The sequence below is a fragment of the Equus asinus genome, chromosome 2 (assembly GCF_041296235.1).
Source record: "Equus asinus isolate D_3611 breed Donkey chromosome 2, EquAss-T2T_v2, whole genome shotgun sequence".
Taxonomy (NCBI): Eukaryota; Metazoa; Chordata; class Mammalia; order Perissodactyla; family Equidae; genus Equus; species Equus asinus.
This window is the reverse complement of record NC_091791.1, coordinates 78,095,949-78,168,037: the sequence shown is the minus strand read 5'-3', so window position 1 is coordinate 78,168,037 and position 72,089 is coordinate 78,095,949. Positions and strand designations below refer to the sequence as shown.

Here is a 72,089-nt window from a genome sequence, read left to right as displayed (position 1 = left end):
CAAGTAAGTAAGAGACGACCAGAGAATGGACTATATTGTACACAAGATTCTAAATACAAACTTCAGGGTAGCCACTAAACTAAAAAACAGAACAGAGACACAAAACATAAATAAGGAAAGTTCTAGGAAACCCAGCATAAGAAATTGCACAAGTCAATGGGTAGGCTAAAACACACAGGATGAGAAACAAAGGTAATGCAGGAAAACCAGATAACGAGTGACAGAATGACAGCATTAAGCCCTCATGCGTCAATAATCACCCTCAATGTAAACGGATTGAACGCTCCGGTAAAAAGACACAGAGTTGCAAAGTGGATTAAAGAACAAGATCCAACAATTTGTTGCCTCCAAGAAACACAACTCAGCACCAAGGACAAACACAGGTTCAGAGTGAAGGGGTGGAAGACAATACTTCAAGCTAATAGCAAGCAAAAGAAAGCAGGTGTCGCAATACTTATATCAGACAAAACAGATTTCAAAATAAGGCAGGTAAAGAGAGACACAGAGGGACAATATATAATGATCAAAGGGACACTTCATCAAGAAGAAATAATGCTTATAAATATCTATGCACCCAACACAGGAGCACCAAAGTTCATAAAGCAACTATTAACAGACCTAAGGGAAGATGTTAAAAACAACACAATAACAGTAGGGGACCTCAACACCCCACTCACATCAATGGACAGATCATCCAGACAGAAAATCAACAAGGAAATAGTGGAGCTAAACAAAAAGCTAAAAGAATTGGACTTAATAGACATATATAGAACACTTCATCCAAAAACAGCAGAATACACATTCTTCTCAAGTGCGCACGGAACATTCTCAAGGATAGACCATATGTTGGGAAACAAGGCAAGCCTCTACAAATTTAAAAAAATCGAAATAATAGCAAGCATCTTCTCTGATCATAATGCTATAAGGCTAGAAATTAATTACAAGAAAAAAGCTGAGAAAGGCACAAAGATGTGGAGACTAAACAACACACTACTGAACAACCAATGGATCAGTGAAGAAATTAAAGAAGAAATCAAATATACCTGGAAACAAATGAAAATGATAACATGCCATACCAACTCATATGGGATACAGCAAAAGCTGTATTAAGAGGAAAATTCATCGCAATACAGACACATCTTAACAAACAAGAAAAATCCCAAATAAGCAATCTTAAACTACACCTAACTGAATTAGAGAAAGAAGAACAAACAAAGCCCAAAGTCAGCAGAAGAAGAGAAATAATAAAAACCAGAGCACAAATAAATGCTATTGAAATGAAAAAGGCAGTAGAAAGAATCAATGAAACAAAGAGCTGGTTCTTTGAGAAGATAAATAAAATTGACAAACCCCTAGCCAGACTTACAAAGAAAAAAAGGGAGAAAGCTCAAATAAACAAAATCAGAAATGAAAAAGGAGAGATAACAACAGACTCCACAGAAGTACAATGGATTATAAGAGAATACTACGAAAAACTATTTGCCAACAAAATGGATAACCTAGAGGAAATGGATAGTCTTGGACTCCTACAATCTCCCAAAGCTCACTCAAGAAGCAGCAGACAATTTGAACAGACCAATCACAAGGAAAGAGATTGAAACAGCAATCAAAAGCATCTCAAAGAATAAAACCCCAGGACAAGATGCCTTTCCTGGGGAATTCTACCAAACTTTCAGAGAGGATTTAATACCTATCCTTTTCAAGCTATTCCAAAAAATTAGGGAATATGGAACACTTCCTAACACATTCTACAAGGCCAACATCACGCTGATACCAAAGCCTGAAAAGGACACCAAAAAAAAAAGAGAACTACAGGCCAATGTCACTGATGAACATAGATGCAAAAATTCTAAACAAAATTTTGGCAACCAGTATTCAGCAATTCATCAAAAGGATCATACATCATGATCAAGTGGGATTCATACCAGGGACACAGGGATGGTTCAACATCCGCAAAGCAGTCAATGTGATACACCATATCAACAAAATGAGAAACAAAAACCATATGATCATCTCAATAGATGCAGAGAAAGCATTTGACAAGATCCAACAGACATTTATGGTAAAAACTCTGAACAAAATGGGCATAGAAGGGAACTACCTCAACATAATAAAGGCCATATATGACAAACCCACAGCCAACATCATACTCAATGGGCAAAAACTGAGCACCATCCCCCTGAAAACAGGAATGAGACAAGGATGCCCTCTATCACCACTCTTATTTAACATAGTACTGGAGGTTCTGGCCAGAGCAATCAGGCAAGAAAGAGGAATGAAAGGAATGAAAATAGGGAGGGAAGAAGTGAAACTCTCGCTGTTTGCAGACGACATGATCTTATATATAGAAAACCCCAAAGAATCCATTGGAAAACTCTTAGAAGTAATCAACAACTACAGCAAAGTTGCAGGGTACAAAATCAATTTGCATAAATCAGTAGCATTTCTATACTCCAATAACGAACTAACAGAAAAAGAACTCAAGAACACAATACCATTCACAATTGCTACAAAAAGAATAAAATACTTCGGGATGAATTTAACTAAGGAAGTGAAAGACCTATACAATGAAAATTACAAAGCCTTTCTGAAAGACATGGACGACGACATAAAGAGATGGAAAGATATTCCATGCACATGGATTGGAAGAATAAACATAGTTAAAATGTCCATTCTACCTAAAGCAATCTACAGATTCAACACTATACCAATCAGAATCCCAATGACATTCTTCACAGAAATAGACCAAAGAGTCCTAAAATTCATATGGGGCAACAAAAGACCCCGAATTGCTAACGCAGCCCTGAGAAAAAAAGAACAAAACGGGAGGCATCACAATCCCTGACTTCAAAACATACTACAAAGCTACAGTAATCAAAACAGCATGGTACTGGTACAAAAACAGGTGCACAGATCAATGGAACAGAATTGAAAGTCCAGAAATAAAACCACACATCTATGGACAGCTTATCTTCAACAAAGGAGCTGAGGGCATACAATGGAGAAAAGAAAGTCTTTTCAACAAATGGTGCTGGGGAAACTGGAAAGCCACATGTAAAAGAATGAAAATTGACCATTCTTTCTCACCATTCATCAAAATAAGCTCAAAATGGATCAAAGACCTAAAGCTGAGACCTGAAACCATAAGGATTCTAGAAGAAAACGTAGGCAGTATACTCTTTTACATCAGTATTAAAAGGATCTTTTTGGACACCATGTCTTCTCAGAGAAGGGAAACAAGAGAAAGAATAAACAACTGGGTTTTCATCAGACTAAAGAGCTTCTTCAAGGCAAAGGAAAACAGGATTGAAACAAAAAAACAATCCACTAACTGAGAAAAAATATTTGCAAGTCATATATCTGACAAAGACTTAATATCCATAATATATAAAGAACTCACACAACTCAACAACAAAAAATCAAACAACCTGTTCAAAAAGTCGGTTGGAGACATGAACAGACATTTCTCCAAAGAAGATCTACGGATGGCCAATAGGCACATGAAGAGATGTTCATCACTACTGATCATCAGGGAAATGCAAATCAAAACTACACTAAGATATCACCTTACATCCATTAGAATGACAAAAATAACTAAAACAAATAGTAACAAATGTTGGAGAGATTGTGGAGAAAAAGGAACCCTCATACACTGCTGGTGGGAATGCAAACTGGTGCAGCCACTATGGAAAACGGTATGGAGATTCCTCAAAAAATTAAAAATAGAACTACCATATGATCCAGCTATCCCACTACTGGATATCTAACCAAAGAGCTTTAAGTAAGCAATTCCAAAAGTCTTATGCATCCCAATGTTCATTGCAGCATTATTTATAATAGCCAAGATGTGGACGCAACCTAAGTGCCCATCAACAGACGAATGGATAAAGAAGATGTGGTACATGTATACGATGGAATACTACTCAGCCGTAAAACAGAACAAAATCGTCCCATTTGCAACAACATGGATGGACCTTGAGGGAATTATGTTAAGTGAAATACGCCAGATATAGAAGGACAATCTCTGTATGACTCCACTCATATGAGGAATTTAAAAATGTAGACAAAGAGAACAGATTAGTGGCTACCAGGGGAAAGATGTTGTGGGGAGTGGGCACAAAGGGTAAAGGGGTGCACCTACAACACGACTGACAAACAATAATGTACAACTGAAATTTCACAAGATTGTAACCTATCATTAACTCAATAAAAATTTTAAAAAAATTGAATTTGTTGCCAGTAGACCTCCCTTGAAAGAAGTATTAAAATTCTTCAGAGAGAAGGAAAATTATTTAAGTCAGAAATTCAGATCTACATAAAGAAAGATCATTAGAGAAGAAATAATTGAAAGTAAATTAAAACTTTTATTCTTCTTGTTCTTAATTGATCTAACAGATAACTGTTCAAAATGGGAATAGGAACAATGTATTAGATGATTACACTGTATGTGTAGTGAAATGTGTGACAACAATGGTACAAGTGAAGGGAGGGAGGAATAAGGAAGATTTTCTTGTTACAAAGTACTTACACTACCCCTGAAGCAGCACAGTATTATTTGAAAGCGTACTTAGATTAGCTGTAAATGTATGGGCAAACTGTATGTGCAAACTCTATGGCAACCACTAAAAAAAGTAAAAAAAAAAAAAAAAGGAAGTATAGTTGATATGCTAAGAAAGATGAGAAAAGGGAATTATATAAAATGCTCAATCAAAACCACCAAAGAGTGGAAGAGAAAAATAGGAACAAAGACTAAGGGCAACAAACATAAAACAGTAACAAATGTTAGATATTAACCTATCTATGTCAATAATCACTTTAAATGTCAATGATCCAATTACACCAATTAAAAGACAGAGATTGTCAGAGTGGATCAAAAACAAGTCCTGACTATATGTTGTCTACAAGAAACCCACATTAAAAATAAAGTTACATATAGATTAAAAGTAAAGGGATGGAGAAAGATATGTTATGCTAAAAGTAATAAAAAACAAATCAGGAGTATCTATATTAATTTCAGACAGAGCAGACTTTAGAGCAAGGAAAATTATCAGGGATAAAGAAGAGCATTTCGTAACGATAAAGAGGTCAGTTCTCTAAGAAGATAATAATCCTTAATGTGTATGCACCTAACAATAAAACATCAAACTACATGACACAAACACTGATAGAACTGCAGGGAGAAATGGATGAATTGATTATTATAGTTGGAGACTTCAACACCCCTCTATCAGAAATGCACATATACAGCAAGCAGAAATCAGTAAGAACACGGTGGAACTTAACTGTTTTATCCTGAATGAAAAGAATACACATTCTTCTCAAGCTCACATGGACTATTCACCAAGATAGACAACATCCTGGTTCCTAAAGCACACCTTAACACATTTAAAAGAATAGAAATCATACAGTGTATGCTCTCAGACCACAATGGAGTTGAAACTAGAAAGCAATAATAGAAAGATAGCTGGAAAATTGCCAAATACTTGGAGCTAAAACAACACACTTCTAAAAATCATGTATGTCAAAGAAGAAATCTCAAGGGAAATTTAAAAACGTTTTGAACTAAATGAAAATGAAAATACAACTAATGAAAGTTTGTGGGATGCAGAGAAAACAGTGCTTAGAGGGAAATTTATAGTATTGAATGCACATATTAGAAAAGAAGAAAGATCTAAAATCAATTATCTAAGCCTCCACCTTAGGAAACTAGGAAAAGAAAAACAAGTTAAATCCAAAGTCAGCAGGAGAAAAGAAATAATAAGAATTAGAGCAGAAATTAATGACAAAGAGGAAATCAGTAAAGAAAATCAATGTAACCAAATGCTGGTTCTTGGAAAGACTGATAAAATTGATAAGCCTCTAGCCAGGCTAAATATGAAAAAGAGAGAAGACACAAATTACCAATATCAGAAATGAAAGAGGGGCCAGCACTAATGATCCTACGGACATTAAAAGGATATAAAGGAATAACATGAATGACTCTATGCCCACAAACTTGATAACCAAAGTGAAATTGACCAATTCCTTGAGAGACGCAATCTACCAAAACTTACACAAGGCAAAAGAGATAATCTGAATGTGACTACATATATCAAAGAAATTGAATCAATAATTAATAACTTTCCAAAACAGAAAGCACCAGGCCCTGTGGGTTCACTGGCGAATTCTACCAAACATTTAAGGAAGAAATGATACCAGTTCTCTACAATCTCTTTCGCAAAACTGGAAGCAAAGCCTGTACGACACCAACGTGATCAGGTCATCAGAGTTAATATTATTAATGGTAGGACTGGTCAACATCCTGATCAACGGACTCAGCAGGGTAATGCATTATTTTTGTGGTGTGCCTGCCAGGAATCCATAACCTGATACTGATCATGAGGAAATATGAACCAGATACAGATAGAGAATCAAGCAATAGAACGAAAGGCCCGTACTCTAAAAAAAACCCCAGAAAACCCACAAAATTGTCTAGGACTGCACTGCCCAATATAGGCAGTATTCATATGTGATTATTGAGCGATTGAAATGTGGAGAGTCTGAACTGAGATGTGCCTTCAGTATAAATACACATCAGATTTCAAAGTCTTTGTAAAAAAAAGTAAAATATCTCAATAGTTTTTTTATATTGATTACATATTGAAGTGATAATATTTTGATATACTAGATTAATATATCATTTAAATGATCTTTTTTCTCTGTTTCTTCTTTCTTTAACGTGACTACTAGAATATTTTAAATTACATATGCAGCTTGCATTACATTTCCATTGGACGTGCTTATCTAGGACATGAGGGACAGGGAAGGACGTAGCTATCATTCTAGATTGAAGGATACTAAGAGACATGAAAAATGACTGAAAAAGTGTCCCTGGACAGGAACTTAAACCAGCAAGAAAAAGGCAACATTTTTGTGCTGGTGGGTGAGATTTGAATAGTGTCTGTGGATTGAATAGTAGTGAATCAACTTTGATTTCCTGAGTTGGAAGGTTCTATGGTGCTTACGTAGGAGTATGCTTTTGTTTTGGGGAGATACACACTGAAATGTTTAGGATATCAAGTCTACAGCTTGCTTCCAAATAGTTCAGAAAAAGACTAATGTTGGCGTGTTTGTATGTGTAAGGATGTGATAAAAGAGCTTCCTTGGAATGTTGCCACTTGAGGAATCTGAGTCAAAGGAAGTTTTGTGGCGTGCTTGCAATCTTTCTGCAAAATGTTTTAATTTTGCCACAGACTGAGAGAAAATATTCACACTACATATAGCTGGAAAAGAACATAATCAAAATATGCAATAAATGCCTTCAAATCAATAATAAAAAGTCAACCTAGTAACAATGGGTGAAATACTTGGAGATTTCACTGAAGAAGATGTGCAAATTTAGAATGAATACATAATAAGTACATAAGAAAGAGTTCAAATTAAAACCACCGAGAGATACCACATTCAAAGGAATGATTAATATTAAAAGGACTGACAGCATTAAATATTGATGAAGATGTGGAGCGAATAGCACTCATGCACGGCTGTTAGGAGGGTACAATCATCTTGAAAAACATGTCTAAGTCTATGGTTTTTTCATAAGTATTTTAAGCTTCCTCATAATTCCAACATCTGGGCCATCTCCACATGAGCTTATATTTACTTCTTCCTGTGATCAATGGGTTACATTTTGTTGCTTGTTTACCTGTTGTCATTTTTAAATTACATCATGCATATTTGATCAAAAAGAAGAGTGGAGATGGAACAAACAGTGTTTACCCCCAGAAAAGTTCATGCCCCTTGTGTCAGACTGCTGGAGTGGGAGGCTGAGTAAATCTCATCTACGTTTGAATTGGATCTGGACTTTGTTGCAGCATCAGTTTGATTAAATTGACTTGTCTTAGCTTGCCTGCCATAGAAAAATATCATAGACTGGATGGCTCAAACAACAGAAGTTTATTTCTCACAGTTTTGGAGTCTGGCTAGTCCAAGATGAAGGTGCCAGTCAATTCAGTCTCTAATGAGAGCAGAATAGTAGCAACTATTCTAGGCTTACTGGTGTTATTTGTGTGTCAGAGGGTAGGAAATATATCCAACAAAAACTCAGGGGTCTTAGACCTCAGTGAAATTTCTAGAGGTCCAGTGGTATGGGCATGTTGAAATATCCCTTCTAAAGTGAAGGACAAGTTGTTGCATCTAGCCGTTCCTACAACCAAAAAAGAGGTATAGTGCCTCATGGGCCTCTTTGGATTTGGGAGGGCAACATATTCTTCATTTGGGTGTGCTACTCTGGCCCATTTACCAGGTGATCCAAAGAACTGCTAGTTTTGAGTGAGGCCTAGAGTAAGAGAAGACTCTGCAACAGGTCCAGGCTGCCGTGCAAGCTGCTCTGCCACTTGGGTCATATGATCCAATCAATCCAATGGTGTGGAAGTGTCAGTGGCAAACAGGCATGCTGTTTGGAGCTTTTGGCCAGCCTTTATAGGTGAATCACAGCACAGACCTTTAGGATTTTGCAGCCCTGTTATCCTCTGCAGGTAACCATTCTGCTTTTGAGAAACAGCTTTTGGCTTGCTCCAGAACTGAATGCTTACCCATGGGCCACCAAGTTACTGTGTGACCTGACTGCACGTCATGATGATATCGACCCTGATATCAGTTTCCCCACATTAAACCCAGCATATATGGGGTTAAAAGCAAAACACTCATTCCCTGCTAACTCTCTGGCTTCCTGGCTCCAGAATCCACTATCCTCCATGGAGACAAGCACCTGGATTATCTCCTCCCTACAAAGAGATACAGGCTGGTGAGAAAGCTGCTGACCAGCAAGGTCACGGGCTCCCTCCTCTCTGCAAGTTGTCTCAAGGCCAAAGACAGGCTGGTGGGAAAGCTCCAACCAGCAAGACAATATGCTCCCCCTCCCCTACCTAAAACCCCAAATAAAAAACCTTCCTTTTAGCTTTTCGGGGAGTTTGGGATTTGAGCGTTAGCTGCCCTCTCTCCTTGCTCAGTGCTGTGCAAAATTCCTACTTTTTTCCACCACAGCCAGTGTCAGAAATTGGCTTGCTGCGCAACAGGTGAGCAAACTCACTTCAGGTTCGGTAACAATGAGGGGTTTTATCTGGCCCACCAAGGCATAAAGTTGGGCAATGCACAGCAGCACTCCATCATCAAATGGAAGTGATACATAAGAGATCAGGCTCTGCTAAGCCCTGAAGGTGTAAGTAAGTCATGTGATGATGTGGACCAAATGCCCTTAGTCCCCTTCCTTGCTATATTATCTTTCTCTCCCAGTCCATGGCCTTCTCTATGATCAGTTGACAGAGGAGGAGAAAACTCAGGCCTGGTTTACAGATAGCTCCATGTGATATGCAGGCACTACCCAAAAGTGATCAGCTACAGCACTATAGCACTTTTTGGGACATCATTGAAGAACAATGGTGAAGGGAAATCCTCGCAGTGGGCAGAACTTCAAGCAGTGTACTTAGTTCTACTTTTTTCTTTTTTTGATGAGGAGGATTATCGCTGAGGTAACATCTGTGCCAGTCTTCCTCCATTTTGTATATGGGATGCTGCCACAGCATGGCTTGATGAACTGTGCATAGGTCCACACCTGGATCTGAACCAGCAAACCCCAGGCCACAGAAGTGGAGCAGCAAACTTAATCACTATGCAACCTGGCCAGCCCCCCTTGTTATTCATTTTGCTTGAAAGGAGAAACAGCCAGTTGTGCATTTGCATACTGATTCATGGGCTGTGGCCAGTGGTTTGGATGGATGGCCGTGGACTGTAATTGTTACGAGTTATGGGTATTTCTTCCTTATTTTGTTATGAATGTGTTTGTGTGTCTATTTATATATTTATTAAATTGTATATATACATAAAAGTCTTTGTTTTCCTCCCTCTCTTATCCCATTATCATATAACATAAAATATATTAACAACATCATAGTATTTAAGTTACAAGATATCAAGAAGAGTCAACATTATCCAAGGATTTTGTATCCTCTTCTGAGGAAAGATTTAGCGCTTTCATGGTACATAGGATAGTTTTATCACGTTAGGAGAAATTGTTGCCTTGTTATTGACTTCATTTAGACATTAAGTAGGGTTTAAGGAGACACATAATGCCACGTTGACAAGGAGTGGACTATGATGCTTAGTATTATGTGTCAACTTAGCTAGGCTGTGGTTTGCAATGCTTGGTCAAACACCAGTCTAGAGGTGGGCCTGTGAGATGTTTTTGGATGAGATTAACATTTGAATCAGTAGATTGAGTAAAGCAGATTCCCTCTCTAGAGTAGGTGGGCCTCATCTAAACAATTGAAGTCTTGAATAGAACAAAAAGGCTGAATAAGAGGGAACTTCTGATTGGCTGGTTGAACTGGGGCATCAGTCTTCTCCTGCCCTCAGACTGGAACTTACACCATTGGTTCTCCTGGTTCTCAGGCCTTCGGACTAAGACTGGAACTACACATCAGATCTCCTGGGTCTCCAGCTTGCCAACTGCAGACCTTGGGACCTCACAGCCTCCTTAATCACATGAGCCAATTCCTTACAACAAATCTCTTTATGTATCTCTCTCTCTCTCTAATATATATACACCTCTCTCTCCTGTTAGAGAGAGAGCCGAATCTCTCTCCAATATTTGTATGTATATATTTATCAAATTGTATATATGTTGTCTATATGCATGTATACATATATACCTATATGTATGTATATATACACATCCTATTCGTCTGTTTCTTTGGAGAAGCCTGATTAATAAATGTGATTAGCATTTAAATCAGTAGACTTTGAGTAAAACAGATTATTCTCCATAATGTGGGTAAGCCTCATCCAATTAGTTGAAGGCTTTAAGAGAAAAGACTAAGGTCCCCCAAGAGGAAGGAATTCTGTCTCCAGACTGTTTTCAGACTCAAAATTGCAACATGAACTCCTATAGGAATTTCCAGGCTGTTGGCCTGCCCTGTGGATTTCAGACCTGCCAGCTCCCACAGTCAAGTGAGCCAATAAAGTGTCCCTCTTTAGCTCTACTAACATTTTTTGTCTAATATTAGTATAGCAACTCCAGCTTGTTTGTGGTTGCTATTCTCATGATATATCTTTTTCTTTTTTGCTTTTAACCTATTTGTATCTTGGATGTAATATGTGTCCTTCTAAGCAGCATATTGTTTTTTAAGTCCAATCTGACCATCTCTGACTTTTGATTGGATTGGGTTAATACATTCACATTCATTATTATTGATACAGTTGGATTTGCATCTGCAATTCTATGTTTTGTTTTCTATATGCCTCATGTCATTTTTGCCCCTTTATTCATCCTTTACTGCTTTCTTTTGCATTAAGTGAATATTTCCTAGTGCAGCAATTTACTTTTTAATGAATTTTTTCAGTATTTTTGGGTTACTTTCTTAGTGGTTGCTCTAAGATTTTCAATATACGTCTTATCAGAACCTCCTTCAGACTTGCATTAAATTCCAGTGAAATGTAGAAGAATTACTCGTATATATGTCTAGTTCTTCTTTCCTTTTTTTGTGCTACTATTCTTATGCATATTATATCTATATATGGTATAAACCCAACAATACATTGCTGTAATTATTACTATATATATAATTTTATGTTTTTTAAAGAAGTTGAGAGCAAGTATACATTTAGTGTTTGTTATATTAACCTTCTTTGTTAAAACTTTTTATTATAAATAATAAAAGACTCACAAGAAGTTGCAAAAATAGTACGGAAAGGCTCCATATACTCTACATCTGGTTTACCCAATCATTACATTTTACATAATTATAATACTCTCAAAACCAGGACATTGACACTGGAATGATGTGGATGTACAATTCTATGTTATTTTATTGCATGTGTAGATTTGTGTAACCATCACTGCAATCAAGATAGAGGAATAGTCCACCACTGGAAGGTTGCCACTTTAAGTCACACCCACCACTTAACCTTCTTATTTACCATTTCTCATTCTCCTTTACTCCTGTGGATTTCAATTACCTTCTCCTCTTATTGAAAGTGGATATTTAAATATATAACATTTTTATATTTTATAAGCTAAAAGATACAGTTATATACATACTATTTTATACAATTGCTTTTTAATTCAGTTAGGAGAATACAGGATAAGAAGTAAGCATTTATACCCTCTTTTATAATTATATAATTACCTTACCAATGCCAAATTACTGTCTGGTGTTTCTTGCTTCCAGCCTGAAGAACTTTCTTTAGTATTTCTTATAGGACATGTTAGCTAGCAACACATTCTCTCAGTTTTTGTTTATCTTGGAATGTCATTATTTTACCATCAATTTTGAAGCACAATTTTTCTGGGATTTTTTCCATTCAACAATTTGGATATGTCATAACCCTACCTCTGGCCTCTATTTTTTCTTTTTTTGGGATGAGGAAGATTGGCCCTGAGCCAACATCTGCTGCCAATCCTCTCCCTTTCACCCGAGGAAGACTGTCACTGAGCCAACATCTGTGCCAATCTATCTCTACCTTGCATGTGGGATGCTGCCACAGCATGGCCCCTGATGATCCATACCCATGAACCCTGAGCCGCCAACGTGGAGAGTGTGAACCCAACCACTATGCCATTGGGCCAGCCCCTATCTGGCCTCTATTTTTTCTGATAAGAAATCCCTGTTAAACTTACTGGGGTTTCCTTGTATGTGAAAGTCATTTTTCTCTTGGTATTCTTACGATTTTCTCTTTATCTTTGATGTTTAACATTTACTGTGATATGTCTGGGTGTGGATCTTTTATGTTTATCCTACTTGGAGTTCATTGAGTATTTCAGGTGTGTAGGTTAATATTTTTAATCAAATTTGGGAAGTTTTCAGCCATATTTCTTTGAAAAATTTTTTCTGCTCCCTTCCCTCTCTCCTTCTGGTACTTCTGTTAAGGGTATGTTGCTGTGCTACACAGTGTCCCATATTTCACTGAGGTTCTATTTATTTTTCTCCATTCTTTTTTTTCCCCTCTGTTGCTTAGATTGCCTAATCTATATCAAGCTATCTTCAAGTTCACTGATCCTTTTCCCACATCAAATCTACTGTTCATCCCTCTGCTGAATTTTTCACCCTAGCTAGTGTACTTTTGGACTACAGAATTTCTATTTGTTTTTTTTTCATAAACTTTTCTCTCTTTACTGATGTTCTCTATTCGATGAGGTACTGTCATTGTACCTTCCTTTACTTCCTTAGCCATGGTTTCCTTTAGTTCTTTGAACATATTTATTATAGCTACTCTTAAGTCTTTGCTGATCTGACAAATGGGCCCTAATGACAGTTTCCGTGCCCAAATCTTTTCTTGTGTACACTCACAATTTCCTGTTTTGTTGCATCTCATAATTTTTTTGGTTGAAAGCTGGATATTTTAGATAATATATTGTAACAACTGTGGATATTGATCCACCTAGCCAGGCATATTATTGTGCTTGCTTGTTTGTTTGTGACTTGTCTGGGCTATTAGAGTGAAGTCCATTTTCCCTCCAGTGTGCAGCCTTTTATGTTGTTCCTTAAGGGTGCAGCTTTGGGTAAATTCATAGTCACCTTAGAATAAAATGTTTCCTGCAAGGTTCTCCTTGACTGTCTTTTCCTGATCTCTTTATTAAGCTGTCTTCTTCTGTTGGCTAGTTATTAGTAATTTCTAGCTGATAGAGCTATTGTTTTCCATAATGACCTAGAGCGTAACTTGCTCCACAGTGATCCACTTAAATTCAGGCCCCTTTGCAGTTGTAATCATCAAGGCCAACCTTTCAGATTCATTCTGAATCCAGAAGCATCTTTCTTAGCTATCTCTTCACCTGATTTTCTCTGGTAAACTTCTAATTGGGCTGTGGTTTACCTTGTTTCTCTCACAGAGCTACAATCCTCCTCTTAATTGCCAATATCCAAAATCTCCACTGTTTTCAACAATTTCGTTAGGCTTACACTCCCCCACACTCTGTTGCAAGTAAAGTCAATTCCCATGGAGAGAGCTTCAAAGTTCTTCATTCTTGTGGTCTCTCGCTCCTTCTAGGCAAAATCTCTGTGCCATCTCTCTGGAGCTTGGGGTGGTGGCCCAATTCTCTCAGGCCACTAACCGGGGATAGTACTCTTTGGTCTTCTTGGCTTGCTACACCTGGCATGAAATCCCCACCCTACTAGCAAGATATCTATATACAAGAATAAATCTTCTGTAATGCAATGAGACATTCTGGTACCTGTCCTTTCCAGGGAGACAGAGGAAGAAGAGGGGAGAGGAAGTCCTGTGTTCTTGGCTGCACATGCCTGAAATTGGAGTGCCCACCATGTTGAACTTGGTGGAGGGGAGGGAGAAGTTCAAGATTCAAATGCCACAGACTCTTGCTATTCTTACTGAGATTTAGTAGATTTTCTTAAATAGCTGTTTCTTCATTTTCTATATGATCTTAGGACAACTTCCAGAAACTCTAACTGGATTTTTCAAAAAATAATTTTCACCAATTAAGGTTGTTTCACTGGGAAGAGGTTCCAGGAAAATCCTCATGTTTCCTTTGCAGAAGTCAACTACTTTATTTCTATTTCTTTCCTAAATGCACTAGTAGACCCTCTGGACCAATGTAGAACAGATGTGATATGAGTGGACATCTTTGCCTTGTTCCCAATTTTAGGGGGAAAGCATTCATTGTTTCACCATTAAGAATGATGTCAGCTGTCAGATTTTCAAAGATGTTCTTTATGAAGTTGAAAAAGTTACCTTCTGAGAAATAAATGAAAAGAAATCGGATGTATTGGAGTATATGAGGAAGCCATTTGGTGTAAAACTAATTTGGCCTGATCTTGTTTTTTTTCCAAAAGGGCCTGATGTGTCCTGTTGAGCATGAATTGTACATCTGCTTTAAATATTTACTATGCCCCAAAGACAAGAAGGATGCCGTTAAAGATAGGGATATAACTTCCCCTGTATTGGCATTTCTTTAAGGATAAGCACCTCTCCCTAAACTAAGAATTAATTACTGATCTGCTGTGCTCACCTTGTGACCACTGACTTGCTCACCACCAATCTGCTGTGCCAGCTAACCATCTAGTGACAATTGCAAAAGGGACATTCTTCTCATATGTGATGTATTCTTTTTGCTCCAAGATTGTATATAATCACTCTGTGTACCTCACTTCTTTGGTGCCCTTCCTTCCTTGCAGAAGGAAGGCACCAGGCTAGTCCTCAGATCTGGCTCATAAACTCTCCTCAATTTTGATTTATAGATTGATTATGGATTATTTGTGTCAACACTTCTATTCCTTGTTTTCTCAGAATTTTTATCATAAATAGTTTTTAGATTTTGTCAAATTTTTTTCTTGTACCTATGGAAATGATTATGTGGTTTTTCTTTTTTGGTTTGTTAATATGATGAATTACAACAGATTCATTTCCAAATGTTAAGCCAATCTTTCATTCATTGAATAAACTCCACTTGGCCATAATATATAATCCTTTTAAAAATATTGTTGGATTCAATTTGCTAAAATCTAGTTTATGTATTTTGCATTGTCTGTCATGAGGAATTTGGCTTATAGTTTTATTTTCACGTAATGTCTTTGTTTGGCTTTCATATCAGACTAATGCTGGCCTCATAAAATGCATTTCAATTTTCTGAAAGAGTCTGTGTAGAGTCATTACTATTATTTTACTGGTGAAGCCATCTGGAACTGAAGTTTTCTTTGTAGGAAGGTTTTTAAAATAAATTCAATTTCATTAAAACATATAGGGTTGGAGTTGGATCCAAGATGGTGGCGTGAGTAGACTTCTTTGTCTCTCCCCCTTCAAATCTACAACTAATTGGACATTCATCGCTTAACAAAGGATATCCATATAGCATCTCAGGATGCCTGAGAGACCCACGCTGCTATACATTGGAAGGCAGATGGACTTCCCTCCAGGAGGAGGTGGAGATAGGTGAAAACTCTCCGACCCCGACCTGCAAACAGCCTAGTACCTGCAAGCGGCTTTCTTCCAGCAGACACCCCCAGAACATCGCCACACACCAAGGGCAGGAGATAGCGCACACCAGAGGAGCGACGGTGGAAACAGGTGACCAGAGCCCTACCTAAGCCCCCCGCAATTACACCTAAGCCCAGAGGGAAGCTCCAGAGTTACACACCAGAGGCAGCGGGGAAAACTTCTACCCGCCATTAGTGGAGAGGCCCCACCTAGCATCCACAACACCAGGAGTCTCCCAGAGAGAATCCCTAATGGGGCAGTGGCCCACTGGCTGCCGCCGCCAGCCCCACTGACTGTGGCTATTGCCCAGTCGGGACTCGGAGCTTCCGGAGATCTCCTGGGAGAGGACTGGGGCTGGGTGGAGCTCCAGCAGCCAGCTCCAAAGCCCGGGGAGGAAACTCCAGAGTTCCATCCGGGCAGCAGGCAAAATCTCTACCTGCCATTAGCGGAGAGGCCCCTCCCAGCACCCACAACACCGGGAGGGTCCCAAAGAGGAGAATCCCAGACAGGGCAGCAGCCGGTCAGCTGCCACCAAACTCAAGGTCTGCGGCTATCCCCCAGACAGGGCAAGGGGTTCCCCAAGATCCTGGGGGAGAGGACTGGGGCTGGGTGGAGTTCCAGCGACCCAGCTCCATGGCCCAGGGGGAAACTCTACAGTCTCACAGCAGCCTCAGCAAAAGCCTCTGCACAGCACTAGTAGAGAGCACCTTCCCTGCAACCACAAGGCTGGAAGACCCTGCGACAAAAGTAGCATAGTTAGGTGAGCTAACCACAGACTGCAGAAGATGCCCATAGCTCTGCTGTGACCCATAGTGGACAAGTGAGATTTTGTGGGCACCGACAGTGACAGAGCTGCAAATATAAGTGATCCTGCCCCTGGCCGCTGGGAAAGCCCATAACACTGCTGCAGACCCTAAGGAGGGAGCACGTCTAGGTGATCTGCAACAGTAGGCACCAGCAGCCTGAAGCCCCCTTGTGACGGCCCCCACAGCTGAAGAGGGAACCCACAGGACCACTGTGACTACAAGGAGGGGCCTAGGCCCAGTTAGCAACAGCTGATAGGGTTCCTGGTTGGTGCAGTATAAATAGCTGTTCCCCCACCACACCAGTAGAAACAAGTGGAAGCAGCGACTAAACTCTATCTCTATGTGGAGGCACAAATCTACACCATCCAGCAATATGAAAAAATATATTAAATCTCCAGAACAGAAGGAAAATGATAAGCATCCAGAAAACAATCCCAAAGACAATGAAATATATAACCTAAATGATGATGACTTCAAAACAGCCATCATTAAAAAACTCAATGAGTTAAAAGAGAATTCAGATAGACAACTCAACGAGTTCAGGAGCTATGTCACAAAAGAGCTTGACACCATAAAGAAGAACCAAACAGAAATACTGGAAATGAAGAAGACAATAGAGGAGATTAAGAAAAATCTAGACGCACTGAACAGTAGGGCTGATAATATGGAGGAAAGAATTAGCAATTTGGAAGATAGGAATATAGAAATGCTGCAGGCAGAGGAGGAGACAGAACTAAGACTAAAAAGAAATGAAGAAACTCTCTGAGAATTATCTGACGCAATGAGGAGATGCAACGTAAGGATTATAGGTATACCAGAGAGAGAAGAGAGAGAGAAGGGGGCAGAAAGCCTATTCAAAGAAATAATGGCTGAGAACTTCCCAAACCTGGGGAGAGAGATGGAACTTCACTTGACAGAAGCCAATAGATCTCCAAACTTTATCAGTGCAAGAAGACCAACCCCACGGCACATAGTAGTGAAGCTAGCAAATGTCAACGACAAGGAGAAAATACTAAGGGCAGCCAGGCAGAAGAAATTAACCTACAAAGGAACCCTCATCAGGCTATCAGCAGATTTCTCAGCAGAAATTTTACAGGCTAGAAGAGAGTGGAATTATATATTCAAATATCTGAAACACAAAATCCTGCAGCCGAGAATTCTCTACCCAGCGAAAATATCCTTCAAATATGATGGAGAAATAAAAAATTTCCCAGATAAACAAAAATTAAGGGAGTTCATTGCCACAAAACCTCCTCTTCAAGAAATGCTCAGGAAAACCCTCATTCCTGAAAAATCAAAAAAAGGGAAGGGGCTACAAAACCAAGAGCAAAGGAGATAAGTAGAAGAACAACAACAGAGAGTAGCAGCTCTCCATCAGAACAGATTAAACCATGGGACGAGAAACAAAGGAAATTGAAAAGAACCGGAAAACAAGACATAAAATGGCAACAGTAGGCCCCCACATTTCACTAATCACTCTAAATGTAAGTGGATTGAACTCTCCAATCAAAAGACACAGAGTGGCAGGATGGATCAAAGAACAAGACCCAACAGTATGCTGCTTCCAGGAAACACACCTCAGCCCCAAAGACAAACACAGACTCAGAGTGAAGGGATGGAAGACAATACTCCAAGCTAATAATGAACAAAAGAAAGCAGGTGTCGCTATACTAATATCAGACAAAGTAGACTTCAAAGCAAAACAGATAAAGAAAGACAAAGATGGACAGTATATAATGATAAAAGGGACTCTCCACCAAGAAGACATAACACTTATAAATATATATGCACCCAACACAAGAGCACCAAAATTTGTAAAGCAAGTCTTAACAGAACTAAAAGAAGACATCGACAACAATACAATAATAGTAGGGGACCTCAACACACCATTAACACCAATGGACAGAACATCCAGACAGAAAATCAACAAGGAAATTATAGAATTAAATGAAAAATTAGACCAGATGGACTTAATAGATATATATAGAACACTTCATCCAAAAACAGCAGGTTACACATTCTTCTCAAGTGCACATGGAACATTCTGAAGGATAGACCATATTTTGGGAAACAAAGCAAGCATCAATAAATACAAGAGAGTTGAAATAATATCAAGCATCTTTTCTGATCATAATGCTATGATACTAGAAATCAACTACAAGAATAAAGCAGAGAAAGGTGCAAAAATGTGGAGACTAAACAACACGCTACTGAATAAACAATGGATTATTGAACAAATTAAAGAAGAAATCAAATATTATCTGGAGACAAATGAAAATGAGAACACGACATACCAAATCATTTGGGATGCAGCAAAAGCAGTCCTAAGAGGGAAATTCATTGCAATACAGGCTCACCTCACTGAACAAGAAAAAGCTCATATAAGCAACCTCAAACGACACCTAACAGAATTAGAAAAAGAAGAACAAAGCCCAGAGTCAGTAGAAGGAGGGAAATAATAAAAATAAGAGCAGAAATAAACGATATTGAAACAAAAAAGACAATAGAAAGGATCAATGAAACAAAGACTTGGTTCTTCAAAAAAATTAAGAAAATTGACAAACCCTTAGCCAGACTCACCAAGAAAAGAAGAAAGAAATCTCAAATAAATAAAATTAGGAATGAGAGAGGAGAAATCACAACAGATACCAAAGAAATACAAGGGATCATAAGAGAATACTATGAAAAACTATATGCCAACAAATTGAACAACCTAGAAGCAATGGACAAATTCCTAGACTCTTACAACCTCCCCAAACTGAATCAGGAATAAATGGAGAATCTGAATAGGCCAATCACAAGTAAAGAAATAGAAACAGTAATCAAAAACCTCCCCAAAAATAAAAGTCCAGGACCAACAGCTTCTCTGGAGAATTCTACCAAACATTCAAAGAAGATTTAATACCTATCCTTCTCAAACTATTCCAGAAAATTGAGGAAGATGGAGTACTCCCTAACACATTCTATGAAGCCAAAATCACTCTGATCCCCAAACCTGACAAGGACAACACAAAGAGGGAGAACTACAGGTCGATATCACTGATGAACATAGATGCAAAAATCCTCAACAAAATTCTGGCAAACCGAATATAGCAATACATCAAAAAGATTATACACCATGATCACGTGGGATTTATACCAGGGACACAGGGATGGTTCAAGATCCACAAATCAATCAATGTGATACACTACATTAAAAAAATGAGAAACAAAAACCACAGGATCATCTCAATAGATGCAGGGAAAGCATTTGACAAGATCCAACATCCATTTATGATAAAAACCTTCAATAAAATGGGTATAGAAGGAAAGTACCTCAACATAATAAAGGCCATATATGACAAACCCTCAGCCAACATCATACTCAACAGACAAAAACTGAAACCCATCCCTCTGAGGACAGGAACAAGACAAGGGTGCCCACTTTCACCATTCCTATTCAACATAGTACTGGAGGTGTTGGCCAGAGAAATTTGGCAGGAAAAAGAAATAAAAGGAATCCAAATAGCCAATGAAGAAGTAAAACTCTCTCTGTTTGCAGACGACATGATCTTATATATAGAAAACCCCAAAGAATCCATAGTAAAACTATTAGAAACAATCAACAGCTACAGCAAAGTTGCAGGGTATAAAATCAACATACATAAGTTGGTAGCATTTCTATACACTAACAATGAACTAACAGAAAAAGAACTCAAGAACTCAATCCCATTCACAATCACAATGAAAAGAATAAAATACCTTGGGATAAATTTAACCAAGGAATTGAAAGATTTATACAATGAAAACTACAAGAGTTTCTTGAAAGAAATTGACGACCACATAAAGAGATGGAAAGACATTCCATGCACATGGATTGGAAGAATAAACATAGTTAAAATGTCCATACTACCTAAAGCAATCTACAGATTCAATGCTATCCCAATCAGAATCCCAAGGACATTCTTTACAGAAATTGAACAAAGAATCCTAAAATTTATATGGGGCAACAAAAGACCCAGAATTGCTAAAGCAATCGTGAGTAAGAAAAACAAAGCCGGAGGCATTCCAATCCCCGATTTCAAAACATACTACAAAGCTACAGTGATCAAAACAGCATGGTACTGGTACAAAAACAGGTGCACAGATCAATGGAACAGATTTGAAAGCCCAGAGATAAAACCACACATCTATGGACAGGTAATCTTCAACAAGGGAGCGGAGGGCCTACATTGGAGAAAAGAAAGTCTCTTTAACAAATGGTGCTGGGAAAACTGGACAGCCACATGCAAAAGATTGAAAATTGACCAGTCTTTTTCACCACTCACCAAAATAAACTCAAAATGGATCAAAGACCTAAAGATTAGGCCTAAAACAATAAGTCTTCTAGAAGAGAATATAGGCAGTACAGTCTCTGACATCAGTTTCATCATATTTGAAGGATATTTTTGCTGGGTAGAGTATTCTTGGCTGCAAGTTTTTATCCTGCAGAGTTTTGAATATTTCATTCTAATCTCTTCTAGCCTGTAAGGTCTCTCCTGAGAAACCTGCTGATAGCCTTATGGGGTTTCCTTTGTAAGTTATTTTCTTCTGCCTGGCTGCCCTTAGTATTTTCTCCTTGTCATTGACATTTGCTAGCTTCACTACTATATGCCTTGGGGTTGGTCTTCTTGCATTGATAAAGTTTGGAGATCTATTGGCTTCTGTGACATGAAGTTCCATCTCTCTTCCCAAGTTTGTAAAGTTCTCAGCTATTATTTCTTTGAACAGGCCTTCTGCCCCCTTTTCCTTCTCTTCTCCCTCTGGTATACCTATAATCCTTATGTTGCATCTCCTAATTGAGTCGGATAATTCTCGGAGAGTTTCCTCATTTCTTTTTAGTCTTAATTCTCTCTCCTCCTCTGCCTGCAGCATTTCTATATTCCTATCCTCCAAATTGCTAATTTTGTCCTCCATATTATCGACCCTACTGTTCAGAGAGTCCAGATTTTTCTTAATCTCCTCCATTGTGTTCTTCATCTCCAGTATTTCTAATTGGTTCTTCTTTATGGTGTCAAGCTCTTTTGTGACATAGCTCCTGAACTCGTTGAGTTGTCTATCTGAATTCTCTTTTAACTCATTGAGTTTTTTCATAATGGCAGTTTTGAAATCATCGTCACTTAGGTTGTAGATTTCATTGTCTTTGGGATTGTTTTCTGGGTGCTTATCATTTTCCTTCTGTTCTGGAGATTTAATATATTTTTTCATACTGCTTGATGGCATGGGTTTGTGCCTCTGCATAGAGATAGAGTTTAGTCGCTGCTTCCACTTGTTGCGACTGGTGTGTGTGGGGGGGCAGCTGTTTAGACTGCCCCAACCAGGAACCCTGTCAGCTGTTACTGACTGGGTCTTGACCCCTCCTCGTAGTCACAGTGGTCCTGTGGGGTTCCTCATTGGTTGTGGGGGCTATCGCAAGGGTGCCTCAGGCTGCTGGTGCCTACTGCTGCAGCCCACCTAGACATGCTCCCTCCTTGTGGTCTGCAGTGGTGTTGTGGGCTTTCCCATCAGCCAGGATCACCTATAATCTCCAATTTGTCCCTAACAGAGCCCACCAGATCACACTTGTCCACTATAGGTCCCAGCAGAGCTATGGGTATCTTCTGCAGTCTGTCATTAGTTCACTTAGCTGTGCTGCTTTTGCCCCAGGGCCTTCCCGCCTTGTGATTGCCAGTCGGGACCTCTCCACTAGTGCTGTGCAGAGGCTTTCACTGAGGCTGCTGTAAGAACCTGGAGTTCCCCCCTGGGCTACGTAGTTGTTTCACCGGAGCTCTACTCTGCCCCACTTTACTGTCACGGGATCTCTGGGAGCCCCTTGCCTCGTCTGGGACACAGCAGAGTCTGTAGGCCTGGCAGTGGCTTGGAAGCTGCTGCCTTGTGGGGAATTCTGCTCTAGGGAGCTTCCTGGTGTTCTGAATGCTGTGCGGGGCCTCCTTGCCAATGGTGAGCAGAGGCCCTCCCTGCTGGGGGAGTGTGGGACCCTGGATCAACCCCCCGGGCCACAGAGCCAGGTGTTGGAGCTCCACCCAGTCTCCAGGTGCATCCACGGGAAGTCCAGGCACCCCCTGTACCGACCCGTGCGCAGGAGACTGTGAGCCCAGCAGCAGCTTGCGGCCTGGAGCTGCCCCAGGGGATCTGCCCACCGGGAGCTTTCCTTTTTCCTGGATTCTGGGCATGGCCTCCCTGCTAATGGCGAGCAGAGGCTTTCCCTGCCGGGGAGATGCGGGACCCAGAGCCTTCCCCCGTGCCACAGAGCCAGGTGCTGGAGCTCCAACCATGTCCCCAAGTCCGTCTACGGGAAGTCCGGATGCCCCTTGCACCGAGCCAAGTGCTGGAGACCATAAACCCAGCGGCAGCTTGCAGTCTGGAGCTGCCCCGGGGAATCCGCCCACCAGGAGCTTTCCTTTTTCCTGGATCCTGGGCATGGCCTCCCTGTTAAAGGCGAGCAGAGGCTTTCCCTGTGGGGGAGGTGCGGGACCCTGAAGCCTTCCCCTGTGCCACAGAGCCAGGCACTGGAGCTCCAGTCATGTCCCCAAGCATGTGGGGAAAGTCTGTCCACGTTCCGATGTGTAGTAGCATGAGACTTTTAGGCATCTTGAGATGCTATCTGGATATCCTTTGTTAATCGGTGAATGTCCAATTAGTTGCAGATTCGGCGGGGGAGAGACAAAGAAGACCTCTCACTCCGCCATCTTGGTCCTCTTCTGCTTGATATCAGTTTCAAAAGAATCTTTTCAGACACTATAACTCCTCAGATGAGGGAAACAATAGAAAGAATGAACAAATGGGACTTCATCAGACTAAAGAGCTTCTTCAAGGCAAGGGAAAACAGGATTGAAACAAAAAAACAGCCCACTAATTGGGAAAAAATATTTACAAGCTACTTATCCGACAAAGGGTTAATCTCCATAATATACAAAGAACTCACACAGCTTAATAACAAAAAAACAAACAATCTGATCAACAAATGGGCAGAGGACATGAACAGACATTTCTCCAAAGAAGATATACGGATGGCCAACAGACACATGAAAAGATGCTCATCATCACTAATCATCAGGGAAATGCAAATCAAAACTACACTAAGATATCACCTTACGCCTCTTAGAATGGCAAAAATATCCAAAACCAAGAGTGACAAATGTTGGAGAGGTTGTGGAGAAAAAGGAACCCTCATACACTGTTGGTGGGAATGCAAGCTAGTGCAGCCACTATGGAAAACAGTATGGAGATTTCTCAAAAAGTTAAAAATAGAAATACCTTATGACCCAGCCATCCGACTACTGAGTATCTATCCTAAGAACCTGAAATCAGCAATCCCAAGAGTCCCATGCACCCCTATGTTCATCGCAGCATTATTTACAATAGGCAAGACGTGGAACCAACCTAAATGCCCAGAAACTGATGATTGGATAAAGAAGATATGGTATATATATACAATGGAATACTACTCAGCCATAAAAAAGGACAAAATTGTTCCATTCGCATCAACATGGATGGACTTTGAGGGTATTATGTTAAGCGAAATAAGCCAGACAGAGAAAGACAAATGCTACATGACTCCACTCATAGGTGGAAGTTAACATATAGACAAGGAGAACTGATCGGTGGTTACCAGGGAAAAGGGGGGTGGGAGGAGGGCACAAAGGGTGAAGTGGTGTACCCAAACATGACTGACAATAATGTACAACTGAAATCTCACAAGGTTGTAATCTATCATAATCTTAATTTTAAAAATGTATAGGGTTATTTAGATTATTTATTTCTTTTTGAATGAGTTTTGGTAAAGTGTGTCTTTAAACACTCTGTCCATTTTATCTAAGTTGAATCTGTTGGCAAATTTTTGTTTATAATATACTTTTACTCTCCTTTTAATGTCTATAGACCCCATAGTGATGTAACTTCTCTCATTTCTAATATTGGTAATGTGTTCTCTCATTTTCCCTATTCACTCTGGCTACAGGATATAAATTTTATATATCTTCTCAAAGAACCAGTTTTGAGTCCACTGATTTTCTCTATACATTTTTTCTGTTTGCTAGTTCATTGATTTCCACTCTGATCCTTATTATTTCCTTTCTTCTGCTTACTTTTGGTTATGTTTGCTCTTATGTTTCCAGTTTCTTAAGGTGTAAGCTGAGATCATCATTAGGGAACTTCTTTTCTAAAAATGTGTTATAGTACTATAAATTTCTGTCTAACTGCAGTTGTAGTGGCATCCCATAAATTTTGATGTGCTGTGCTTTCATTTTCATTCAGTTCAAATTACCTTCTAATTTCCTCTTTTGATTTCTACTTGACCCATGGATTATTTAGAAGTGTATTAGTTTCCACACATTTTGATATATTCCAAATATATTTTTATTAATTTATAATTTAACTCCAATAAGGTCAGAGAGCATATTTTGAATGACTTGAATCTTTTTAATTCAAAGACTTCTTTTATGGCCCAAAGTATGGTTTATTTTGGTAAATGTTCCATGTGCACTTGAAAAGAAAGTGTTTTTGCTGTTGGATGGTACAGTGTTTTAGGTCAAGGTGGTTGATAAGTGTTATTTAAGTCTTATTTCCTTGCTGATTTTGTTCTATCAACTATTGAGAGGGGGTATGAGATCTCAAACTATAATTGTAGATTTCTATATTTCTCTGATGTATTTTGTAGCTCTCTTATTAGGTGCATTAATATGTAGGATTGTATGTCCCTTTGATGAAATGAAATGACCCCTTTATCTATTACGAAGTCGTCTATTTTAGCTTGTAATGTTCTTTCTTCTGAAATCTACTTTGATATTAACATATCTATTCCAGCTTTCTTTAGATTTGTTTAAGCATGGTATATTTTTTCATCCTTTTACTTTTAATCTATTTTTGTCTTTATATTTAAAACTCATTTCTTCTTAGTAACAATATAGCTGGTTCTCTTTTTCTATTATTCAATCCTATAATCTACATCTTAAAATCAGGGTGTTTAGTCCATTTACATCTACTGTGATAATTGATATGATTAAGATTAAGTCTTTTGTCTTGTTATTTCGGTTCTCTTTGTCTCATTTGTTCTCGGTCACTCCCCCTCCTTTTATCATCTTTTTCTGCCATCACTTGTATTGAGTATTTTTTATGATTTTTGTTTATCTTTTTTGTTGGCTTATTGGTCATAACTGTTTTATTATTTTGGTTTCTTAAGCATTTATAATATACATCTCTAACTTTGGTTGCTTGAGCATTTGTAATAGGCCTCTTTAACTTATAGCAGGCTACCTTCAGGTTATATTATATGATTTCCATATAGTATAAGAGCCTGCAAGTGATCTACTTTCATTTCTCCCCTGCTTTAAGCTAATGTCTCACATTTTACTTTATACATATGTTATAAACCCCACATTGTTATTATTTTTGCTTAAGCAGTCAATTATCTTTTAAGAAGACAATTTATATGAAAAAGACTTTTATATTTACTCATGTACTGAGCATTTCTAGTGTTCTTCACTTCTTTGCGTAGATCCATGTTTTCATCTGGTGCTATTTTCCTTCTGTCTAAAAGATTTCCTTTAATATTTATAGAGTGTGAATTTCCTGGTGATGAATTATTTCCACTTCTGAAAATTGAAAAAAGGTCTTTATTTCACCTTTGTTTTTGAAAGAGATTTTTGCTATGTATCATATTCTAGGTTGATAGTTTATTCTTTCAGTATTTAAATGTGCTGCTGCACTGCTTTCTTGCTTGCATTGTCTCTGAAGAGAAATAAGCTGTCATCTTTTTATTTCTTCCTCTTTATCTAATGTATCTTTTTCTCTGGCTTCTCTTAAGCTTTTCTCTTTATCACTGGTTTTCAGCAATTTGATTGTGATGCTTTGCTGTAAGGTTTTTTTCATATTTGTTGTTTATTGAGCTTCTTGGTTCTCTGAACTTGTGGTTTTCATAACCATAATTTAGAAAATTTCTGCTACTAATTCTTCAAATAATTTTTCTGTCTGCCCATCTCTCTCTTCTCCTTGTGGACTTCGATTACATATATGTTGGATAGCTTGAAGTTGTCCCACAGCTTACTGATGCTTTTTAATTGTTTTTTTATTTTTTTCCCAGTGTTTCATTTTGGATAATTTCTACTGCTATGTCTTCAAGTTTACCAATCTTTCCTTCTGCAATTTCTAATCTACTGTTAAGCCCATTCAGTGAATTTTTCATCTCAGACATTGTAGGTTTCATCTCTACATGTTTGATTTGGATCTTTTAATATCTTCCATATCTCTGCTCATCTCTTTGAACATCTGAAATACAGGTATGGTAACTGTTTTATTGTCCTTATTGGCTAAGTCTGACATGCATGACACTTTTGGGGCAGTTTTGTTTGATTGATTTTTCTCCTCATAAATTGTTATATCTTTCCGCTTCTTTGCAAGTCTGATAATTTTTGAATGAATGCCAGATATTGTGTATTTTACCCTGTTGGGTGTGGAATGTTTTTGTATTCCTATAAATATTCTTAAAGTTTGTTCTAGAATACAGTTAAATTACTTGGTAAGAGTTTGATAATGTTGAGTCTTGTTTTTAAGATTTGTATTGTTTTTTGTAGGGTTAATCATTACCCATTACTGTGGCAAGATCCTTCTGAATACTCTAGCCAATGCCTGTGAGTCATGAGTTTCTCCACTCTGCTCAAGGAGAACAGGTACTGTTTCCAGCTTAGTATGATCACTGAGCTCTATTGCCTTTAATCCTTTAGGATGGTTCTTTCCCCAGCTTAAGATAGTTTCCTCACATACATGTTCCAAACGTTACTCTGCTGAATTCTCAAGGGGACCCTTTGAAGATCTTCAGAGTTCTCTTAACATGCAGCTCTCTTCTCTTTGACAGTTTGTCCTGCAAATTCTATCTGCTTTAGTCTCTCTGGACTCTCAGCTGCATCTCAATTCAAGGAGTCCACTGGGCTCATCCTAGGTTCCCCCTCCCTATGCCACAGCCTAGAAACCTTTTTAAGGCTGTAAACTGTGGCAAATATAGAGCTTACCTTATTGATTTCATGTCTCTCAAGGATCATTGTGCTTTATTGCCTGATATCCAGTGTCTTGAAACCATTGTTCCAAATATTTTGTCTGATCTCTTTGGTTCTTTCAGGCAGGAAGGTAAATCCAGTCCCTATTACTTCACCTTGGCCAGAAACAGAAGGTCCTGGCTTGGATTTTGAATCAGAAAAACAAATTAGATATAAAAGTCTTAATTGAGACAATTGGTGAAATTTAAGCATGGAATATAGTTTATATATTATTATATCTACATTAAATTTTCTGATTTTGAGTATTGGACAGTGAGTATGTAAGAAATGTGTCTTTGCTCACAGGAAATATACAGTTAAGAATTTAGGAGTAAAAGGGAGTGATGCCTATAACTTACTCTCAAATGATTAAGAAATATAAATGCATAGCATACATAAATAAAGAGAAAATGATGAGGCAAATGTGGCAAAACATTAATGATCAAGGGATCTGAGTGTAGGATACATGAGAGTTCTTTGTCCTATTTTTGCACCTTTCTTTGTATAAGTTAAATATTATTTCTAAGTAAATGGATAAATTATTTCTAAATAAATGGATACAGTAATAAATGGCAAACTTATCTTTGGTGTTAGAGTGAGCATGGGGATACTTTTGAAGAGGGGAGTGATAGAGAATGGGTCATTAAAGGAGACTTCAAGTATTGTTAATGTTTTATTTCAACTTCTGGTGTTTATATGATTGTGTTCACTTTTTTAAAAGTTCATTTATCTGTACAGTTATGCTATGAACATTTTTCTATAATTTTTTATTCTTCAATAAAAATTTTTTAAGTGAAAAAAAAGAACCCTTTCAGACATAACAACTCTGGGATCTCTTTCTCTCTGTGTCTTCTTTCTTGAATCTCTGGTGAAAGTTCTCAGATTGGGGTAATGTTCTCCTAGGCGGTCCTCCTATTTCAGAAGAGCAGTTTTATTCCTGTGGTGTGCAACTGGTACCTGAGCCCAAAGTAAATATTCACTTTATCTGAAGCCTTCACCAATGCCCCAAACTGCCATTTCTCTAGGAACTTACTGATTTCTAGAAACTGATGCTGGACTTTCAGTAAACTTGAGCCAATCTCACCAGACAGGCAGAAAATATAGTCAAAGAGGATCTAGAAGCTGGAGAAATGCAGTCTGACTCAAACGCTCTGAAGAGACACCAAAAATTCCTGACAATAAAATGGTCACATGAATAGCATCATTCTACAATCTTATCCTACCATCATTTCCTAGGACCACTCAAGTTGAAATCATGGGAAAAGTGGTGTGAAGAAAATAAAATTGGGCAAAATTCTATCTGTTTTAGCTTAGGCAGTACATTTGAAAGAGACAAAATAGCATTTCATGTTTGTTTTCGCATTTCTTTGATTGCTGGGATGTTACCTATTTTTCATATACTTAGTGATTAAGTGCACTTTCATTTTTATAACTGAATTTCAATATTTCTAAGACATGTATTTTTTTCATATTTTAACACCTCTGAAATCGCATCTTGTAATGCATCTTAAAGTAAATGGCATGTCATAGTTTAACCGACCATATATTTTCTGTGCAGAAGTGAATAAAATATTGAGACATCTGGCAATCCACAGCATGCTAGATTGGATGAAAAGCTGCAATAGGATATTCATGTTCTATTTTTGCTGCATGTTGGATGTTCATCTTTCAATTGATTTGTTGAACAGTTTATCAAGAGTGTGAAATCTGTCTCATAATTGTTAAACACATTTTCTCCGTTTGTCTTTTAACTTTGTATTCTTTTGAAATTGAACTTTTACATATTTCATATTAAAATTTTTTTGGTTTATATCCTTGATGTTTTTTGCTGTTTGTTTCATGCTGTCAATTCAAGTTCTTTAAAATCTTTTATTTATGTTGTAATTGATGGTTTACTTCTTAAATTTACATACTGAATTCATGTACCATTTAATCATTATAATGTGTGAGATAATTATCTAATCTAAGTTAATTTGCTTAACATAATTTCCTAAATACTCCAAACTATCTCCATTGTTTGAAATTACAATTTTAACATATACTAAATTCTTATGTATATTTGGATCTGTTTCTGTTCTTTTTTGAAATGTCAGTGCAAATAATTCATAATCAATCTATAAATCAAAATTGGGGTGAGTTTATTCTGACCTGACTCTGAGGACCATATAGCCCAGGAAAGTACTTCCACAAAGGAATGGAGCACTCCAAAAAAGTGGGGGTGTACAGAGCAGTTATATACCGTCAAAGAGCATGTACCACATATAATTGGAAGGCCCCTTTTACAATAGTCGCAAGATTGCTTTGCTGGCACAGCAATTCACTGAACACTGCATGTCGGTAGTCTCAAGGTGGGTGGTCACAAGGTGAGTGTAACAGGTCAGCAATAAATCCCTAGCCTAGGGAGAGATGCTTATCCTTAACGAAATGCCCATGGGGACAGGGAGAGGAGGGAAGGGGGGGGGGGGAATGTTACATCCTTATCTTTAAGGGCATTGTTCTTGGCTTTGGGGCATAGTTAAATACTTAAAGCAGATATACAATGCATGCTCAATGACCACTAGGCCCTTTTGGAGAAAGAATTTCAGGCCAAATTAGTTTTATGTCAAATGGCTTCCTCATATACTCCAATATCCTATTGCTTGTCATTTATTTATCAAGAGTCAGCATCAAACTTTTAAATTATGTTGATAATAATATGCATTTCCAAAAACATTCCTTGCTATTCTCCAAGGTTATGGTTATATATATACTTCTTTTTCTTTTTTTTAAGATTGGCATCTGAGCTAACAGCTGTTGCCAGTCTTCCTTTTTTTTTTCCTGCTTTTTCTCTCCAAGTCCTCCCAGTACATAGTTGTATATTTTAGTTGTGGGCCCTCCTAGTTGTGGCATGTGGGATGCCACCCCAGCGTGGCCTGACGAGTGGTGCCATGTCAGTGCCCAGGATCCGAACCAGCGAAACCCTGGGCTGCAGAAGCAGAGCAGGCAAACTTAACCACTTGGCCATGGGGCTGGCCCCTATATGTATATTTCTTGATGAAGCTAAAAATTATTTGTCAAGTAAAACAAAACCAAACTCTCCATCAAAAACTTTTATTGTGGTTTTGGCTGAAACTGTGTTAAGTTTCATAGAGTCTTCTGTAAGAGTAAGTACAAACATAAAAAAATGGAATTTTCCCTGGTACAAATAGGAGAAGACTTTTCCTCCCCTCTTTTCTTAGAGTATTTTCTTAAGAAAACTTATAGTTATCTTTTCTCTGTCCCTTTGAGATGTATGTAAATCTTTCAGAAAAGTAAAAAAGCCTCTTGTTAGTTTTACACCCCAGGAGCATCTTTCTTAAAGACTTTGGAGCCATGTTTTTGAAATGTTAACGTCAAGGAAGATAGGGCCCCATCTCTCTGTGTGTGGTAAACTCCATGGCTATTAGCTAGAAGCTGTAACTTACTTGCTTGTCAAAGAGATACAAGAAAAAGCTTCTTTTCATCTGGATAAGAGCAATTAACACAGATGGCCACCCCAATTACTAGGTGATTTTAGGATGAACTATGTGTAGCAAATGGTTTGTCAAGTCCCCTTACTTGAGGACAAGTTATCTTTTTATCTTGAAAACATAGAATGGGTTGTACCTGCCTGGCTAAATAAAAGTATGTGATATTTCTGTCTTTGCAAATTTATTATTGTAGCCGCCCCTGACACAGGAAGAGTTAATAATCACTGGAAAAGGCTTGCCAACAAACTTTGACCCAGAGGTGAGAAGGCCAGTCAGCCAATGATGGGTAAGACCTCCAGGGGGAGGCAACCTAAGACAGGCACGGTCGCCCGGGGGGGCACAGATGGAGACACGACATCAATATCAGGAGCAGGAGGGGCTGTTGCCTAGGAGACCTAGCCTCCTCCGAGATAAAAATATACGAGCACAGCAATAACAGGATAATATCAAAACAGAGGCCAAGGGAGGGCTCCTTGAGAAATCACTAAGAATTCCTGGCATTCGCTAATTACTTCATCCAGAACACCTGTGTATGTTTAACAGCTGTAAGCTATGTACGTATTGAAACGCTGGTTATAATAAACTCAGAGTGGCCATCAGCCCTCTCCACATCTATCTTGATGTGTACATTGGATTGGGACATCGACAATTATCAGATTGCCTGGGATGTGCATTGTAGTCTGGTTTAATGCTTATTCAAGAACAAAATCATTTCTTCTTTTCTCCATTTGTGCAGAGGATTTTCTGGGTTGTCAGGAGACTTTACTTTTAATTATTTACCCAACACCTCCCATCCAGAAAACTGGTATTTGGCTATATATGTGTGTGCACATACATATATGTATATACATATACACACACATTCAAATATGTATATATTTTCTCTGTATGCATTCTACATGTTTTAAAATTAATTTTATCATGAAAATTTAACATTTTTGTAATTAATTTGAATGGAAACTTATTTCTATTGTTGGCACAAGAGTAAATTGATGTTATAAAGTTACTGGCCAGGAAATCAGCATATACTCAGTATATATTCCTAAGCTAAATGACAGTCAAAATATTTTACATCATTAGCATAAAATTTGAGTAAACACCTCAGAAGAGTGTGCAGCTAAATTAAGCGTCTTTTTTTCTTTTGGGAAGTGGTATGTGTGTCACTCGTCTTCTGTTTTAGCTTACACATATTTTCTCTTTATTACATGTTTCATGTATTATTTGCATAATTTTGAAAGCTAGCATTCCTAAGACAAAGTCAGCTGTTAACAGGGTATTATTCTTTGAAATGTACTACTGTACTTACTGCAAGTACTTTCTTTAAATTACTATCAATATTCATCCCGCCACCTCCACGTAGTTTCCTGTTTTCAAGCCCCCAGATCGCGGGTTGCCAGTTCCAATCAGCGACCCCTGGGAAGAAAAAAACGGTCCAGGCCTCCAGCGAATCCCAGAAGCAAACGCTCAGACCGCGAGAGGAGGCCGAACCTCATGACGTCATCCAAAATGGAGTCGCAGCCGAGGCTCCTGGGAAGCGTAGTTCCAGAGCAGGGCGCGGGGCGCCTTCTGCGCATGAGCCATTCCCTTTCTTTTCAGCGGGCGCCATTGTCTGTCTCGCCCCAGGGGGGAGAGAACTCTGGAGCCTCCAGGTCGGCGCGGGGCTGCAGAGGGCGGGGCCTGGAATCTGCGCTGGCCGGGGCGGCGGCGGAGCCCCTGCAGGTGTGTCAAAGGCCGCTCTGCGGGCGCGAGGCCGGGGGCGGGGGGAAGCCTGGGCTCGGAGGCTGCGCCGAGTCCCAGAACCTTGGAGGCCGCCGCCCCCCTCTGAGCGCCAGACTGGCCTCCAAGGAGGACTGAGGAGGGGGCCAGGCAGGGGGCCTGGCGGGAGGCCGGTGGTCCCCATTCCCGGGCCTCCCCAGAAGCCGTGGCCTCGACCTGCCCAGGACTCCGGGGGTAGCGGGGACGGGCGCGGAGGCAACGGCTTTTGTGACGTGGACGCGGAACCCGCCGCGCTGGCGCGGTCACGGCGAGGGGCCGGCGCGCAAGTCCAGCGCCGGCTGGTAAATGGGCAGGGTTCTCGGTGCGGTTCAAGATGCTCGTCTGTGAAGTAGTAACCTTTGGGGTCGTTTTCTGTATTAAATAGGGCAGTGTGACAAGGACTCAATAAAGGTGAGCTGCTTTTATTATGCGGAGGCATGCTGTTCTTTTCATTATTGGCTCATTTAATCATCTGAAGCATCATAACCATCCTTTGAACCGGTTTTAATCACCTCCATTTTAATAAATGCGAGTGCGAAGGGTGCAGGGAGAGAAACTCAGCATTAGCAGGGGGAATTTAAATTCTCACTTGTTTTACTCCGTAGTTCATGCTGTTTGCCACACTAAAATCAACAGTCTTGGGTGGTATTTAGTACAATAACTGTCCCCGAGCACCACTGGGACGTAACTGTGGAGTGTGGTCGACCTAATCTTACCAGGTAGTGGTCTGTTTCCAAAAATTCTTGAGGCTTCCTCGGAACTCTTATGTCAAAAAGTTAATTGAGGCCCTTCCTCCTGTCTCGGACCTCTATTCTCAGAGGACTGTTATACATGTAAATTGAAACCTTAAGTTGAGCCCTGAATTTTAAGTTTTACTGGAGAAGCTAGGAATCTTATTCCCACCAGAGGCTAGTTTTTAGAGAGAGGAAATGGGACAGACTTTTTTAAAAGAGGAAAACTGCAATTTTATCCATGCTCCATGTTATGAAAGTGCTATCATAACGCCTCTGGTTGGCTGCTGTATCTGGGCTCATTAATTAGGCATTTTGTAAGCACCAGGCCAGCTGGAAGCGGTTTCTGCAGCATATGGCACCTGGTTACCTTTTGCTACCTACACGAAATCCCTTCTTGGGACTGTGGTGCCAAATTGTTATTTCAGAAGTCAGATTTGTGTCACTGCCAACAGATTAGTTGGCCGTGTCAGAATTCATTAAAGCCTAATTAAATTTTACCCTAGCCCAGCCCAAGGGTGAAGGGGACAGTGAATTCCAGGGTACTGTCTGGATTTGTGGTGCTGGGTGAAGACTTATAGAATCAGCATGGTACATGAAGCGTTCTTCAAAATTATCTAATTCCTCCTCATGTTGAAGATAATAGCTTTGAAAGGAAGGCAGTCCCTGGGTTTGTTAATAGCAGAGGCTAGCATAGAACCAAAGTCTCCAGGTCCACTAGACCATATGTAAGTCAAAACAAGGTTCTTGCAGAAGTGATTTTTGAGAAACTGCAATTTAGTGAGAAGAAATATCTTATTTTTGAAAGCTTTGAAGACTTCCTACCCTTGTGGGGTTTATAATATTAACAGGAAAAATTGTTGTGACATGTAACAAACACTTTCCATATCAATAAATATTTCTCGTCAACATCATTTGTAATGTCAGCATAGGGTTCCATATTTTGGATATGTATTACATACCTTGCTTAACTAATCTGCTATTATTGGATGTTTAAGTTTTCAATTCTTTTGTGTTATTTAGTAAGCGGACACATAATTTTCAAAACAGCCAATAGGAAGGAAATGTTTATATTCACTCAAAAATGTCCCAGGTTCATCAAGATTATATCCGAGTCACCAATGGACAGGTGGGTACTCCTTTATCATGGTCCTTCCTATTCCTTCTCATGGCTCAAAGGGACATTTCCCCAGAGGTTTATCTTTTCCTAACATGTGGTATGGAAATTTCTCACAGGTGATTCCTGAGCTGCAAGCTAAGTTCTCTTAGGCCTTCTGTCTTCCATCTTTCCCTCTTCTGGCTTCATAGTGTCTGTCATTTTTCAAGAGCAGCAGAAAATGAACAAATTCCGGGTAAGTCATTTATTTAGCCTTACTTTGTTTCACTGTGTGTGCGTATTTTCAGTGAGGTTTAGGAAAGAGAGCCCATATATTAAATTAGAAAAGTGGAAATAGTTAAAAATCACCTTCAGGGAAAACACTGTTTGAATAGCACAGCAGTTGCAAAGTGTAGTCTGCAGACCGCTGGGAGCCCCAGGACCTTTACAAGGGGTCTTTGAGGTCGGAACGTAATACTAGGATGCCTGTTGCTTTTGACACTGTTGACATTTGCACTGATGGTGTAAAAGCAATGGTGAATAGATTGCTGCCTGTTTGGCATGAATCAAGGCAGTGACACCAATGACGTTATTCCTCTGCAATGTACTCAGTGAAAAACTGCTGCCTTTACTTAAGGATATCCTTGATGAAGCAGTAAAAATTATTAATGTTATTAAATCTTGACCTTTGAATACACATCTTTTTAATATTCAGTATGGCGAAATGGGAAGTTCACAGTACCTTTGCTGCATACTGAAGTTTGATGGTTGGCTGTCTTGAGGAAAAGCACTTGTGCGATTGTTTGATTCGTGAGCTCACCCAGCCACTTTTTTCATTTTCACTTGAAGGAGCAACTGGCAGATGAATTATGATTATTCAGATGGGAATTTAACAAACAGGTTTTCAAAAATGGGTGACATGAGCCTGTCACTTCAGGGAAAAAAACTGTCAATGTTTGTTACCAATGTTAAAAGTTGAGCTTTCAAGTAAAAATTAGAATTTTGGAAAACTTGTATTCTCCACTGTGAAGTTGACAACTTCTAATACTTAAAGAGTTTTCTGATGAGATTGGTGGGGATACTAACAAAGGTGATACATTTTTAATATTATATTTATTTACATTTTTAAATATTATATAATAAAATAATTTCAACATTTGAGTAATTTTTTTGTTTTTGTTGACTTGCCTTTATTTTTACCAAATGAATAGACATACTTAATTTTAAAAAGCACAATTAGTACTAAAAAGCTTGTAAAAAAATATAGCTACCGTTCCACTCCTCCCTTCCCCCAAGGACCACTCCTCAGAGAAAACTACTTTCAACTGTTTTAGCTATTTTTCTATTTACCTACATAATTAGATACAAAATGTTTATAGTGTCATTTCTTATTTATCTATTTTATACATTCTCTATTGACTTCCTACAATGGAAGATCAGGATTTAAGACTCTTACATACACCCGTGCTGTTCCTCTCCTCATCTTTCCAATATAGTTGTATCATAACTTTTGGTTAAATGAATATCCTGTGTTAAACATTATTATGACTACTAAAATTGTTCACAGTTGAGGCATATAGTACACAATAATTCCATTTACTTTATTGTACTTCTTTTTCTCTGGTTAATAATTGTCTTTTCTTTATGTTTGCTTAGTTTTCTGTGAACCAATTGCTCATTCTTCCCCAACGCTCCCGCGGAGCTAGAGATGCTTCTCAATATGTCAAACACAGGTGGTAATCTATCAGTTCCATCTCCCCTCCCTCCCTCATGAGACATCTGTCCTAGCATCTCCTGTTACCCTGATTGAGTCTGTACTCATTGTTCTTTAGACCAGCTGCATGGCTGTCCTGTCACAGTTTCTTCTGTTCATAAAGGAATTCTCCTTTCTCTCCTCTGTGTTGAATTCCCTCTTTCCTGGATCCTAAGTCTTCCATTTTGTAGGTTTATTTGCTTGTGTTAGTGAAGCACATCCTGGAGTAGCTTTCTGGAAATACATCTTAGAATTCTTTCATGCCTGAAAATCTTCTTCTTCTCTATTCTTGAATATTAGTTTGGCTGAATGCAGAATTCCTAAATAGAAATAATCTGTAATCAAAATGTTGTGGGCATTGCTCCAGCTTTCACTGTTGCTGCTGGGAAGTCTGATTGTAAATTGATTCCTGATTCTTTGTGAGCAAACTTTTTTTTTTTTTTGCCTCTGGGCGTTGTTAGTGTTTTTCTGTTAATCCCTGTTATTCTAGCATTTAAAATCATGTGCCTTATTGATGTACAGTTCTTGTTTTCTATATTGTACTTGGCATTTGGTGAGTTCTTGCACTCTGGAAACTCATTTCCTTAATTTCTGGGAAATGTTCTATTATAACCCTTTTTATAATTTCTTCACCTCCTTTTACCTATTTTTATTTTGAAATTCTTGTTAGTCAGATATTGAATGTTCCAAGCTAATCGTCTAACTTTCTTCTCTTCTTTCTCTGACTTTCTATGTCTTTTTGTTTTCTTTTATGAGACATTTTCTCATATTTATCTTTTTTTAAAAGTAATTTTATTGGGATTATAATGGTTTATAACATTGTGTAATTTAGGGTGTACATTATTATCAATTCCTGAATACACTTCCTTTTGCTCACCCCCAGTAGTCTAATTTTTACCCATCACCATACTTATGTGCCCCTTAGTCCCTTTTGCCCACCCCCTAACCCCTTCCCCTCTGGTAACCACTAATCTGTTCTCTGTATCCATGTATTTGTTATCTTCCACATATGAGTGAAATCATGCAGTATTTGTCTTTCTCTGTCTGGCTTATTTTGCTTAACATCACACCCTCCAGGTCCGTCCATGTTGTTGTAAATGGGACAATTTTTTTTTTATGCCTGAGTAGTATTCCATTGTATATATACCATATCATCTTTATCCATTCATCTGTAGAAGGTCTCTTGGGTTGTGTCCATATCCTGGCTATTGTGAATTGTCCTGCAATGAACATAGGGTGCATAAATCTCTTTGCATCATTGATTTCAAGTTCTTTGGATAAATACCCAGTAGTGGGATAGGTGGATTGTATGGTATTTCTATTTTTAATTTTTCGAGAAATCTCCATACTGTTCTCCATAGTGGCTGCACCAGTTTGCATTCCCACCAGAAGTGTATGAGTGTTCCCTTTCCTTCACATCCTCTCCAACATTTGTTGTTTTCTGTCTTGGTAATTATAGCCACTCTGACCCGTGTAAGGTGATATATCTCATCGTAGTTTTGATTTGCATTTCCCTAATAATTAGTCATGTTGAGCATCTTTTCATGTGTCTGTTGGCCATCTGTATATCTTCCTTGGAAAAATGTCTGTTCATTTCCTCTGCCCATTTTCTGATCGGGTTGTTTGTTTGTTTTTGTTGAGTTCTATGAGTTCTTGATATATTTTGGAGATCAAGCTCCTTGTCTGATAAATGATTTGCAAATATTTTCTCCCAGTTGTTGGGTTGTCTTTCCATTTTGTTCATGGTTTCCTTTGCTTTGCAGAAGCTTTTTAGTCTGATGTAGTCCCATTTGTTAACTTTTTCTTTTGTTTCCCTTGCCTGAGTAGACATGGTTTTTGAAAAGATGCTGCTAAGAACAATGTCAAAGAGTGTACTGCCTTTATTTTCTTCCAGGAGTTTTATGGGTTCAGGTCTTACATTCAAATCTTTAATCCATTTTGAGTTAATTTTTGTGTATGGTGCAAGATAATGGTCTACTTTCATTCTTTACATGTGGCTGTCCTGTTTTCCCAACGCTATTTATGGAAAAGACTCTCCTTTCTCCATTGTATGTTCTTGGCTCCTTTGTCAAAGGTTAACTATCCGTAGATGTGTGGTTTTATTTCTGGGCTTTCAATTCTGATCCTTTGATCTGTTTGTCTGTTTTGGTGCCCGTACCATGCTGTTTTGATTACTATAGCTTTGTAGTATGTTTTGAAGTCAGGGATTGTGATGCCTCCAGCTTTGTTCTTTTTCCTTAGGACTCCTTTGGCTGTTTGGGGTCTTTTATTGTTCTGTATAAACTTTTGGATTCTTTGTTCTATTTCTGTGAAGAATGTTACTGGTATTCTGATTGGGATTGCATTCAATCGGTAGATTGCTTTGGCTAGTATGGACATTTTAACTATGTTTATTCTTCCGACCCATGAACTTGGAATATCTTTCCATTTCTTTATGTTAATTTCTTTCAATAATGTCTTATAGTTTTCAATGTACAGGTCTTTCACCTCTTTGGTTAAGTTTATTCCTAGGTATTTTATTCTTTTTGTTGTGATTGTAAATGGGATTGTATTCTTGATTTCTCTTTCTGCTAGTTCATTGTTAGTGTATAGGAATGCAACTGATTTTTTTAAATTGATTTTGTACACTGAAACTTTGCTATAGTTGATTATTTCTAATAGTTTTATGGTGGATTCTTTAGGGTCTTCTATATATAGAATCATGTCATTTGCAAATATCGAAAGTTTCACTTCTTCCTTTTCAAATTGGAGTCCTTCTAATTTTTTTTCTTGCCTAATTGCAAGATGATAAAGATTTGTGGGTTGTTGCCTTTTATTATTTTGGAAAATTCTTGTACACGAACTCTTCAAATATTTTCTATGCCCCATTTTCTTTTTTCTTTCTAAAATTCCAATTACACAAATGTTGGACTTATGTACATATTGTCCCAAATGTCTCATAGGCTTTATTTAGATTTGGGGTTTTATTTTTGTCCTTTTGTTTGGATATTTCTATTGAACTGACGTTTTGCAAGTTCATGGTTTCCTTCCTCTGTCAATTCTATTCATTCATAAGCCCACAAAATTCACTTCTGATATTGTATCTTTTAATTCTAAAAATTCCTGGGTTTTTTTCTTCTTGTTTTTCTTTCTCTGCTAAGATTCCCCACCATTTCATTTATATTGTTTATTTTTTCACTAGGTCATTTAATATTTTTATTATGACTGTAAAGTCCTTATCTGCTAGTCTCATCTAGGTAATCTGTGGGTCTGCTTCAATAGGCTTCTTTCTTCAACATAAATAAAAATTTTCTACTTCTTTGGATGACTCATAATACTTTACTATGTGCTGGACACTATGTGTAAAAGTACAGTCAAGGTTGAAGTAAATTATACCTCCAGAAAAAGCCACATCCCTTCCTCTGTCTGGTTGCTGCGTCAGTCTGATATGTAGTTGAGCTGACCGTGGGCTGTAGTTACATTCAGTTCACCACTGGCTTCAAATGATTTGAGGGCAAGAGCAAAGCTTTCCCTTCAGCAGGACTTGGGAGCTGAGTACCACCAGCGCTCCATTGATGGGCTTTACAGCCTAGCCACGACCTTTTCTTTTTGGTGACTGAGGAGTTCCTGCCTGCAGAGCTTTCACCACCTGACACGTCTCTCTGTTCCTGTCCTCGTCTCTGCTCCCAGCCTTTGGAGGGTTGTTGCCACGCACTCAGTAAAGGCCTATGGGGAGAAAATGGTGGGTATTAGTGTTTCAGAGCACCCATAGCTGTTATGGAGCTTCCTATTTAGTTCCGGCAGCTGCTCCCCCAACTTATAATAAATTGACCACTTTGAGACATTTGATTGGAAGGAAAAAAAAATCCCGCAGATACCAGATTTCTGTTTGGGGACCTCTTGAATATGAAACCCCCACTCAGTCACCAGGTGGTATCAAAAGGCAATTTGGGGTTGACTTGCTTTGTGACTGGGGTTCCTAGGGATTCTAATCACCACACAAGCCCACAAGCAAACATTAAAAGTGTGTTAAAAGTTGGAGAGGTTCCCTCTCTTCCCACTTGCCCCCAGAATGAAAGTAGTTGTGGTTTTCTTTTCTCTTCTGAAGTTTTTCCTTTGTTCATCTTCGGATTCTCAGATTTCTGAAAGATTTTAGAAAATTTATAGTTTTCTAGGTTAGGGACTTGTTCTCATTGTTAGGGTGAGGTCAGCTTCTTTTGCATGGCTGCATTCTATTCAGAACTAGTTTTTAATCCTTATTCTAGAGCTGCTAGCTCTAAGCTGCTTTCTGCTCTGCATGTTTGCCATGGCTATTAAATTTTAAAATGCCCTGAAAATTCTAAGAAGAGGTTAGGTCTCATCCCAATGAATTTTACTTTTTTTCTAGGATCTTGATCTTTCAAATTCTGGTGTCTATGTTAATATTTGATACTTTTGTACAGCTATTTTTAGTGTGTTGTGGGAGTTTTTTGCTTTTATTGACTGACTGATTGATTGATTGATTGCTGGCTGGGAAAGATTCACCTCAAGCTAACGTCTGTTGCCAATCTTCCTCTCTCTTTTTTTTTTCCTCCTCTTCAAATCCCCTGTATATAGTTATATATTCTAGTTGTAAGTCCTTCTAATTCTTCTATGTGAGCCACTGCCACAGCATGGCTACTGACACACGAGTGGTGTGGTTTCACACCCAGGAACTGAACCCAGGTCGCCGAAGCGGAGTACGCTGAACTTCAACCACTAGGCCATCAGGGCTGGCTCTTATTTATTTTTTAATTGTGGCAAAATATATGTAACAAAAATTTACCATTTTAGCCATTTTTAATTGTATAGTTTAGTGGTATTAAGTACATTTACATTGTGCTGCAATCATCACCGCTATCCATCTCCAGAACTTTTTTATCTTACAAAACTGAAACTCGACCCATTAAACAATAACTCCCTACTCTGCCTTCCCCCATTCACTGAGAACCACCATTCTACTTTCTGTCTCTATGAATTTGACTACTCTAGGTACCTTATATAAGTGGAATCATACAGTACTTGTCCTTTTGTCCTTTTTAACTGGCTTATTTCACTCAGCATAATGTCTTCAAGGTTTATCCAATGTTGTAGCATGTGAGAGGACTTCTTTCCCTTTAAAGGCTGAATAATATTCCATTATTTCTATATACCACATTTTTTTTAATACATTCATCCACAAATAGACACTTGGGTTGCTTGCACCTTGTGGTTATTGTGAATAATGCTGCTATGAACATTGGCGTACAAATACCTGTTTGAGTCCTTGCTTTGAATTATTTTAGCTAAATAACTAGGAGTGGAATTGCTGGATCATATGGTAATTCTATGTTACCATACATAGTTACAAAATTATTTTTTTGTGTGATGAAAACTTTTAAGATCTTGTCTTGGGGCTGGCCTGGTGGTACAGTGATTGAGTTCGCATGTTCCGCTTTGGATGCCCAGGGTTTGCTGGTTCGCATCCCAGGTTAGGACCTACGCACTGCTTGTCAAGCCATGCTGTGGTAGGTGTCCCACACATAAAGTAGAGGAAGATGGACACACAGGTTAGCTCAGGGCCAGTCTTCCTCAGCAAAAAAAGAGGAGGATTGGAGGTAGATGTTAGCTCAGGGCTAATCTTCCTCAAAGGAAAAAAAAAGGATCTTCTCTCTTAGCAACTTTCAAATGTGCAATGCAGTATTATTAACTATAATCACCATGCTGTACATTACATCCCCATAACTTATTTATTTTATAACTGGAAGTTTGTGCCTTTTGACTCCCTTCATCCATTTTGCCCACCTCCTACCCTCTGCCTCTGGCAGCCACCAATCTATTCTCTGTATCTGTGAGCTTGGTTTTTCTTTTTTTTTTAGATTCCACATGTAAGTGAGATCATATGCTATTTGTCTTTCTCTGTCTGTTTTATTTCACTTAGCAGAATGCCTTCAAGGTCCATCCACCATGGCTAATTTCAAGCTACAACATGATGTCAACCAATTCCTAAAATTTTAACAATTAGCACTTCTGATCTGGTACATACTGGTGCCAGCCACTACTGTAGTTTTCTTTTCTGGTAATGTTTTTGGTTAGGTTTGGTATTAGGATGATGTTTACCTCATGAAATGAAGTGAGAATAGTTCTCTCCTCTTTGTTTTATGGAAGAGATTGCATATAATTGGTATTGTTTCTGCCTTCAATATTTGGTAGAATTTACCAGTGAAAACATCTGGGTCTGGTTCCCTTTGTTAGAAGGTTTTGTTTGGTCGGTTGTTTTAATTGAAGTGAAATTCACATCATATAATATTGACCATTTCAAAGGGCACAATTGGGTGGCCTTTAGTACCTTCACAGTGTTGTGGAACCACCACAATATCTAGTTCCAAAACATTTTCACCATCCCAGAAAAACACCCCACACTCATTAAGCAGTCACTCCAATTCCCTCTCCTCCAGCCCCTGGCTATTCCCAATCTGCTCTCTGTCTCTGTTCATTTACCTATTCTGGATATTTCAGATAAATGGAATCATATAGTATGTGACTTTTTCTGTCTAGCTTCTTTCACTTAGCATAATATTTTCCAAGTTTATCTACCTTGTAGCATGTATCAATACTTCCTTCATTTTTATGGCTAAATAATATTCCATTGTATGTACATACCACAATTTGTTTATCCATTCATCCATTGATGGATATCAGAGTGGTTTTCACTTTTTAGCTATTGTGAATAGTGCTGCTGTGAACTTGCACGTACAAATATTTGAGTACCTATTTTCTATTCTTTTGGGTATATATCTAGAAGTGGAATTGCTAGGTTGTATGGTAATTCTATGTTTAACTTTTTGAGGAAATGCCAAATTTTCCACAGCAGCCATACCATTTTACATTCCCACCAGCAATGTACAAGGGTTCCAATTTCTCCACATCCTCCCTATCACCTGTTATTTTCCATTTTTTTAAACACCTTCATAGTGAATATGAAGTGGTGTCACTGGTTTTGATTTGCATTTCCCTAAAGACTAATGATGTTGAACATCTTTTCATGTGGTTTTCTACATTTGTATATATTATTTGGAAAAATGTCTATCCAAGTTCTTTGCCCATTTGCTAACTGGCTTGTTTGTTTTCTTGTTATTGAATTTTAAGTGTATTTTATGTATTCTGGATTGTACACCTTTATCAGATAGATGACTTGCAAATATTATATTCCATTCTGTGTGTTGTCTTGTCCCTATTTTGGTAGTGTCCTGTGACACATAAAAGCTTTACATTTTGATAAAGTCCAATTTATTTTTCTTGTGTTGCTTGTGCTTTTGCTGTCATATCTAGAATTCATTGTCAAATTTAAGGTAGAGAGACTTACCCATATGTTTTCTTCCTAGTTTTATAGTTTAAGCTCTTATTTTAGGTCACTGAGTTTTTGGAATTAATTTTTGTATATGGGGTGAGGTAGAGGTCCAGTGTAATTCTTATGCATCTGGATATCCAGTTGTCTCAGTGTCATTTGTTGAAGAAGTTATTCTTTCCCCATTGAATGGTCTTGGCTTCCTTTTTGAAAATCAGGTGGTCGTAGATATATGGGTTTATTTATAGATTCTCAATTCTATCCCATTGGACAATATGTCTCTCTTTATGCCAATACCACTGTTTTGATTACTGTAGCTTTGTAGTAAAATTTGAAATCAGGAAGTGCGAGTTCTCCTGCTTTGTTCTTTTCCAGTTTCGTTTTGGCTATTAGGGACTCCTTGCAATTCCATATGAATTTGAGAATTGGCTTTTCTATTTCTGTGCAAAAGCCATTGGGATTTTGATAGGGATTGCAATGAATCTGTAGATTCCGTTGGTAGTATTGTCACCTGTGCTATATAGTAAGTCTTACAGTCTATGAACACAGAATGTCATTTCTTTTATTTAGGTCTTTATTTCTTTGAGCAGTGTTTTTCAGTTTTCAGTGTACAAATATCACACTTCCTTGAGTAATTTTATTCCCAAGTATTTTATTCTATTTGATGCTACCCTAAATGGAATTGTCTTAATTTCTTTTTCGAATTTTCATTGTTGGTATGTAGTAACACAACTGATTTTTGTGGGTTGATCTTATATTCTGCAACTTGCTGACTTTTTTTTATTAGCTCTATTAGTTTTATGTTGTTGTGGATTTTTTTTGGATATTCTATATGTAGATTCACGTCACTTGCACATAGAGATAGTTTTATTTTTACCCTTCCAATTCGTATGCCTTTATATGTTCTTCTTGTGTAATTTCTCTGGCTAGAACTTCCAGTACAGTGTGAAATAGAAGTGGCAAAAGCAGACATACTTGTCTTGTTCTTAGTCATAGGGAGAAAGTTTTCAGTCTTTCACTATTGAGTATGTTATTAGCTGGGGGAGGCAGGGGATTAAAAATGCCGTTTCTCATGTTGAGAAAGTTTCCTTCTATTCCTAGTTGACTGAGTGTTTTTATCATGAAGGAGTGTTGAATTTTGTCAATGCTTTTCCTGCATCAATTAAAATGGCCATCTACTTTTTTTCCTTTGCTCTAATAATGTAATTGACTGACTTTTGTATGTCAAACCACCCTTGCATTCCTGGGATAAATCACACCAGGTCATGTATAATCTATTTTTTATTTTTTTGGATTTGATTTGCTAGTAATTTGTTAAGGATTTTTACTTTTATATTCATAAGAGATAGTGGGCTGCAGTTTTCTTATCCTTTGATATTTTGGTCAGGCTTTTGTATCATGGTAATGTTGGCCTCATAAAATGAGTTAGAAAGTGTTCCCACCTCTGCTTTTTTTTTTGTTGGAAGGTGTTTTATTAATGATTCAATCTCTTATTATAGATCTGTTCAGATTTTCTATTTCTTCTTTAGTCACTTTTGGTAGTTTGTGTGTGTCTAAGAATTTTTACATTTTGTCTAGATTATCTAATTTGCTAGTGTACAATTATTCATAGAATTCTTCTATAAACTTTTTATTTCTGGAAGGTCAGTAGCAATTTCCCCTCTTCCATTGCTGATTTTAATTATTTATGTCTTCTCTCTTTTTTCCTTAGTCATTCTAGCTAAAAGTTTGTCAATTTTTTGGATCTTTTCAAAGAACTAGCTTTTGCTTTTGTTGATCTCTATTGTCTTTCTATTATCTGTTTTATCTCCACTCTAAACTTTTATTATTTCCTCTTTGCTAGCTGTAAGTTTGGTTTATTCTTCTTTTTCTAGTTTCTTAAGGTATAAGGTTAGGTTATAGATTTGAGATCTATCTTCTTTTTTAATGTAGCTAGTTACTAGTATAAATTTCCCTCTAAGCACTGCCTTCATTGCATCCCATTAGTTTTGGTATACTTTATTTTTCATTTTCATTGTTTAAGTGTTTTATAAGTTCTCTTGTGGTTTTTCTTTGACCCCTTGGTTAAGAGGGTGTATCATTTCCACATTTTTTGTGAATTTTCCAGTTTTCATTCTGTTCTACCTTCATTCCTTTCTGGTTGGAGAAGATACACTGGATGTTTTCAGTCTTTAAATTTATTAAGATTTGATTTGTGGCATAACATATGTTCTTGGAGAAATGTTCCAGGTGTACTTGAGAAGAAAGTGTATTCTGCTATTGCTGGGTGGCATGTTCTGTGTGTCGGTTAGATCTAGTTGGTTTATGGTGTTAAGACCTGTATTTCCCTATTGATCTTCTATCTAGATGTTCTATCCATTATTGAAAGTAAGCTGTTGTAGTCTTCAACTATTACTGTAGAACTATGTCTCCTTTCAATTCTGTCATTTTTTATTTTGTATATTTTGGGGCTCTGTTTGCTGAGTTTGTCTATAAATATTATATCTCCTTGATGAATTGTTCCTTTTATCAATATATAATGTCCTTCTTTTTCTCTTGTTTCAATTTTTTTACTTAAGGCCTCTTTTGTTTGATATTAATATAGTCAGCCTAGCTCTCTTTTCATTACTATTTCAATGAAATATTGTTTTCCATCCTTCACTTTCAAGCTTTGTGCGTCTTTGGATCTAAAGTAAGTCTTATATTCAGGTCATATTTTTATTATCCATCCTGCCAATCTCTGCCTTTATCCATTTATATTTAAAGTGATTTCTGATAATGAAGGACTTACTTCTGCAGCTTAGCATTTATTTTCTATATGCCTTATTTTATTTCCCTTAATTCCTCCAAGATTGACTTCTTTTTGTTTTTTTCTAGCGTACCATTTTGATTTACTCATTTCCTTTTCTGTATTTTTTAAAATTATTTTTTAGTGGTTACCCTGGAGATTACAGTTATCCCTAATTTATAACAATTAAGTTTGAATTGCTACCAACTTAGCTTCAGTAGCATACATACACTGCTGATATATAGATCCATTTCTCCCCTCCTTATGTTGTTGTTTTGTACAAATTGTATCTTCTTATGTCGTGTGCCCATTAAATAGATTTATAGTTACTGTTTTATGCATTTGTCTTTTAAGTCATATAGGAAATAAAAGTGGTTATAACCCCCAAATACAATAATATAGACTTTTATGTTTACCTATGTAGTTACCTTTACCTGTACTCTTCATATGGCCTTTAATTACTGACTGTCGTCCTTTCATTTCAGGCTGAAGGACTCCCTTTAAAAGCATTTCTTGTAGGGTAGTTCTACTAGTGACAAACTCCCTCACCTTTTGTGTATCTTGGAGTGTCTTTTAATTTCTCCTGTGTTGTTGAAGGATAGTCTTACTGGATATAGAATTCTTGGTTGACAGTTTTTTTCTTTCAGCACTTTAATATGTCATCATATTGCCTTCTGGCCTCCATGGTTTTTATTGAGAGATCTGCTTTAATCTTATTGAGGATCTTGCTGGTTTTAAGATTCTTTGTCTCTGGCTTTTGACAGTTTGATTATAATATGTTGGGTTTAGAACTCTCTGAGTTTATCCTTCCTGGAGTTCATTGTGCTTTTTGTATGTATGGATTTATTCTAGCATCCAATTTGGAAAGTTTTGGCCATTATTTCTTCAAACATTATTGCTTTCTCTTTCCCTGTCTCTTCTCCTTCTGAGACTCCAAATTTGCTTCTGGTAGTATGCTTAATGGTGTCCTACAGGTCCATTAGGCTCTCTTCATCTTTTCTTCATTCTTTTTTCTTTCTGCTTCTCAGACTAGATCATTTCAATTGTCTTGTCTTCAGTTTTGTAGATTCTTCTGCCTACTCAAATCTGCTGTTGATCCTTTGCGGTGAATTCCAGTTACTGTACCTTTGAGCTCCATAATTTCTTTTTAGTTCCTTTTTATGACTTTGTCTCTGTTGATAGTCTTCATTTGTTCAAACATTGTTCTCCTGGTTTCCTTTAGTTCTTTGTCCTGGTTTCCTGTAGCTCTTTGAGCATACTTGAGAGTTGATTTAAATTGTTTGTCTAGTAAATCCAATGTCTGGACTATCTCAGGGACGATTCCTGTCAATTTCTTTTTTCCTGTGAATGGGCCATACTTATTTGTTTATTTGGATGCCCTTTAATTTTTTGATAAAATCTGGATATTTTGAATATTATAATGTGGTTACACTGGAAATCAGATTATCCACCTCCCCAGGGTTTGCTGCTGTTGCTTGCTGAAGGCTGTTGTTCGTTTGTTTACTTTCCAAACTATTTTTCAAGGACTATGTTCCTTGTCATGTGTGGTCACTGCCATTTCTGTTCTCTTATCTCAGTGGTCAGCCAGTGATCTGACAGAGATTTCCTTTGACTTCTAACCAAAAAGGAAAATACTCATTCAGTATTTGTGGATTAACTCTCAGCTGGGGCACCTCTTCTATACTTAGCCAGGTTGCCTACACTTTCTGCCTTAGCCTTCACCTCTTGCTTGTAAAGAGTCCTAAATTCAGCCAGAGGTGTCCTCTTATGTGTTTTCTGTACATGTGTACAGCCCTGGGCATGCACATTGCTCTCTGGATTCCCTGGTTTATGTTCTGTAGTGCTTCAAAGTCCTTGTTCTCCCTAGTATCTTGCTACTCAGCTTCCTCCTTCCTGGGCATTTGGAGTTGTCTGTTGCTTGCCTGAGATCTCTTGCCTCACATGCCATGGATAGTATACATCTTTAAATGCTTTTAATGGAGCCCTGCTCAGGAAGCCATTCCAGCCCTAGAGGGGCAAAACAAAGGCAACGCTCTGCACTTGTCCTTCAGGAAACCACCAGACGGATCAAAACACACAGCAGTTTTTTGAGAACAAGGCCTGTGTTGTCCTGCCCTGGCACAGCAAGCTGCACTAGGAATGTGGGTTTTGTCTTTATTACCACTGAACTGAGAAGGGGAGGCTGGGTGGGTAAGCAAAATCCCCACAATGCTTTCTTCAAATTTAGCAGCTTCTTTCTTAAGTACCTCACTGGTTGCACCAAGTTTTTGATTAGATTCTAGAGTTCTGAAAAAGTTGATTCTGTCAGTTTTTGCCAGCTTCATGGTTGCCTCAGTGGAGGGACCAATTCTTGAAGCTCTCTACTACACCATTTCTCATGACATCACTATCTTGAAAGGTTTTTAACTGCAAATTCAGTTTATTTAATAGATGTAGGACTATTCAGCTTAGATATTTCTTCCCAAGTGAGTTTTGATAGTTTGTTTCTTTCAAGGAATTGGTCCATTTCATCTGAGTTGTCAAATTGATAGGCATAAAATTGTTCATAGTATTCCCTTATTATCTTTTTAATGTTTGTAAGATTTTTGGTAATTGTCCCCATTTTCATTCCTAATATTGTTAACTTTTGTTTCCTGTTTTCCTGGTCATTCTGCATATAGCTTTATCAATTTTCTTGATCTTTCAGAGAACCAACTTTGATTGTTAATCACTAAACAAAGTGCTTAACTATTATATCCAAATATTTGGCAATTTTCCAGATAACTTTCCCTGATTGATGTATAGTTCAAATTGCCTATGGTCAGATAATTTAGTTTGTATGACTTCAGTTATTTTAAGTTTAAGATTTATTTTCTGGCCAGAAAATGGTCTCTCAGTGAGTATTCCATGAAAAGATGTGAGCACTTTGTTAACATACTTATAAGTATTTTGGAAGGGCAATGTGATGATTTACTATACAGGATAGTCTCCCTTTTCACTGTCTCTGTAAGCAATCCATTTTAACTTCCACAGCTTCCTGTTGTGGCCATACCAGAAATAAGTTCTAATTAGTCTCTTAAGTCTGTTAGCTGTTATTTCTGGTTTACCTTGTGCTTTTCTTTCTTGATTTCTGTGAAGTATATTCTACTGCTTTGAAGAATAGGTGCATAGTTTGTATGTTTTTAAAATCTTTATGTTTATGAAAACATGTTTATTTTTCTTTTCTTATCCTTGAATGAAAATTTGGCAGGGCATGGAATTTTAGGTTCAAAACTTCTTCCATTAGAACTTTGTGGGCATTCTTTCTTTGTCTTTTAGCATTTGGTTCTGCATATGAAAAGTCACATGTCACTTTCATTCTTATTCTCTTAGGTATTCTTTTAATTGCTGAAGTGAGACGATATACCATGAGGAAGCAGTACTTGTAACTATAGCCGTGTGTCCCTTAATGACAGGGATATGTTCTGAGAAATGTGTCATTAGGTGATTTTATCATTGTGTGAACATCATAGAGTGTACTTACACAAACCTCAGTGGTGTAGCCTACCACACACCTAGGGTATATGGTGCTGATCTTATGGGACCGCTGTCCTATATGTGGTCCATCATTGGTCAGAATGTCATTATGTGGCACCTGGCTGTATTTCATCAGAAGTGTTGTTTTTAAAAGAATCCATAGGGGAGCCAGCCTGGTGGTGTAGTGGTTAAGTTTGCACACTCCACTTCAGCAGCCTGGGATTTGCAGGTTCAGATCCTGGGCGTGGACCTACACATCGCTCATTAAGCCATGCTGTAGCAGCATCCCACATAAAAAATAGAGGGAGACTGGCACAGATGTTAGTTTAGCAACAGTCTTCCTCAAGCAGAAAGAGGAATATTGGCAACAGATATTAGTTCAGGGCCAATCTTCCTCACACACACATAGAAAATCCATGTGTATTACAAAAGAATAAAATGTGAGTGTGTAACAATTTTGTGTTTCTCTTTTTGGCTGTATTGTGCCCATATTCAGAGCCCCTATATATATATTTTTTTTTTGAGGAAGATTAGCCCTCAGCTAACAGCTGCTGCCAATCCTCCTCTTTTTGCTGAGGAACACTGGCCCTGAGCTAACCTGCATGCCCATCTTCCTCTACTTTATATGTGGGAAGCCTGCCACAGCATGGCTTGCCAAGCGGTGCCATGTCCGCACCCAGGATCCGAACCAGCAAACCCTGGGCCGCCAAAGCGGAACATGCAAACTTAACTGCTGTGCCACTGAGCTGGCCCCACCCCTATATTAGTTTTATATTAGCTTTTGCTGAGGATTCTTTTGCTGCTGGATGCTCTTTGTTAAAAAGAAAAAAGCAAGGAATCCTATAAGCTTTGATTAATTTCTGTGCCAAATCAGTTAACCTACTGTCCATGTCAAATTCCAGCCCTTTGACTATCAGCATAGAAGTTGTCCTGAGCTCTCTGTTAGGATGTGTTTCCAAAAGCTGGTTTCTCTTATCTGATCTTATGGTCTAGATCATCTAAAAATTTCTCAAATTATCTTGCTTACTGATTACAGCTTGCACTCTTCTACTGTGCTTTTATTGAGTTATTCTTATGTGGACTTTTTACATTTGAATCTTGAACTATAACTGTCCATTATTGTGAATCTTTTTTTCTTTGGTTTCCTAAACACTCTCTTCCTGGCCTACACTTACATTTAAAGAAGTTTTGTCAGGCTTCATGGTCTTTGCCTAGTTTTTCTTACCATCATCTCATATATTTCTGCTCCTACAGATTCTTTTATTTTTGTATTCTTTGAGAACGCTATTTTTTCATATATATGAAAGTATTATTTGTGGAAATTTACTTACATGTATATCTGCCGAATGGACAGTTCCAGCTATACAGTCTACAGTCACTTCAAGCACAACATGAACAAAATTCAACTCATTGTCTCCTTCTGCTCAACTTACTCTTTTTCTTGTTTTCCCATTTTCTTTTATGGATTTCCTAGTTGCCATAGAATAATGTTAGTTGGTAAATTATAGATATTTTCATACACCATAACCTACTCCTACTGTATAGCCAGGAGACAGGAAATGTCAGTTAACATATAAGTTGGGAGATCATTATCAAAAGAGCAGAAGTAGCTTGGAGCTCAGTCCAGAGAAGGAAGTCAGGAGAGAAGAGATGGTGATGTCATAGCTGTAAAGGAACATAAGATTAAGTAGGCACACTGCCAGAAGCAGAGGCTGTCACCCTGATTGGAGAAGGATGGAGAAGAGGTCTGAGACCTGTGGGATCCAAGCGCTGGCACTGAAAATAGAAAAGAAGGGACTTAGGATGTGTGCAGGAATACAGGTGGCAGCTTGGGGCAGGCAATGACTCAGGAAAAGAAGGAATCCCTTGTGTGCTTAGTAGTGAAGCAAATAAGAAAACAAGCAGCTGAAATCAGGTGTCCTAAAAAAAGAATACAGTATCACAGGATTTAAAGACACCATCCCCAGTGGTGCTGTTTTCTTCAAGAATGTGAACATACTATGCCAACAGAAGAGAGGGCGCTTTTTTTCTGCTTTTTCTTCCCCAAATCCCCCCCAGTACATAGTTGTATATTTTAGTTGTGGGTCGCTCCTGTTGTGGCATGTGGGACGCTGCCTCAACGTGGCCCAACCACTGGCACCACGTCCGCACCCAGGATCCGAACCAGTGAAACCCTGGGCCACCAAAGCGGAGCGCATGAAGTTAACCTCTCGGCCACAGGGCCGGCCCCAGAGAGGGATTTCGAACTGAGAACTAGAGTGCCCTTTCACTTGTCCCCACCATAAAATCAACTTTTATCTTCATCTGAGCATGAACAAAAAATTTCCTCAACATCTACAATACTAATTTAAGAAAGCAGAGAGTGTGAATTAACACTTTTTCAATTGATATAAATACTCCTCCCCCAAACAAACAAAAAGTAGAGGAAAACACAACTCTCCAATATCAAGTAATTTCAGATAGGAAAGAACTTTAAAAATGAGAGATTGAAGACTCACATTAGAAATGGAAAAGCAAGTAAATATAAAATATAGGCAAGTTAACTGAGGAAAGAAATAACAGAACATAAAATCATCTCACATAAAAAGATTAAATTACAGTGCACCTAAGGGAGATGAGATATGCATGAAAGTATAATATATGACATACAGGAGAGGAATGGAAAGAGACCATAATGGGGGGAAAAACAAGAATTGTCAAGGATGAGGAAGAGAGTAATAGAAATAGCAGAAAGACAAAGGAAAATCCCTAAATAACAAAAACTAGAGGGGAAGAGAACTAATATTTAAAAGTATAATCCAAGGAAACTTCATAAAGAAAAGAACAACTGAGTCTACATATTGAAAAGGCCGTCTGGGTGCCAGAGAGAATTGATCCAGAATGGTAAACACCAAGAGAGAGTCTAATAAACCTACTGGGCTCATTTAAAAGTAAAGAAAAAAAAGTCCTCTGAGTCTCAAGGAAAAAAAGTCTAAGTCACTTGGCAAGGAAAGAAAATAAAATTGATGTAATTCTTGTTAGCAATACGTAAATATATAAAACAGGAATTGTAGAACAGTGTTTTCAAGAAAAAAGTGTGAAGCAAGAATTTATATCCAGCCAAGATGTTCTTCAGGTGAAAATACTACAGTTCAGTTGGAATATAAATACAGCAGTGATTGAAGGAAATTTCATAGCCTTAAATAGTTCTATCAATAAAAATGAAAGAATGAAAATAATTAGCATTATGACTCTAGCCATTACCAAACCATAAAGACATTGTGGGAGTTATTCTCCCCCTTTCTCCCAGTAGTTATTAATTTCCAATTTATTACAAAGTTATGTTATGCTTCTTTCCCCCATTGCTTCTTCTTTAATGTAAATGTCTATTGCCCACAGATGTCTCTTAATTTTGTAACACTCCATCTTTCTGATCTGCCATTTGCCTCTTCTACTTTAGAGTTTTCTTCTAAATTACTACCCTACTCATGTAACTCTAGCAGTTACATCTGTCTCTTTCGTGGCTTTCCATTATCTGAATTTGCATCTACAAAGTCCAGGGGTGGACATCCCAAAGATGTGTAAGACAGTGCACATAGTGTGAAGTAACAGAATATCTATTCATATTTTTTATATAAATACAAAAAAAGATAAAACTTGTCAATTTTTAATAAACACACTAATAGATGTAAGCATATATTAATAAACAGACATCAGTTAAGGTGGTATGCGAAATATATTTTCATGGTCCAAAAGACAGCTTTAGACTTACTCCATGTTCTGTAGCCTGACATGACTATCATCTTCTAACTAATCTTGGTCCTACACCCTCTCCTCATAACATACTGTCTTATTTGTAGTTTCCTAAATGTGCCATTTTTTCACGCATCCATGCCTTTGCCAAATCTGTTTTCTTTATTCCTGAAGTTTACATTAGTCAATTTGACCACCTAATAAAATCTAAGTTGATAATACAAAATGCAAATAACCATCCCCATTTGTGACCATCTTATATCTTGTACATACTTCTGTGATAGCACCTGCTGTGCATGTTGCATCTGAGCATTGACATCTTTGCCTCCCTGTCAGGAAGTAAGCTCCTTAATAACAGGAATAGTTGCTTTCATTCATCTTTCTATCTCCAGCAGAGTTCCAGGCATGGAGTGATATCTCAGTAAATATATATTGAACAAATATTTTATCTATGTATAAAGCAGGGTACAGGGTAGAGTATATCTTAACTTTCCAGAGTAAATTCTGTAGTTAGCACATTAAGATCTAACTTACACGTCTTTTCAGTGGTACTCTGTTCTGATCACTTCAGTCTGAACTGAAATATGTTGTTACAGGGACCAGTAACATTCAAGGATGTTACTGTGGAATTCACCAAGGAGGAGTGGCAATTACTGGACGCTGCTCAGAGGACCCTGTACAGGGAAGTGATGCAGGAGAACTATGGTCACCTACTCTCAGTGGGTGAGAAAAACTTCCCCATATGTAACTCTTAGTAGTCTGCGTTTCCTTTCCCAGTTGCTGGAACATGTAAGGCCTCTGCAGGGTTGAATTAGCTTTGTTTCAGGGGTCAAAGTTCATGAATTCATTTTGGGTACCAGAAAAAATATTTGTGTCCCCACCCTCTCCATTGAAAGAATCTAAATTTGTCAAGCCTAAATGGGACCTTCATTGCTCTGCTTCTAAAACTGTACTTCTTTTTCCTTTAGAACCCCTAAATGACAAGCATTTATATTGTTTTCTTTATCTTTTCTATTAATAGGTTACTGTGTGAATAAGTCAAAAACAATCTTCAAGTTGAAGCAAGGAAAAGAGCCATGGATATTAGAAATAGAATTTCCACGTCGGAACTCCCCTGGTGAGTGAAAATTATGGGGCATGTTATTAGGGAGGTGGTTGGTGCCTTTTGCCTTTTGAAATATTTTTCAGGAATCACTTTTTAAAATACCCCATCCTTTTGGAAATGACTAAGCACACTTTATTTGCATATGTAAGCAACATAAATCACACCTCCAGTTTTCATTCTCTCCACCTAAATTCCTCCTTTGCTCAACATTTTTTTATAGATTTACTTCTCTTTCCTATATACTAACCTTGACTTAAACTTTTGTCTTTTTTCTAGAATGCCCTCTTACACCCTGCCATTGAAGTATGCAACTATAATCTTCAAGTATTTATAAATCTGACTTATAAATTTTTTTAAATGCCATTTTCCTCTTTTTATTAACAATGAAATGCCTTAGTTATTTTCAGCACCAGTTTTAACTATTCTCTCTTTAAACTCTAAAATCAGATTACAAATCATTATGCCTTTCATCAATTATATTATTTTAGAGTTGATACTTCCTTCTACATGGTGTTTGTCTTTCACACAAAATAGTGATTATCTTTCCTAAAATCTATTGCACCTTATTTGGAGTGTTATAATACTAAGATAAAAAAACAAACAGTAAGATAAGATGATTTCACTCTGCTTCCTTAAATGCTTTTCATGTATTTTCTAACTTGTACACTTACGTGTTGCTAGGACCAGGAACAATACCTGGTATATATTAGTTGTTTACTAGATATTTGTTGAAAGATTGAGTTTCAGATAACAAGAAACAGACACTCACTATCTTCTGCTCTGTGCCCTTTATAGTAAGTAACTTCTTCAAGGGCACATCCTTTCTTAAGACCAAAGCATTGGTTTTTAGGCTGAGATATCCTAAAATTGACATCTCTAGTATCTTTGTCTTTTTTGTATTCTGGTCCCATATTTTACCATCTTATAGGATAGTTCCACTGATCTAACTCCCTTCCTTCTTAGGGTCAAAAACTAATTCTTAATTTAAATCCTCATAGTAGTTGTGTAGTGCTGCAAACTTATATTGCTACTAGCCTGTCATAGTAAACTTATACCCACTCACTATTACAAAATACACTTAAGAATTAATTTTCTGTCAAGAACTGGTCTGGTCCTTTCTTGCCTACTGCATCTTATTTCTCCTTGTGACCCCCAAACACATGCTAATATTCATTTCATCTGCTCTCTTAAGTGTCTTCCATACATAGGATCTTACTTCATGTGTATCCAAGTTAACCTTGCACAAGTCCCTATCAGATAACTTTTATTTCCCCCAAAATGCCATGAAATTCCAACCCTAAGCCTCTGCTCATAATTTTTCACTTTTTTTCAAACATTTAAAGATGAATTAAATATGAAAGTCAGTAAAGGTTCTAGAATGATGTTGAATAATTAATCTTTAAAGATCATGTAGTAAATTGAAGCAGAGATGTGGGACCTAAGATACGAAAGCAGAATAAGACTAGTGTTGAGTCACGGGTAACACTGCTTTGCAGATGCAGTATTTGGTGGTCAGGATTGACAATCTCTGGTGCTACAACTGGGAATTCATCATGTTGTATGGATGGCTGGCACTCTGCTTTTTTATTAACTTTCCTTTTGGATGTACGTGTTCTTGGGTCTTCTGTCCCAGTGAAAATTAAGCCAACTAGATGGAGAGTGAAAGCCCAAGCTATAGGACTGTTCATCTAAACATGAAAAAATTGATGTTCTGACAGAGTCACTTTAGTGTTGACATCTATATTGTTGTGTGTGGGTAAAGAGGGAATAAAATGGCAGTTTATAGTCTGCTAACTACTAGGAATCCTAACACAGTAAACTAGGTTTGAGCAGATAAAGACCTACCTTTAGCTCCTTCATCCAATTTAATATTTCCCCTGATGTTTCCAGTGAATATAGTTGTCCACTAATTTTTATTATCACCCTACTTACTGTTTATTGTCCTTACTGGGCTCACAGCATTGTCTGTGAGTCCCATATTCCTGTTCAGCAACACTTTGAAGATCTTTTGTTCTTGCTGTCTCTTCTTTGTTTGTTTTTGTTTTAACTTTCTTCTCCAAGTTTTTAAGGTCATATTTGTAAAGTGTCAGAGGTACTTGGGTTTATAATCAGGTTCCTCCTCCTGTCTGCTATTGCAGTTTGTAGTGTTTGTTATGTTTTTTCCTAAACCAATGGGATAAAGGAAATTTGCATTTGAAAGTTCCTTCGTTTGGGGAGATTGGCCTGAAGCCTAAGAATCAACCCTATGATGTAATAATCTGTTAAGATTTATATGGTATTAAATTTTGGATTCCTTTGTAGAAGACCTATGGAATACTCAGGACCTAGGAGCAAGACACCAGGAAAGTCAAGCTGTAAATTCAAGGCAAGTTCAAGAATTCAATTTTAAGACTGGAAGCATTGTAGAAAAGGGTCTTGATGGGGTACTGGAAGTGGGAGAGCACTAGTTAGTAATAAATGTGAGAAAACTAACACTGGAGCAAATTCCAAAGAATATAATCCAGATGGGAAAGCGCATTTTCATGATAGAGGCCTAATTCAGGATCAGGAGCTTCAAACTTCAAAGTAGTCTTTTGATTCTTCTGAATTACACAGTAAGGGAGGCTCTATTACACAAAGTAGAGTTCAGGCAGTTGAGAGACCCTGTGAATATAATGCAAGTGAAAGTTCTTTCTACCAAATGTTAAACCACAATGTATGTCAGAGAACATTCAAAGTGGAGAAACCCTATGAATCTAATGAATATGGGAAAATCTCTAGAAACTGGTTCTCAGAGTTATTTGGAAAATACCCAGAGCAGACCGAAAAAAGCCCTATACATTAATGAATTTGGAAATTTCTCTCTAGGAATGGAGAACTCACAGAACATCAGAAAACTCCTAACAGAGAGAAAACCTACAAATGTAATGAATGTGGAAAGTCCTTCTGCCAGGAGTCTGCCCTCATGGTACATCAGCATACTCATTCAAAGGAGAAACCCAGTGAATGTGGGAAATCCGTCTCTAGGAATGGAGACCTCGCAAAACATCAGAAAACTCATACCAGAGAGAAAGCCTACGAATGTAAAGAATGTAAGAAAACTTTCTACCACCTGTCATCTCTTAGTAGACATCTGAGAACTCATGCAGGGGAGAAACCCTATGAATGTAATCAGTGTGAGAAATCCTTCTACCAGAAGCCACACCTCATGGAACATCAGAAAACACACACAGGAGAGAAACCCTATGAATGTACTGAATGTGGGAAGTTCTTCTATGTTAAGGCATACCTCATGGTACATCAGAAAACACACACAGGGGAGAAACCCTTTGAATGTAAGGAATGTGGGAAATCCTTTTCCCAGAAATCACACCTCACAGTACATCAGAGAACACATACAGGGGAGAAACCCTATAAATGTAAGGAATGTGGGAAATTCTTCTCTAGAAATTCCCACCTCAAAACTCATCAGAGAACTCACACAGGAGAGAAACCCTATGAGTGTAAGGAATGTGGGAAATGCTTCTACCAGAAGTCAGCTCTCACAGTACATCAGCGAACTCACACAGGGGAGAAACCCTTTGAATGTAAGAAATGTGGAAAAAACTTTTACTATAAATCAGACCTCACTAAACATGAGAGAAAACACACAGGGGAGAAGCCCTATGAATGTAATGAATGTGGGAAATCCTTCTCTGTGAATTCAGTCCTCAGATTACATCAAAGGACTCATACAGGAGAGAAACCCTATGAATGTAAGGAATGTGGGAAATCTTTCTCTCAGAAGTCACATTTTATCATACATCAGCGAAAACACACAGGGGAGAAACCCTATGAATGTCAGGAGTGTGGGGAAACTTTTATCCAGAGATCAAAGCTCACTGCACATCAGAAGACACACACAAAGGGGAAAACCTTATAAATAGTGTGAATTGGGAAATTCTTCTCTCTGAATTTATCCTTCAGAATAACCAGATAATTCACACAAGACAAAAACCTTATGACTATCATCAATATGGGGAAATTTTAGTTACAATCTTTCTTCACAGAGAGGAAACAGAGAAAAATTCTGTAAATCTATAAGGGAGAAATTTTTACCATATGTCAGACTTTACTAAATATCAGACAACAGAGATGGGAGAAACACCACAAATTGTAAAACATGAGGGAAACCTTTCAGAAGTCATACTTTATAATATAGAAATCACATAGAGAAATAATCCTGTAAGTAAAATGAATGTCAGGAAGTTTTCTGTCAGGGCAGCCATCACTAGACATCCAAAAGCTCACACCAGTGAGAAACTCCTATCAGTATCCTGAGCATTCAGTAATCTTTCTACACCAGCTTGACTCATATTAGAATGCTCAAAGGGGATTAATCAAAGATTGCGACAGATACAGAAGCCTTTATCGTGGAGTGATATTTCAGTGAATGCTGGATCATTGATACTGGGATAGAACCTTTATAGATATTTTAAATATCTGAAAGTTTTTAAACAAAAATTCAAAGAGAATCTTGACTGAGGGAAAGTTACACAGGCACACCTTGGAGATATTGTGGGTTTGGTTCCAGACCACCACAGTAAAGCAAATATCTCAATAAAGTGAGTCACCCAAATTTTTTAGTTTCCAGTGCATATAAAAGTTAGTTTATGGTGTACTCTAATCTATTAAGTGTGCAATAGTATTATGTCTTTAAAAAATGTACATACTTTAATTTAAAAATACTTTTTGCTAAAAAAAATGCTAACCATCATCTGAGCCTTTAGGGAGTCATAATCTTTTTGCTGGTGGAGGGTCTTGTAAAAAATGCAGTATCGCAAAGTGCAATAAAGCAAAGTGCCATAAAACAAGGTATGGCTGTACTCGAAGTCATGTTGCAGAGATGATTCCAAGGTTTTTTCTTTTTTAAAGAAACCTGCAAATGTCTAGATATATGATGCTTTTTTAAAAGCACAAATCAATTGAATAACCAGGTGACATTAAAAAAAATGTGAAGAGTCCTTTAGTATGTGTCTAAGTGCATGTGTTACAAAACACAGATTGTGGATGTTTGATGTTCATATGGAACCCATCCATAATTGTACGTAGGGAAATATGTAACCTTAGTTCAATAACTTTTATGTATATGAAGATATTTCACATTAAGTCTCAGTAGTGACTCCTTTGTTAATATAATGTGTATTTAAGTGTAATATTCTTTTAAAATTATAATGCATATTTTCTCCTATTTCCTGGCATTTTTAAATGGATATAGACATTGTTACTGAACTAATCCTTCAGAAGCTAAAAATGTTTTTGTAAAATTTTCAAGTGTCTCATGGTCAGCCAAATTTTACATTAGGACCACATTTATAGCAAAAGCCTGAGTTTATTTTTGAAAACACTACACAATAAAAAACAAATAATGCTATGTAAAGAAATACTATCTATCTTACTGTTGATGTTTTAGCAGAGTGTAGAGCTATCTGCATTTTTATTTTGTATGCGAGTGCTAAATGTTCTTCACTACCTTTTTCTTCCTGGTAGAAGCAACATGGCATAGTGGTTAGAGAGTATGGACTCTTGACTTCCACTGCCTAGGAGTCTGAGCCACTTAACTTTTAAGTGGGGCATGCCACTTAACTTTTCTGTGCCTCAGTGTCCTTTTCTATAAAAGAGAAGTGATAAAAACAATATGTTAGGATTGCTTTGAGGTATAAATGAGTTATTTTTAAAGCACTTAGAATAGTGTCTGAGACACAAGAAGAGCTATATGTCAGGTATTATCATCATTATAATTTGTATTTCTTGACTTATGCTACAAAAAAAAACAAAAAGGTTGGCTACCAACAGTCAACCCCCACTTTCTTGCTGTAGTGCCTTGGTTTGGTTTGGTTGTGCGTTTTCCCACAAGTGACTCAGATCTGGTCCACTGCCTTTTTTTGTAGCCTGCAAGCTAAGAATGGCTTTACATTTCTAAATGATTGAAAAAATTAAAGAATATTTTGTGATGTGAAAATTATATTCAAATTTCAGTGTCCAACAATAAAGTTTTATTAGAACACTAATACAAACAAAACCATTCATTTGTTTTGCTTTGGCTGCCTTCACACTACAAGAGTTGAGTAGTTCTGATAGACCATGTGGCCTGCAGAGCCTAAGAGAGTGGCTATCTGGTGCTTTACAAAAGTAAGTTTTCCTGTTCTTAGAGGCGAAAATTTCACAACCAGTGTAGAGGTATACTTTTACATATGGTATGTGCTTCAGAAATGATGCAGACAGCAATTTGTGGGTGGTTTTTGTGAAGTATATTTATTTTGTGCATTATATTTATATGTTAAAAGCCTAATAGGCATTAGATTTTTTTCCCCAAAGAAATGTGCTTTACTTGCTGAACTGTCATAACATCAAAACAAGAAATTTCCTGATGGAATGTAGCAGTAAATGTATGAAATAAACATTGTTTGAACTGAATTGAATTGTTAATTGATCTGTACCCACAGTATTACTTTATTTTTTCCAAGTCAGTGGCCAGATTTCTGTATATCGTTTTAGAATTTTCTCACTATCCCATGATAAAACACCATCTTTATGTCATACTTAACTAACTGTATCCCAATAAAAAAATTAAAATACCCAACTCCACCAGTAGTATTAGTATATTACCAGTAAAATGATTTTATTACCTGCACTTCCTACAAATGTCAAATGCCGCTCCAGTCGAAATCCTGCCACCTTACTTCCCCTTCCTATTGAAGGTGACTTTCATAATGTTCAACTTCTTAAGCATGCCTCATTCTGATGTGTCTGATGTTTAACACTAATGAGCACATAGTATGATTCTTAGTGATTTCTTCTATCTTAAGAATATAGTATCTTAAAGAATAAAGTAAACTTTTGAATACTGCATGGTAAAATACTGTTACTGTAGAATATCTTGCTAGATGCCATCTTGATAGATGTTTAAAAGGAACGTAAATGCCTTTAGAGTTCTTTATTTCAGTCTGCTGTGGAAGCAAATACATTTTCTAACTTCCTCAGGCTTCTCAATCAAAATCAAAATTAATTAGTACTTCCTGGGGACAGGCCAATAGCTGTGGTAAATCTCTTATTAAGAATAAAGCCTGTACTCATGAAAATAACTTTTAAAAAATAATACTCTGGTATGAATAAAATTTTCTATGCTACAAATTCAGGAAAGCCTGAGACTGACTGTTTCTTGGCCACAGCCTCAAGCTATGAATTAGTAACCACCAGAATTGATGGGTCAGAGACAGATTATCAGACACTGATAGCAATTAATCAGAGACAATGTCTCATCAGTGCACATGCTTATGGAGGTTGGCCGATTTGTGACAGCTCCACTTTTCTGAAAGCCAGTTAACAGCAGCTTTCACGCTGACCATACTCTGGGAAGTCAGCAAGTCAGCTACAGCCTCACTCCAGTAACTACACTTTTATGACTGAAGGTAAGCCAGTCAGTCCCTAAACACTTCTGCCTTTGAAAGCCTGTCAATCCCTAAATCCCCCGTTTCTCAAAACCTTGCATCATTTTGTACTTTGACTGATTTACAAGTGTAGTCCTCCTTTGGTTAGCGTGATGGTCAAAGATGGACAATATTAATTCCTTCCCTCATGCCATTCTATTCATGAGAGAGAGACTCTTTTCCCATCCTCTTGAATCTGGCTTGGCCTTGTGACTTGCTTTGGCTTATTACAATGTGGCAGAAGTTCCAGGCCTACACTGTAAGAAGTGTGGCAGCTTCCACTTTCATTCTTGAAGCGAATCATCTTGCAGAAAGTTCGAGCCTGAGACTCCCAAGCTGTGGAGACACTCAGGCTACCAGTGTGTAACCCCATGATGCCAGACGTGTGAGAGAAATTTTTTTAGACCTTCCAGCCTAGCCCCATCATTGGCTAAGGTAGCCAGCCAAATGAGACTTCAGCTAATGCCAAGTTGAGCAAAAAAAAAATCACCCACTCTACCTACAGAGAAGTAATAAATTGTTTTAAGCCATTAAGTTTTGGGTGATTTTGTTGTACGATAATGGATAACAAACAGAAAGTGAGCAATAAATCCAGCTTTTTGCTTCAGATACTGAATAGTTAGTCTTTTCTTTCACAGTAGTAGTTATGCAGCGTAAGTAGCCCCTAGAATTTCTGCCCCGATTAATACTATAATGACAATTGTTTAATCTGATTTCTAAAAAGGACTTATCCAAATACAACAGTCTGCCCCCATGAAAGAGAAGCAATCTTGGCTGAATTAGACAGTCTCATTCTACCTGGTGTCACCCCAACTATATCCAGACCTTGACTTACATAGCAAAGAATAAGCCCAAATGACAAAGGAAAATTGTCTAGACTTTCTTTTGCAATAAAGATTTTATCCAAGAGATTCAATCTTATTTGTAAAGTTCCAATGTGGCTTGGGCCCATCCCTCATAGAGCTCTGGGCTATAGGGGTATCTCTAGTTGTCTGCCCCAGGTTGATTTAGGGCAGGGGAAATATTGGGTTGGTGTGAGAGAGATAAGGAGGTGTCTGGGGCTAAGGTTGGTTGGTTTGCATATGAACAACATGCACCAGGCAGGTTTCCAGCCCTTTGCTATCTCTAAGAACTGGCTAGCCCTAGGAAGGGCAGTCTCCCTGGTCAGCAAATTTTTTAAGATGTCAAAACATCATAAAATACAGAAAATAAAAAACATGATCAATACACTACGCTCTGAAAAAAGCTTAATGTTCCTTAGCCTCAAGTTCTACAACTATTCCTAATGATAATGACAATGTGATCTATACCTTAAAATCACTATAAATTCTCATGAAATTGTTACCGAATGATCCAAGACTTGGCTTGAATTTTGCCCTCACAAATTCCAAGTTGAGATGATTAAATATCTAAGGTCATGTACACAGCCACATGCCCGACAGGTGAAAACTGCATTTCCAAAAGTGAAGTTGAAGCTGCGTACATGAGGGTTACTGTAAATATTCAATAAGAACTTGATTACCCTTCAACCTTGTTCCCAGCGCACACACAGATGAGAGGAAGTTAATCTTGATCTGCTGTTTTCTTGTTTAACCTGAGGGGTGGCCCAGGGGTCCCAGGGATTTATGAGCTTGTTTGGCAGAGGACAGAGAATGCCTCCAGGGAAGTTATGATCACCAGATAGCCGCCCCTAGCTGCTGTTGATGCCCAGAGGTCGGATTGCCCAGGGGCATATCTGGAGTGAGGGGAACACAGATTTTCCCCTTTTCTGTTTCTCGAAGACTCCTCTTCCTAAGCCAGTTAGTTCTACAAAACCCCCTGCTTTCTTCTTTTGTTAAGGTGGATTTGAGAGAACCTATCCTCCCACCTTCTCATTTTGGCCAGTTCAAATAACCTTTCTCCATCTCCAAGTTCTCTTGTGTCTCTTCTTGTAAGAGCTCTACTCTTGTATGCATAAATGAGAGGCATAAATATCCATATACTATGGCCATACCCAGAAGTCCTTTAATATGCCAAACACCCTTCTCTCTGATCTTCCAGTCTTGCTCTTTCAGGCGTCTGACAAACAAGGCAAGCCATTTGCTACTACCTAGGAGTCCATGAATATAGGATACAGGAAAGGAATATACAGGAATAGGAGTCCATGAATACTTCAGATTACTTCTTCCATACAAAGTTGACAACCAAGTAGAAATATAGACACTCTGCCACTGGAATAATTTTTCACTAGTACTGCTCCTTAAGGCCACCCTTAAGTGGGGCTATATATCAGGAAGTTGACTCAACTCATTTATTATGAGGCCTAGGGTAGAGGATCCTCCATGAGACTATAGTTACAAACTGAAGAAAAATACAGTGGTAGGTGACATGAAGGTATGAGCCACCTGTTTACGAAAAGTACCACGCTCAGGCCTGACTTTGAATGTCCAATTATTTCATATAGTGGACGACAGTGAATGTGACAATACCCAGCCTCTAAATGGGCAGCTCCAGTCAAATAATTACTTGATGTCTCATAGTAAGGTGCTCAGCGTCTATCAGTAGCACTCCAAGAACTACTTTTCAAACATCAAGAAGTTTTCTGATACAGAAAGTATGCCCTTTCTCCCAAGTCCTAGGGATATAAGTTTCAATTCCCCAATTAACAAAGAAATCGCCAAAGTGTGCTTATCCACCACAGAAAACTTCATTAATATTGAATCTGGAAGGTGATATGGCCTGAGTGTCAGGAAAGCTTGCACTGCACGCTATACCTGCCATAGAGTCCATCTGTCTTGTGGGCCCTACTCATAAGTATCAGCAATAAATGGGTCAGAACTGTTTTCCAAAGTGCAATACATTTTGCTTCTGAATTCCAAGGAAGTCCACTAAGTGCTGTCCCTTGTATCAGTAGAGGGTACAAAGCGCAAAATTCTCATTTAAAGTTATGTCTGGCCTTGCCCAGACCATTCGACTTCCAAAAAAATGTAACAACATGGCAGGGCTCTCAAATTTTTTAAGATGTTTTTAACTCTCATCCTTTGACATGCATGTGTCTAACTAAGGCATCCAAAGTAATTCCTACTTCCTGCTCACCAGGCCTGATTAGCATGATGACATAAAGATGATAGGCTAGCTTGCTGTTCTGTACAATGTAAAGATGATCAAGGTCAATCAATGGAATTGGGGACTGAGAACTAGCTCATATATAGAAACTGGATGAGGATAATAATTCTCCATCAGGGTCTGACATCAGCCTTTTCAGCTCTCGACTTTTTTCTGGTTATACAAGCCCAGTAATATTCTAGTTGGCTGCCAGTCTATCACACCCCAGGAACACGAACACCATGCCCTGATAGCCATTGCTATACATACTTGAAGGCTGAAGCACCTGGCCATCACTCCTGCCTTCCTGCCCATTACAGTAATTGCATCCATCTTGCCTAGATGACACAATCTGACCTCTCACATCCCAGAATTTTATCCTCCCATTGATCCTAGGAAGCCAGATCTTTGGCTATGTATTCTGTTGCTAACGTCTGACTACAGAAAACAGGCACCACTGAGCTTTTCGGCAATGCTTGTGTTCCCATCACTAATATATTCTTGGTTGCCGTAGTGAATACAGTCCTCCTGGGTAACATGGTCAAATAGTTGCTCTCCAGTCTTTCATAATAAAGCTATTCTACCATGCCCCAATTCTTAAGCCTCATGACCTCTTTCATCTAAGGCAGCTCCACAATTTCTACCTCACTGTAGTCTCCTATTAAATCCAAGTTCCAAGAAGCCAACCCAGTGGTGTCAATGACCAGTTTCAGATGTCCAAGTGAAAAAATAATAAATTCTAAGTCAAAGGAGAGTGACCCTATATAAATATAATCCCTCATATTTAGTATTATATCTTACACACTTACAGTCTTGTCCAATACACTCAAGATCCCCTCCTAGTCAGATTTTCCTGGTGCTAATTAGTACTTATGAGCCATGTCTAAAATATCTCCTAGTGAGTGTTATCTGTGTAGCAGATTGTATTTCCCCACTTGAGGCTATGCTGAGAAGTAACCTGAATTATTGCTCTGAAGGGAACGGGAGAAGTCTGCTTATTTGACGGAGTAAGCTTCTAACAATTTGACCCTCCCACAGATAACTATAAACTCAGGGAAAAATAATAACCCCCACTCCTCCCCCCAAAAATCTAGCATGGGGCTAGTTTCCCATTTCTGCGGCTTGGTCCACAGGGCAGCCACATTCACAGCATGGCACGGGCAGATGAAATCTCAAAAGAAAATTCACCATCTTTCTGGCTGTACAAACCAAGTGGAGGAGCCCAGAGCAACAAGGACTGCTGGAGAGTGAGAGGAGAATCCTAAAAACAGGAAACCCAGGGAAGAGGAACGACAAATGCTGTGTATAAACTCTTCCCAAGACTCTGAATGACCCCGTGCACATATGCATGAGACAGACTACAAACGCCTGAACCTAGGTTTGAGCTACTACCTACTGCTGTGAGACTAGTTTTCAGTTTGAATCTAACCAAGTGAATTGCCTGCTGAAACAATATCATTCAGAGGAATATAACAGAATCCAGAGTCTTCAGAAAATAACATTTTTAAATGTGCAGGATACAATGTAAAAACTACCCAACATATGAAAAACCAAGAAAATGTAACTCATTCTCAAGGGAAAAGGTGACCAACAAAGGCTAACACCAAGATTACTCAGTGCTGGAACTGTCTGACACAAACTGTAAAACATCCATTATAAATACACTCAATGAGATAAAGAAAAATACTCATAATGAGTGGAAAAATAGGAAGTCTCAGCATATAAATAGAAATTATGAGAAAGTAGTAATTGGAAATTTTAGAACAAAATCTTTGGTTTTGTGTTTGTCATTAATTTTGGAAAATGCTCAGCCATTATTACTTCGAATATTTCTTCTGCTCCTTTCTCTCATTCTTTTCCTTCTAACATTCCCATTAAAAGCATGTTAGGGGCTGGCCTGAAGGCACAGTGGTTAAGTTTGCATGTTCTGCTCTGGCAGCCTGCGGTTTGTGGCTTCAGACCCGGGCGCAGACCTACACACCGCTCATCAAGTCACACTGTGGTGGCATCCCATTATACAAAGTAGAGGAGATCGGCACAGGCATTAGCTCAGGGACCATCTTCCTCACTAAAAATAAATAAATAAAAACATGTTAGACATTTTGTAATCATTCTACAGTTCTTGGATATTTTATTCCTTTTTTCCTAATTTTCAGTTTGGACAATTCCTATTGACATCCTCAAGCTCACTTGCTTGTTTCCTCAGCTGTGTTCAGCTACTTTCATTTTTGTTAGAGTGTTTCTGATGTCTAGCATTTCCTTGTTATTCTTTATTAGACTTTCCATCTCTCTACTTACATTAATGACGTGTTCCTGTATGTTGTCCATTTTTTTCCAGCAGAGTTCTTAGTGGATTAATCATAGCTATTTTAAGTTCCTAGTCTGACAATTCCAAAATCTCTTCCATATCTGAGTTGGGTTCTGATGTATGCTTTGTCTTTTGAGTCTTTTTTTTTTCCTTTTTAGCATGCTTTGTAATTTTTTTTTTGTTGAAAGCCATACCTGATGTATTTGGTAAAAGGAACTGATGTATGTAAGCTTTTAGTGTGACATTTAATTTTATGTCACTAGGAGTTAGGCTCTATCTACTGTTTGCTGTAGCTGTGGCATCAGAGGCTAAAGTGTCCTCTGGTGTCCTGGCTTTTGTCTCCCCTGTTGTCCTTGTGTTTCCTTCGTAAACAAAGTCTGAGCCTTGCAGTTCTTTTAGCTGTAACCTCCTGTTACTACACAGAAGGGCAACTGATACTGTGATAAGGTACGAGGGGAGGCGGAACAACCTACAGTTCTACGATGGGTCTCAGTCTTTTAGTCAGCTTGTGTCTCTGGGCTGTCACCTTAGCAAGAGTTTCTCAATTGTGTCTTTTTTCCCCCTTAGGTGAGAGAGGAAGGCTACAGGGGCTGGAGTGAGCATTTTCCTTCCCCCAGGTTAGTCAGGCTCTGGTAAAATAGTGTCCCTTAACGGCAAGCCTTGTTAAGGAGAATAGAGAGCTCTGGGCATATTTCAAAATCGTTACTTTTCCCTTCTCTCTGCCAGAAACACAAGATTTGTCTACGGTCTTCACAGTGAGAATCTGGTCAGGCTCCTGGAGGAAAAACTTGTCAAAGGTTGCGCCCTCCTTGGAATTTTTCACTCTCCAGTTGGCCTACAGTGAGCCTCCAGCAATTCCTCAGTTACAGGAGTGTCCTTCTCAGTACCGGCTCCAGCTGTGGGCCTCTCCTCCTGAATTTCTGCCCTGTGACCTCAATTCTCTGATTGCTCTAAGAAGAGGTGTTGATTTTTCAGCTTGTTCCGCTTTTTTCTTGTTGTGAGGATGAGACTTCAAGCTCATCTTCCAAGCTGTTTATATTTTGGACCATTGTCTCAGTCATTTCAGGCTGGTACAAAAAAAAATATATCACATACTGGGTAGCTTATAAGCAACAGAGATTTATTTCTCACAGCATTGGAGGCTGGAAGTTTGAGATCAGAGGTCACAGTGAAGGTCTGGTAAGAGCCCTCTTCTGCGTTGCAAAGTGCTGACTTCTTGTTGTAGCCTCATGCAGCACAGCAGAGAAAGCAAGCTCTCTGGTGATTCTTACAAAGGCATGATCCCATTTATGGGGGCTTCACCCTCATGACCTCATCTAATCCTAACTAATTCCCAAAGGCCCCGCCTCCTAATACTATCACATGGCGGGGGAAGGGTTTCAACAAATGAATTTTGGGAGAATACAAACATTCAGTCCATAACGACCAGAAACCAAAAGTTATCTCTTGTCTTGGGTTTATAATGTACATATGACATCTATAGCAAAAAGAACAGTGCCAGCACCTTGTGGTCACAAGGTTTCTACATTTTATGTGAAGTGGTACATTATTATCTCTAAATAGATGGTGAAAAGTTGAAGATGTATATTGTAATTGCTACAGCAACTACTATACACATAATGCAAAGAGATACAGCTAAAAAGCCCACAGATAAAGTGGAATTCTAAAAAAATATTCAACCACAGGAAAAAAAAAGGGGCAAGAAATCAGAAAACAAAAAAACAGGGGCAAAACAGAAACAAATAATAAATGGTAGAATTAAATCCATCATATCATTAATTACGTTAAACATGAATGGAGCCAATGAGGAGAGGTAGGGTAGATTTTGAGAAGGCCAAGCATCATCTTGAAAGATGTCCACCCCACGTGGGCATTTGCAGTGTCTCTAGGAAATGGTAGGGTTATTCCTCTCTATCTAAGACACTGGGCTGCTTCTGCCAGCCTGAAGAGTTTAGGGGAAACTCCTGGTTTAAGGGTCTCAGGTGCATAGCTGCAAATTTCCCATCCTAGGTCTCAATGTTCCACTCCTCCTTTATGAGAGGCCCGAATTTAGCACAAGAAATATCTATAAAACCTGCACATACAATTTTCTTTGCAATACTGCTGTCCTGCAGTTAAATCTTGGATATGACTTATAGGACATGGCCTCATCTCTCAGGAGGTAAGGATCTTTTGAATGCTTTAATGGAAGTCCGCTATCCTTCACTGTGTGCCCTGTGATGATAGTTAGCTAACTTGAACCGATCTTTAAGCCTTCTAAGGCAGAAAAGTCAGAAACTCCACAACTCATCAACTTACTGTTGTCCCATCCTGTTCAAGAGCCAAAGCTATTGCAGAAGACAAATGTACCCTTCCCCGTCCTCACCCACCACACGAGGATTGTTCTAAGTGTGGTAGTACAGCACAACAAGGATTATCCTCACGACACTTACCATTAGCACTGTGGCCTTCACTGCCATCTGACTCATAAGTGATCTAGTTCTAGATTCCAAAACTGAAGTCCTCATTTCTAGGACCACTTTTGGCACCAACAGTACTACTTTGGTCCCCACAAAAGCAGAGGCTGAGACAAAGAATTGGGGTGCAGATAGTTTATTTTAGAGGTTATGGGGAAAATACAGGGAATGGAGAGAATTTGAGAGAAAAGGAGGGAAAGCTAATAAAGTGACGCTGGGGACAAAGAGACTAAAACCACTAAGGAGTCTGAATAACTCTAAAGGATGCACCTCAGAATAGATCCTGTTAGTTGAGGGTTGACCTTGGCAACATTAACATTGAGTATATTTTTTGTACCATTTTTAGTGTTTGCTCATAGTTGACTGGTAGTGATGTTTTATCAGTTCCAATGAGGTATAGAATATTACTTCTTTACAGGCCCCATTTTTTTTTTTCTTTTTTTGTGAGGAAGCTTGTCCCTGAGCTAACATCGGTGCCAATCTTCCTCCATTTTGTATGTGGGACACCTCCACAGCACGGCCTGATGAGTAGTGTGTAGGTCCATGCCCAGGATCCAAACCCTTGAAGCCTCGGCTGCTGAAGCAGAGCACGCAAACTTAATCACTATGCCACCGGGCCAGCCCCCACATTCCATTTTTGAAATATGATTGTCCTTAGTATTTTCTCTCTATATGTTGACCACCATATCAGATAGTGTTTTTTGCTTCCAATATGGAATATGATTTAACAACCTCATGGGAATAGTCTTTTATACAAACTCATTCTTTTACCCGTTCCCTTTTTTCTTTTCTGAATTTCCAAGTCTCCTTCTGTTATCATTTCCTTGAAGAACTTCCCTTAGCCATTGTTTGAAGGTAGGTCACCTAGCAACAAATTCTATTTCCTTTTATCTGAGAAAATATTTCTCTTTCATTCCCAAAGGATATTTTCAGTAGATAAAGAATTTGCAGTTGATAATTATTTACTTTAATCACTGGAACAATTTTCTGCCATATACTTCTAACCTCCAAGTTTTCGAGTGAGAAATCTCTTGCCATTTGTATTGGTGTTTCATTGTAGATAATACACAGTTCTTCTCTAACCTCTTTCAAGAATTTTTCTTTTTCTTTTTGGTGAGGAAGATTGGTCCTGAGCTAACATCTGTTGCCAATCTTCCTCTTTTTGCTTGAGGAAGATTGTTCCCGATCTAACATCCGTGCCAATCTTCCTCTGTTTTGCATGTGGGATGCTGCCATAGTACGGCTTGATTAGTGGTAGGTAGGTCCGCACCCAGGACCCAAACCCACGAACCCTGTGTCACAGAAGTGGAGTGCACGAACTTAACCACTATGCCACTGGGCTGGCCCCAAGAGTTTTTTCTTTATTATTAGTTTTCAGAAGGTTGATTAAGATGTGTCTTTGCATGGATTTCTATTTTATTTCTATTTATCCTCCTGTGGTTTACTTCCCTTTTGAATCTGTAGATTTAGGTCTTGTGCCAAAGTTGAGAAATTTTCAAATATAATTTCTTCAAATATTTTTTCAGGCCTATATTCCTCCTCATAAGGGATTCCACTTAAACAAATGGTAGATCTTTTGTTTTTGTCCCACAGACCCCTGCATCATTTTATTCAGTCTAGTTTCTTTCTATAGTTCAGACTGAGTTATTTTCTTTATTGTGGTAAAATATACGTAACATAAAATTTACCATTTTAACTGTGCAATTCAGTGGCTTTAGTATAATCACAAT

The 72,089-nt window shown here is 38.2% G+C and overlaps 1 protein-coding gene across 5 annotated transcripts; it reads left to right on the top strand.

Annotated features, from left to right (window-relative positions):
- The first annotated feature begins 32,844 nt into the window (after window positions 1–32,844).
- On the top strand, window positions 32,845–61,498 carry ZNF25 (zinc finger protein 25). 5 transcript variants are annotated; one of them, XM_070492096.1, is made up of 8 exons: window positions 32,885–33,024; window positions 34,815–34,920; window positions 35,028–35,143; window positions 36,544–36,620; window positions 54,555–54,681; window positions 54,980–55,075; window positions 57,365–57,428; window positions 57,911–61,498. In XM_070492096.1, the coding sequence occupies exons 5-8, from the start codon at window positions 54,648–54,650 to the stop codon at window positions 58,962–58,964; spliced, it is 1,248 nt and encodes a 415-aa protein (XP_070348197.1). In that variant the 5' UTR covers window positions 32,885–33,024; window positions 34,815–34,920; window positions 35,028–35,143; window positions 36,544–36,620; window positions 54,555–54,647; the 3' UTR covers window positions 58,965–61,498. The 5 variants fall into 5 exon arrangements, with proteins under 5 accessions (XP_014696957.2, XP_044614369.2, XP_070348187.1 ...); XM_014841471.3 differs by lacking the exon at window positions 36,544–36,620 and having other exon boundaries at window positions 32,845–33,024; XM_070492093.1 differs by lacking the exons at window positions 32,885–33,024; window positions 36,544–36,620 and adding an exon at window positions 33,354–33,471.
- Window positions 61,499–72,089: the final 10,591 nt, after the last annotated feature.

Excerpts from the sequence above, each read along its gene's own strand:
- ZNF25 (XM_070492086.1), top strand. The coding sequence starts at position 32,878 with ATGAGCCATTCCCTTTCTTTTCAGCGGGCGCCATTGTCTGTCTCGCCC. Across the intron at positions 33,025-54,554 it reads CGGCGGCGGAGCCCCTGCAG|GGACCAGTAACATTCAAGGA; the intron begins GTGTGTCAAAGG and ends ATGTTGTTACAG. Across the intron at positions 57,429-57,910 it reads AGTCAAGCTGTAAATTCAAG|GAATGGAGAACTCACAGAAC; the intron begins GCAAGTTCAAGA and ends ATTTCTCTCTAG.